Genomic DNA, 67,619 nt, shown 5'->3' on the forward strand with positions numbered 1-67,619 from the left:
CAAGCTGGAACTCGCTAGCTTGCCAGATTTGAGCGGAGCCTTGCGCAACCCCAGCAAAAGTTTTGCTCGGGGTTGCGAAAGGCTTGTGGTGGGTTTTAGAAGTTTAAAATTGTTGGTAGAAGTGCTTTGAGTGAATTGTTTCAAGCATTTGAATGTGTGGAGTGAGTTTTATGTGCTGTGTGAATTTTTTTTAGATTTGAATGAAAAGGAGCGGGGTTTTTTGAGTGGTGGAGTGCGTGAGTGTGTTGTGAAACAAGCTTTTTGGTGAACTTTAAAAATGGTGGCAAACAAAAGCAAAGAGGTTCCTAAAAGTATCCCTCTGGGATGTGTTTTGACACACTGGAAAAAGATGGTGAATCATAGTGGTGCAGAGACCAAGAGGGAGCTTATTAAGTTATGCACCCAATGGTGGCCGTTTTATAAACTGGAAGGGGGTATGAAGTGGCCGCCTTTTGGTACACTGGATTATGAAACATTACTGCAACTAATGCTTTTTCTTAGCCGTGAGCAAAAATGGCCAGAGACTGTTTATGCTGAATTATTTTTCACTCTTCAAAATCAACCTGAGTGACAAAAAGAGTTTGGGTCAGACCACCCTCTGATCCCTTAGTATTGGCTTTTGAAAAGGATAACAAAGTTAATAATGAAAAACCTAAGCGATGTTGCGGTGCATGTTCAATAAACCAGAGATGTACCCATCCTGACAAGGTATATCAGGTAGAAGCCCAAGAACAAGAAGTGGCAGATCTACTTAAGTCACCCCCTAAAAAGGGAGATGGGGGAGGGGTAGCAAATGATACAGAATCAGAGTTACCATCATCTCCATCCCCAAACCCCGCTCCACACTCTAGTTCATCTCCCTCTGGGAAATCAAGAACAACTAACCTCTACCCACCTTTACCGAGCAGCGACAGCGAAGAGGATGAATCACCCTCCCCACAGGGTCCTATAACATTAAGGACCCGGGGGCAAATTAAAAGAAACATACAAGCACCTTTAAGGGAAGCAGTAAATCATGAAGGGATTCCTATATTAGTTAAAATCCCCTTTTCTATTATAGATCTAGAAGCCTGGGAAAAAGTGGCCAGAAATTACCAGAGTGACCCAATATTGGGGTTGCTAAGAAATTTAAATTTATGGTGAACCAATGTTGGGGTCCCTCCCCCGCCGTGTAGCCCTGGGAGAGGGGCCCTGAGGGCACAGACACGGGGTTTCCCTGCCCCTGCTCAGCCTCGTTCCCATTGGTTGGTTTGTGTTCCCCTGCGCGGGCAGAAGGACCCTTGGTCCCGTGACTGGAACAGTTCCTGGGCAGAGCTCCGGCCATGCGGCTGGAGAAATAAACATCTCTGAAACATCTAGCAAGAATCTGTCTGTCCATATATATTTCCTTTCCACGGGACTCCTGGTTTGATATATGCGTGTTGCAGGATCCCCACTGCAACACAGAAACACAATTTATGACATAACCCTGTTTGTATGTCTTTGTGATCCTTCCCCTCACCAGCTAAAGAAATGTTAACAACCTCGGTGAAATCAGTAAAGATCTCAAACACATTAAATATAGTGCAAGTTTCCTAAAACTTGATGGAATTTTGCAAAATTTTGCCACCTGTGCTAATCAACACTTTGTAATATGTGGTACTAAGCTGAATTTTTTTTTTCTTACAATTTACATATTTAAGCAGAGATACCAAATTTACATCCTGTTATGGTGGTATAACCAAAGCAGACAAGGGGAAATGTATTCAAACTGGAAGAAGAGTAGGTTTAGGTTAGATGTTAAGAGGAAGTTCTTTGCTGTGAGAGAGGTGAGGCGCTGCAACAGGTTGCCCGGAGAAGTTGTGGATGTCCCACTCCTGGAGGTGTTCAAGCAGAGGGCTGGAACTAGAGGATCTTTAAGGTCTCTTCTGACCCTGGACAGTCTATGATTCTATGATCTGCCCTTGAGTGGGATGCCTTTAAGAGCAAGCAAATTCTCAAGTTTGCTATACTCAGAGGACCACTGCCAAAAGGTGACAACAGAGACCGGACAGATATCCCCAGTCCTTCAACCATCCAGTAGGTGCAGAGACTTCCGATGTGAGTACTTCAGTGAACTCAAGGGGATTTTTTCACAAGTATATACCTTGCACATGCTCCTTTCGTTCTGTGTGTGGGTGCAAACATGAATATGCTATAGAATATGTACTATGAATGTTCCTGTCTTAGACTCTTAAATATATTAGCTTTGCAAGTAAGTTAGGTCTCTAAGTGAGTTACTGCTGTGTTATAGTAAATTCTATAGAATCTTTTGTTATTTTTTTTAAATTAGGCTATGGATTAAGTGCTATTAATTTAACTGCTGTTAAAACCTTTAGGCTTAAACCGTTGATCAAGTCTGGGGCTAGGTTTGGCAAGGGGGTCCACTCTGAAGCTGGTGACTCAACAGGGGACTTCCCTTCTTCCTTTCTATACTTAGCCTTTCCCACCTGTGCCTTTTTCTATCCCCAGCATCCACAAAGATCATTTTACGTTGATTTTAATTATAGATTGATTTATTTTAGATTTTAGTCTTATTTTTTTCTGTTTGCTTGTACCCTCTAGTAAGGAGTAGAGTTGACCTTGCCAAAGAACTTTGTCACACTCTCACTTTTATATTAAACCTGCTTCTGCCGATACCTTTGCTGGTCATTCTTTGAATGACCTAAAGCATACATTCATGACACCTGCCCAAGAGAGTATCAAGGCTTTTCCAGTCTCTATATCTAATCTTTGCTAGCATTCCTGTTTAGAGTACTTTGGTTTTGTCCTGTTTGTTTTTTAACTTAATGCTTTGGTGAAAATCTAGGATTTCTTAGAGGATTTAGTCTTATTATTACAAACATATTCTGTGCCATCTGACAGCCATTGAATGCAAAAACTTTTTTTTTTTCTTCTTAAGATGGGTCTGAAGGAATAAAGCATTGCATCTTTAGATAAATGTAACACAGCATTAACCAAAGGAATTGACTGTACTGCTAGAACGCATGTTAAGAAAATGCTAAATGTTTACTTAACATTAAAAAGATCCATATGGAAATGTTATTCCTATTTCTGAGAAAAGATAACTTTGCAGATAAGTGAAAGAAAACAGACATTCAGCTTGGTTTCTTTCCCCCTCCATCAATCACAGGAATATTTAATTTTGAGGATTGGAATATCTCAGTCTTTAAATGCTTTTACTTGATCTTACATCACTGAAGAAAATGCAAATCTTGGCTTTGATTTTAATGAGTATGGAGGTGCACCAGCTGTAGAGAAACAAATTAGTTAAGTTTTCTATCTAATGCAGATGCGTCACCTTCCTAATTCTTCCACCAAAACAGTTGTCCGCTTTGTATATATCAGAAGTAGATACAATAAGACTGTAGAAGCTGTTTGTTTCTGAAGTGTTGAGATGTAAAAAAACCTGACTTATGGCTTATTCCCAGCCTGTGATGGCAAATATTCTTTTTATATGCAACATTATATTTTTTGGCATAATAATACCTGTAATATTTTGTAACTGGATACATATATTCACTATGTAATTGAGAATTCATTATATACCACCGGTCATAAAACCATCAAAAGTTAGCTTTGTCCTCTAAAGCATGAGTCAACAAATTTGTATTTTCATTACAAGCTCTCTTCTGACCCCTTAGGATAGTGCTTTCCACTGCCTTACTCAGGCAATCATCTGCAGATTTTCATCACAAATGTTTCTGTTTCAAAAGGGATGATGAATTTAGAATTAATCCTGATCTTGTTGTTTCATATCAGAGAAGAAAACCCCCAAACCTTTGAAGCAAATGTATAAAAAATGAATGACTGAGTTTATTTAGAAGCGTTTATGATCAGCTTTTGTTTGTCTCATCTGCCTGTCTTAATTTTGCTTTGTATGTTTAATGCAAAATATATGTTCATTAGGTCCACTGCAAAAATTTCAAGATTATTGACTGAGTTAAGGTGAATTCAGACAAAAAAGAAAGCCAGTTTCAGTACTGATAGAGTAGTGAATAGTATGTGCCATTTGGTTATCATTTTTGTGTTGAGTGTATTTGTTTACAGTCATTTTGCTACTTTGTATTTCTTCTTATTTCAGTGCTGACAGCCAGACACAGAATTTGTCCTCTCACTTCTGTCTTCTAATTAGATTAGCTAAATCTGTCAGAAAAACTGGCAGTGTGCCATAGTCTGAAATTTTAATATTAATTCACTATAGGGTGTCCTGCTTTATCTTCAGCCCCACTGCTCTGTGCATCTCATCTCACCTTGGACTATCACCGGAGGTAGCTAATGAAATTTCTTTAAGACTTTCCATCATACCTTTGTCATTTTTACTTGTCATTTATTTGAAAACCATTCAACAATTTGACGCCTGATTGCTTCTCTGAATGTGAAGTCTTAGACTGCTGATACAATTAACTTTCTATAAACCTCTTCAAACAGATCTACTTTTCTGGAAGTGCCTGTGTTTCAAAAAACAGCCACAAATCTTAAGAGGTGACCCTTTCTTGAGAACCAAAAGTATGTAGTTATCACTCTACAGTCTTAAATTTTTACTGCCTTTGGTAAATTGTGGGACACAGTTTGGTGTAAGTTTAGTATTACTCAAATATTGCTACATTACCTACAGATCTGAACTTCCCTGAGATACCAGAGCTATTGTTCCATGTTCATTTGAAGGTTATTGTGAAGGTTATTATGAGCTGTATTAGAAACACAGTAGTGTTGGGTTTGCATGTGTGTCAAGGTTGTCAGGGGTAGGAGGATGGTCTCTGATCTGTGACAGAGAGAGCCAGTTCCAGTTGGCCCCGACCGAGCCACCGCAGGACATGGCTGAGCCCCTCAACCAAGGTGGTGGCATCACAGGGAAAACATTTTCAAGAAAGGTCAGAAAATGCCACACAGGCAGAAGAGGAGGGGAAAAAAAAGCAAGAAACTGTTCGCTGAACACCAAAGTCAGAAAATAAAGAGTGGGAGTTGCTGTTTGTGGCAAAATCCCTGATGGAGGGGATACTCCCTCTTACCCTGTTAGAGCAGACATTTCCTTGGAAGAGTACACAGAGAAGAAGACAATCACTGCAGCCTGTGGAGGACTGGACACAGGAGTAGTTGGATATTTCCAAAAGGAGATGATGCCTGTGGAGACCTGACATGGGATCAGATTTTTCTCCTGAGGAAGCTCACCCAATGAGAGAGCCTGCCTACCAGAGTGGGACAGCAGAAGAGAAAAGCTGCTATGTTTCAGCCATACTGCTCCCTGTCCCTTTGTGTGCTGCTCCAGGGGGGGAGAGGGTTTGGCAATAGCAGAGTGAAGTTGTGCCTGGGAGAAGGTAGAGGAAAGGTGGGGGTTTGATGTCTGTCTTTGTTTCTCACTACTCAAATCTACATTAACTGGCAAGAAATTGAACTAAGTCTGCCAAGTTGAGACTGTTAAGATATCTCATGACTTTTATCTCAACCCATGAACTTTCTCATCCTATTCTCTCCTCCTGTTCCACTAAAGAGAGGGAGTGAGCAAGTGCATGGGTGGGAGTTTGGCCCTTAGCTCTCCACAACTCTTTTTTGTTAACTGTATAATTATTTGAGTCAAATAGTAATGGCATTAAACAACAGAGCCTTGATAAGTGATCTATCTCTATTGGCTAGTTCCAGATATCTACAGTGTAGAAATCTACATCTGAGCAGGTAATCTCAGGTCCCCTTCAAAATCCATAGAGAAAAATGACCATATTATGAAGTGCTTTCTCTGATTTATTATAGTAATTTTCTTTATAGTAAGATAAATCTCACCATCCTTTCTATTTGAAGAAATGTTTGCAAACTCAAATTCAAATTACAGAGATAATACTGTACCTTACATCTCTCAAAATTTTTTATGTGATTTCTTATTAAATATTGTCTGATTTCCCATAAGATATTTTTAAGAAACATAAAATAATTCTGAATTTTCACAACATTCTCCAGATATGAATTTCAGCAAAGACTTGTACTTCTGGTTTACTAATATCTGGATTTTCTCTACTGTGAGATGCCATAAAAGGCTGCTAGATGAACCATGCCTGAAATATGTATGAAGCTAAAAATGTTGACAGTCTCCATTTGAGAGGATAAAATGATCTAAATATTACAGGTGCCTTATGTTTGTTATATATCAAAGCAGGTTTAGAGTAAAAGGCGGCTAGTGATTAAACACATTAGATAACCTATAATGGGACAAACAATTCTGGCAACAGTGCTGATCTATGCAGACTTGGCTCATTGCATTATCCCATTAGTTGTACTAATAATTATAGGGATATTATAGCTGAAAAAAGCTCTGAAAGAACACGAACAGTTATTTTTTAGTTTTGAGAAACTTTAAGATACAACTCCGCAGTCAACTAAATCCTTATGACAGAGGAGTTCATGTTAGGGTAGAGCTACTGAGAAGGAGGTGATGCATAATATGACATATCCCCAGAGAAATGCGAGAGAAACAGAAACATCAGGCACATCTGTCCAGCCAGAAGTGCACATCTGCAGACCCACAAACACCATGACAGAGCATTCTGCAGTTGAAGACAAACCTGGCATCAAATTCCTGTACGTCTGTCATCCTGTATTTTCTGGAAAGGGCTCTTTCACGCTTTTCAAGGCAGAACCATAATCAGACATGCTGTCATACAGGGCACAAGTCTACCCCTCACAGATGTTTCCCTGAACTCTCTTCCCTAAGATCTTTTTTGTCAATGCAATAAATCTGTCCCTCCTCCTTTAGTTGACAGCACTGACATTTAGTAGTATTGGGGAGGTTTCTTTAAGGTGGTGGAATCTATTAAACATAAATGGTAAAGATGTTATGGCTACTTCTTATGTATGACACCTGAAACTCTCCCATCTAAAATGTTGGACCTCATAAATTTCTTTTTCAACCACTCTTTTTCAGAATTGAAGCAATGTTTAGGATCTCATGTCTCAGATTTCTTTTTCAGGAGCATAAGGTAATGCCAGCATTTGCAACCAATCTTTTGACAGTTTACTAAATACAGTGCTCTTAAATTAACATAAAAAATATGTTCAACCAAATAAAATTATAAAATATGTCCCTCAGAATCTGCTGCTGTCTGCAAAGTAATTCAGGATTATGTTACCAAAGAATGTTCTCCTATAACACATGGAGCTACTTTTTTTAATGATGTCTTTTTCACCTGAAGTTACTATGAATATGAAAATTTGACGTATCAGCTTCACTTCCTTATAAGGGCATTTAAAATATCTTCTTCATTCATCCCAAGGTCTAAGATTGGAGTCAACCCTTCAGTTATGTCGTTTTCTGTCTGGAAAGTTTTCCAACACTTACAACTCTTCAGAAAAGTTGAAGCAATATTTTTCCCCTAGCTTCATTCAACTCAGTGTCCCAAAGTATTGCAGATGACACTGTCACTCTTTCTTGAAGCCCTATATGACATCTATATGAACAAGCAGGGATAAGCTGACTACTCAGCAGTCAGTTCATGTCACAGATCCAGTCTCATTTTCCTAATACATGTTATGTATCTTGAATTATGATTCTAAATTTCTCACATGGCTAAGAGATTCCCATACTATCTCCATGAATATTCCATTTTCTGGAAAAAATGGTGGAGAAAAAGAATGGCTTTTTTTCTTGAATTACTCAGGGTAATTAATCTTTTTTTTTGTATTTCACTTTAGACATAGTCCAGGCTGAGAACACAATGTTTATCAAGTTCTTCTGTGGTCATGAGCAACACAGTGGTTTCCCAAGAAATAAACATGCCAAGTTTGGTTCTTCTTTACTTTAAGGAAAATTTCATATCAGTTTAAAATGCTGTGGAAGGCAAAAAAAAAAAAAAAAAAAAAAAAAAAAAAAAAAAAAAAAAAAAAAGGAAAAAAACCCATCAAACAAAAAGCCCTCCAAAAACCCAAAACCAAGCAAAGGAAGTAGGGGAAGGGGAAACCCAACACCCCAAAAAATTTACAAAAGAAAGATTAGTTGAGAAAAAATTAACTTCCTGAAATAAGAAGTAGCTTGAGGCTGAGGCTCTGAAATTGAACATCAGGTTCAGCATATTATAGCAATAGATGCTAGAGAGGATATAAATTTATAAACCCACTTCCAAAATTCCAGAAGTTTATCCTACCTTGTGGGTGAAGGTTTCATCTGTACAACTATAACAGCAATTAAAGATACACATATTCTTTGCAGCATAACACCACCAAATTATATGAAGTTCAAATCAAAAGATAGCCTGAATGAAATATAACTCTGTACCAAGAAATAGTAGAAGTAAATTATTACTATTCCTATGCAAATAATTGAAGAAATAAGCAGAAAGGTAAAAACATGTACTAGAGAGATGTATCCAAGAGTTATCATTGGAATAAAGTAATTGATAATAATTAAATTTAAAAAAAACACAAACAAACATCAAATTTCATTGAATTCAAATAACTTAAATTTTCATTAGTTCAGATGACAGCCTTCTTGAGCTCTACTGTTTTCATTACTTGTCAAATGACTTCATTTAGTAATATAATCTACTGGTGATTAAGCCTGTTTACTTCAGAAAATTATGAGTTTGTGATTGAAGGACACATCTTTGCAGTTTTGTGTTAATTGAATATAATAAAGATGACAGAAACTAATCATGAAGGAGTGAAAAAAAGGAAGAATTGATAGTATTTGGAGCTGGAATGGAAATATTTATATCTGATATACTCTTGTGTTACAATTGCTGTGTAGGCTTTTGTCAGAAGAAAACAGCAGAGTGCAAAATTTTTAATCAATATGAAAAATGGTGCCAGAAATTGTAAAAATTAGAAACAGAGTAAATAATGTATTCTCTAAACTCTCTCTGGTCTGTTTTGCCACAGTAAATTTCAGGAGTCGCTTACACCTGTTGTCTTGTGTTTCAGAACTCCTTATTTCCTGCTCTGGACATGAGAAGAAGTATGTATGCTTACAGAATTAATTCCTGTTTTCATAAATCTCTGTGCCCTCGTGATGTATGACTGAGTTGTGATACTCCTCCTTATTGCTGTAGTCAATACTAGCAAATGCATAGCTAGGCAAACTCGTTTTTCTATGCACTGAAAGTCTCAAAGGTAAAATAAGTACTTTCATTACCACACCCACATTGTGCAATCCACTTTCTGTAGTTCCAGAGAACTATGGAAATAACAAACAGGATATGTACTGAACCTGGTTAGGATTGCAGCTGAGTGAATTCCATTAGAAACCTCTTTAGCTGACTCATATCCTTTATGTAAAATTCCTCTGTTGTACTGTGTTTTCAAAAATTATATCTTATGATAGCTACTGGTGCTACTTAACTTTTGCTTGTAATGAAATACTTAATCATTAAAGAAGCTGAAGAAATTAAGTAAATAATTTTCATAGCATGTCACTATTTTTTTCACTATTTTTTATTTTTGGTAGTGACATCATATATATATATATATATATATATATATATATATATGTATATATATATATAAAGTTTCTCTATGTTTCAGCAGTGGATAAGGGCTGCATGTGTGTATAGCAAGCAGCAGTAAGTGACCTGAGTTCTTGTTCTACAGACAGATGACAGAAAACAGATGAGAAATAAAATACTACATAAATACAAATAAATGGAAAACACAGCAGTGGTGTATTTCTTACCAAAACACAGTTCTTGACTCTTGGTTCTTTTGTGGAAAGTACAGTAATTTGAATGAGCAAGATCAAAGCTTGTAGTAGAACTTAGCTGCAATGTTTTAACGCAGTCTAATGATTTGAGACTGAGCAAAGATGATGTAAAGGGGACTTTCAGGGAGTTTCCTTTTAAGGAATTAAACTGCTAAAACATTTAAAGCACATAAAAATACAAAATTAGAATGAGATACCTGCTCATCATAACCTTATTTCTAAAGAAGACAATTTAGACCAGCAGCCATGATTACCATGCTAAATGATGGGCTTTTAGACTGTAATGCAGACACCTTTAAAATTCTTTTCTAAATGTAAAGATTACTATTGTTACTTGTATCAGAAAAAGCCAGAAATTCTAATAGAACTACTCCTTGGAACTGTTCCTGACCACATGAAAAATTCCTTGTTCCATAAGACAGACATGGATCTGTGGTCTCAATTTTTTCAAGCTGTTTACCCCACTGCAAGTTACAATTATAGCAGAAAAAAATCATTTTAACTGTGGGAAATGAATGCTCTGTTTTTTGGCCAATACTAAAATGATAAGGAAATATGAAAGTTCCTTACCGTATCATTTGTTCAGTAGCAGATATTTTGTATCATATTGCCACAGTTCCAGGTTTACACAGGACTTTCACAATTGCATTGTGTCAGTGACTCCATGGAACCTTTCTCTGAACTTGAGTGGTCTGGTCTTAGTTAGAATTGATTATTTTGCAGCCAGTGATAGAAATACTTAGGCACCAGGGTGCATCACAGCAGTGCCTGCATGTAAACCAGACAACTGAACAGGATTTATGCATAAGCAAGGTAGACACTCAGGAATTTAAATCAGATGACTCCTGAATAAATAGATTATATTAATCTTATTTTTCTGTTCTTTCTTTGATTTTTTTTTTTTTTTGGTTAGTCTGTTTCTGAGGATGAATGAGAAGGTGATGAGCAAGACAGGTAGCATTCCTGTTTGTAGTTCTGAATGTCTCACTTTGAGTATGTACATTCGATGAAAATTCACCATCTATTCACTGTCAGGAAAACACAAGCATTGAAGTTCATAACAAAAGTATTGTTAGAACAAAAACCTCAAGGAAGTTAATGAACTGCCAACTTAGACATCCTTTATTTTCACACCAGAACTGAAGTACTTAGGAATTCTATTTACAGCTTTATAATCAAGTGACTCTTTAAACTTAGAGGATCCAATTAATTAACTAGTAAATATTAAGAGGATTTTTGTTCTCTAAGTGGATAACCTCTAATAGGGCCTATAAATACTAAAATGAAAAAAATAACAGAGGTCAAACTACAACCTGAATATTAAATTGCATGTCTTCCTGAAACACTGACTTTTTGAAAGATTTTTCACTGCAGGAGCTTCTAGATATATATATGTCTCTTAGGCTTTTGCAGTTTGCAGAGTCACAGACTAGTTTGAGTTGGAAGGGACCCACAAGGATCATGAAGTCCACCTCTCAAGTGAATGGAGCATATGGGGATCAAACCCACAACCTTGACATTATTAGCACCATGCTCTGACGAACTGAACAAATCTCAGGGTTTCTTCATGTCCTTGTGGCAGTGCTAAAGCTGAGTGAACAACAGAGTGAAATTTTTTTCATTCATCCACCCTGTCAAAAAAAAAAGTAAAATAAAAAAATTAAACTAAATTAGCTGAATACTAAAAGAGTAACCTATGCAAAGGAAACAAGCAACCCCCACCCACCAAATTCTCTCAGCTGTTTTGAGACTTTTCCAAGATAATATTTTGAGATATCTCTCTCAATTCAGGAATATTTTAAAATATTTGCAAGGGCACTTTTTTTTTGAAAGTAAACATTTATTGAATGAATGAGGCAAGAAAATTTTATCTGAATGCAACAGTGACTGCCTTCAAGTCTGAAGTCAGGATAAGTTGTAGTGGTTCTGTAATTCAAACCTGGCTATTTTCCATAGAAGTAACTGACATCCCTTCAAGTCATTCAAGACACAAAATAACAGATTGTGACAGCTCATGCTGAGATCCATTGATTAATATATTTGGACACAGCTAGACCTTTGTGACTTTGTTTTCGATCAGTTTGAGATGGCATGAAACAACTAGCACTTATATTGCTCAATTCTTTTTAAGTGCTAAAACCCTAGACTTATCCTAAAGAGAGGCAACTTCCCAATGATTTTAAACTCCTAAACAATATTTTAAAATTATATCTCCTATTAAGACTACTGACAAATTTTTCTTAGGTGAAGAAAGTTCTGGGTTCAGATATCATCAGATGTTATTCTGAGTACCAAAGAGATAGTATAGAGTAGAGTCATCGTTCTCTAAAATAGTACAGATGATAGAATTTTCTCCATCAAATTAATAAACTCAACTCTATTGCTGGCTGCTGTTAATTCAAGAGCACTTTATTTTTGCAGGAAAAATGAATGGCAATTATTCAAAGATTATATGTTGAGGAATATATAGTGATGAATAGCATGCTGATTACATGGAATCAGCTTTAGAAAAGAATCCTGTGAGCTGTGATCATAGATAATGACAATTATATCATCTTTTCAGATAGAGATGTTCTGTTATGAAGAATGATTAATTTTTTCATGTGCCAAGCTCTACCATTTGTCCATTCCTTCAAGATCACATGGTAAAACTTGGAAATGGTGGCTAGAATTGTAGACATTGCATTTGGTACATGGTTGGCTTGTTAGAGCCTCCTGGGAGCTTCCCTCAGGATCTAGGAATCAATGCAAAATAAGTTTTATAAATGTCTAGATTCTTATAGTATGGCAAAGTGTTTGCAGGGATTTAAATTGGGCCATACACTTTTGATTCAAATTTTCTAGAAATCAGTCTAGAAAGAAGAAAAGATTGATTTAATGAATAAGTCCTTAAAACCTGTGACTTGGATTTCCAGTCACTCTACTAATGATCATTTCTAAATAATGACTGAGTTCCAGTTATGAGGCTGTTTAATCTAGAAAAAGATAGGAAGTGAGGAAGAAGACAGTCAAGGTGGTTCTGATACATCTGAATGAACATTACAGAAGATTTAACAAGGGCTGTGATTTAAATGGAAAGGGATAGAAGAATGCTAGATCACTTGACTATTCTGAAATGCTGAAGTACATTAAACAGCAGAAAGCTGCATAGCTTTCAGTTTTCCTTTTTTTTTTTTTTTAATAGCCAGAATTTGGGATGACAGATTGAAAGCTTGAAGATATTGTAAATGTTTTGTGATGTGACTGTCAAGAAATGTATTATAAATGCTGCTGTTAACTGCAGGGAATGCCAGCTGCTGGAGAAGATGCAACCACACAAACTGGATAGTCTCCTGACACGTGGCAATTTCCAGGATAGTTTTCATGCCATATGAAACTGTTCTCCAAAGAGATGAAGCTGAAAGCAGCCTAAGCAGAATGCATGTCCTACAGATACTAAGAAATGCAATTTTTGTGGCAAGGGAACAATGTTTTACCCTGTCCCTTAACTGCAATAGTGTGTCCATGGGGTCCTACATTAATTTATGAGTTTAGCTAGGATATGGTGGAGATGTGATGGTAGTTAAAAATAATTATTTTTTCTGGCAATGTAATTTTGCATACAGAATTTGATTGCCCAATAAATATTATCAATTACCAGATGCATTAAATAAATCTGTAGTTATAAAGCATCTTTTATATATCATTTAATATGATATAGCTGGGACAAAAGGATAAAATTGCATTATTTGATTGTTAAGTAGCTTTCTTTTGCACTTTTAGGAATAAAGTTGTGTGGTAAGACTATCTTACTGATGTGATTTAAACTGTTTGTCACAAGAAAAAAGAAATTTATTAACAGAAACAAGGGCAACTTGAGAGGAGGAAAACTAAAACTGTACAAGTCATTCTTATGCCATAAGGTTTATCAAACAGAAAAATTTCCGAAAGATGATGTCTGAAAACTGAAAAAGTTTTTCCAAGCATGAAAGCAGCAATGTGCAGCTTCAGAAGGTTTTTAATTTTAGAAAAGAAACAGAAAATTATTTCCCCTTCTCATGACAAAATACAGAAAACAGAATCTATAAATGTACGGATGAAAAATTCATTTGCCTTTTTCCTGCAGTGAGTGAAGCTGAATTCAAAGCTCATTAAAACACCCACCATTAATACACATTAGTATGTGCATCTTAATTCTAGATTTAGGGGATGAATGGTTGGCCTAATGTAAATTTTTGCTTAGTAAAGTCAGTGATCCTGTCAGAAAGGTGGAACTGTTCTTAATTTTTAAGTCTCATGAAATGCCTGGGTTTCTGAAAGCAGAAAAGTTTTCACTAAAAAAAGTGAAACAGTACTCATGCCCAGTTCTGGTCATGTCTCTCTGCTTAATGATTCAATTGCTATTCTTGTTCTTCTATGAACAATAAAATAATAAATCTTTCCCCATAATGAAATCCAGACTAACAAACTTCTGTTCTAAGAAACATTAAGACTTTGTTAATTTCAGACAGTTTTCAAGCATCTGCTTATTATTTGTGATTCTGTCAATGAAGAAAAAAGGAAACTGGTAGATGTCTGAGTCTTTCTTTTTGTTGTTTGTTTTTAGGGTTTGTTTTTTTTGTTGTTGGTTGGTTGGTTTGGGGTTTTTGGGGGGCCTTGTTTTCTTGTTTGGGGTTTTTTTTTGTCAGATTTTTTTTTGTTTGCTTTGTTTTGTTCATAAAGAATTATAGAAATATAGGTAATGTAGGACAACCTGCCACTCATATAGGGACTACTGTTATCACAGGAGCATCACAGCTTTAGCTTTGTCTAGTTGGCTCCTGAAAATCTCCAAGCATCAATGTTCTGCAGCTTCTTTGGACATGTTCAGATTTCATACAAACTCCTAGTGCAAAAGTCTCTTTCCTCTGTCCAAACATCCGAAGCTGGAATCTGCAGATATTATCCATCATTATATCATCTGCTACTACCAAGAAGAGTTTGCTGACACTATCTTAGCAGCTTTTTCAAACAGTGGTATTAGATTAGGAAAGTATTAGATTATTTTGAGCCTCCAGTGCCTGCATGATATGTCAGGTATTCAAGGCCCCTGACAGTGTGCATGATCTGCTGATGATAACCATTGAAATGTGGTCTGATCTACAGTTTGCCATATTCCCAATCAGAATATTTTGCTGCTTCATGGTAAGCGTGGTATGCATAGTGACAGGACTAGGGATTAGTTTGAAACTTAAAGTCAGCAGGTTTAGATTAGATATTAGGAGGAAATTCTTTACTCAGAGTGGGGTAAATCACTGGAACAAATTTCCTAGAGAAGTTGAGGATGCCCCATTCTTGGAAGTGTTGGAAGTGGAAGGCCAGGTTGGATAGGGCCTTGAGGAAACTGTTCTAGTTACTGGCATCCCTGTCCATGGCAGGAGGATTGTAAATGGATAATCTTTGGGGTCTCTTTCAAGCCATTCTGTGATTCTTTGATATTTTCATAGGAATAAATTCTAGTGGTGAATTATTTGCTTGAAACAAATTTATGAACACAGAATATAGAAATTAGCATTTCAGTAGTACTAACGTCTAAAACCAAAATTAAACTTTATCTAACAGTGTATAATAGCCTGGTATTGTTCTGTGGCTATTTATGTCAACACAAGGACAAGTCTGTAAGAATTCTTTTGTATGTTTGCTACAAGTTTTAATGTATTTCTTCATACAACAGTGCAAATGTTAGTAACACACTGGCATACAAAATAAGGTAAAGTCAAACAATTTAGCAGAATTTAATGACATGATTTAGTTGCTTGAACTTAAATCATAAATGCACGGTACATCTCTGGATCAAATGTCTTTTTCTATTGGACTCTTTCCATATCTAGAGAATCTAAAACTGAAAAAAAAAACCCAAAAAACCAACAGATCTTTGCTCAAAAGAAGCATTGCTTATTAACTATTCAAAATATTTTAGAAGATTCCTCTTGTTCTGTGACCTTTCAGCACCATGCACAAAATTCAGGTTTCAGACTTTTAATCTCTGCTAAATTTCTTCCTATAATCTTAAAAAACAAATACTAAAGTGTGTATTCTGAAAAGGTTTTTGTTTCAATGATGTTTGTTCTCATTTAAAGTGAAGTACATGCACTTAAAGAAGCTCCCTGAATGAAAGGGATCTGGAAAACATTGAAATTAAAACAAATATTTTATGAACAATTTTTAATCAAATATTTAATTGAACAAGTATTACCATGCATGCTAGCAATAAGATGTAGTTTTAATGAGTATGTATTTTTGATTTCTGCATATATGTTTGATGACACACTGAAAAGGCAATGGAATGCAGACTTGATAAGAAGTTCATCTCATTTCACACACTTTACCCTGTAAGCCCACCCTAGTGTTTCTGCACATTAATTACCCATCTGTAATAGAGGAATAATAAAATATCTTTACCTTCTAGGTCATCAAGTACACTAATATTAAAATAGTTGATAATATGTTTTTCTGATACACAGTACAGCAATATTAGGAATTTAAATGCAATATATCATATAATTGAAATCTAAGAAGCTGTCATGATTCATGACTGTTGAAGGGCTGGTAGCACTTATTATTTTCTTTTTTTTAAGAAGGGGTGCAGTAAAACTTCTGACACTGATGTTGAATGAGGTGTAATATCCATTCTAGATGAGAAGGTGCAGTACAGTGCGAAGAAACCCTCCAAGCAGAATATCATGGCTGAACCTGAATGCTTTTTGGATGTCCACTTTAATGAAAGTCCACTAAATGAAATAACTTTTCAAAAGGGCCAATGAGTATTTATTGCAAAGTTACCTCAAAATCTATTTCTGGGGGAAAAGAACACACCATTTATATGGAGCTAAAAATTTATTGACAGCCCAATAAATATTTTAACAGAATAATAAAAATGCATCACTTATTATAAATCCTGTTACAATAACATAATCCTTTACAGTCCTAATCAATATAGAAAAGTCACATTAATAATACACTTATATTATTATAAACACTAATATCAGTTGCCAGAGTAGGCCAAGGCAAGCTCAGGGAAGCCCTGAGTGCCTGCACTGTCAGGTCAATACAAAGCTCATGTTTTTATGACTATTAATGGCAGACTTATTTACTTGTATATAACAAGATCTATGTGGACCTATTTTTATACCAGTCTTTGCAAGCTTGTTTACTTCATCATGTGTCTGGGCAATCACCTATCCAATTTTAATGTGAAGATGCCCATTTTTGCTGATGTATTCAGTTTTTTTCAGCAGAATTTGCATCCGATGTCTTTATTTATTAATAGTAAAGTCAAGATTAGATGAAAAAAAATTGGAGAGAAATCTAATTATTTTGAAAGAAAAGAATCTCTAGGGGAAGTTGAAAGACAGTAACATTTCAGCAATGCAAAGGAATATAAATAATTTTGTTGTTTAGACAATTAATGTTGACAGCGCACGTAGACTATTTTCCCTTGTGCAAGTCAATAATATCATACTCCTCTACAAGAAACTCTCTGCTACACTTTGTGACACAGACCATAATGAAAAAAACAGCCTGGTATTATTTTAGGAAGACATAATCTCTATACAGATTTCCCCAATTTGCAAAGAAGACACCAAAAAATTGACCCTGGAAAAGAGGTGTCTTTTCAGTTACATCCTTCTCTTTGCTAATGAGAATCTCATCTATTTTCAACAACTGTAATTCTGAGGTAGTTTTTAATGGAAACAAACAAAAAGCTGCATTTAAGAAGCCTGTTTATTTTGTTATAAATGAGTGGCAAGCTACTACAATGTCAGGTTTATCCCCGTATCTCTAGCCCTCTATCTGTCTTAGTTTAAAATATAAAACTGAACCAGCTTGGCACATGCTGTTCAAGAATACAGTCCAGGAACAGGCTCATCTGTTTTCTTAGACATGTCTCTCTCTCTGTGTATTCTTGTTGAACTTGTTCTGCAGTTTATGACCAGCTGAGCACCAGCTGGATGAAGACATGAACCTGTTTCCCAGCACATGACTAAGAGCTCTAACAAAAAGCTACAGAACTGGTACTTTTCCTAGACTCTTTCCAGTGATCTGAAAATTTAATTAAATAACTGGAGCAGATCCAAGGTCACAGTACCAGATCTTTCGCACTGCAAATTTAAAAGGACATTTTACTGGTTTATAGGAAGCCTTAATTCATTACAAATTGAAAATCAAATAAGAAAGGTTCTTCTTTGGCCAATATTCAAAGTAGACAAACTTTGTATATAATAGTGTTTGAGATCATACATTGCCTGATGCTTTTGAACATTTAGGAACCATTTGTTGAAAGGTTTAGTTCCTAAATAATGCAACAAATACATGCTTCTGGCAAAGAACTCAAATCCAAAGATCTATTTGTGCCGCCAAAGACCTTAACTGGCCATCCCCAGATCACCTTATCTTTCATACTCTGTGAGCATTAGTTTATTCACAGACTACATTTTTAAGCTAAAGAGCAGGTTTCTAGTTAAAAAAAAAAAAATCAAAAAAACCCAAATAAAACCAACACCAAAAACACTTCAGTATGAATATATGACTGGAACTCTACATACTTATCTTCTTTAAACCTATACAATCCTCCAGTGCCCTTCTAGTCATCCCAGCACCCTTATACAACACTCTTTGTCATAGGAGGTATGCCCTTAATTTTCTGTTGCAAAAACAACCCTTGCGTTTGCTCAGTACTATTATTTCAGACATTCTGCAGTGAATGAAACCTACAAAATATTGTAATTGCATCTTAGAGCTATAGCACACCATGCAGGGTTTGGATTGGGACCCAGTGTCAAATGATTTGTAACATGGATGCAGCCTGTCTCCTCCAGAACAAAATACTGGCCCTTGGCTTGCAGGTGCAAAGAAATAGCCAGGAGAGTTCATGCACCTGGCAGTATAATTTAAGTTTATAATTTAATTTAAGAAAGAAGTGGGACCAATTAGCACCTATTCAAATGAGGAAAGAAATGCAGGCATCCTTAAATGCATGAGTGTTACTGACACTAATTTCAGTATCTTAAATGATCAAATATTTGAAGAAATACTTACAGAACAAGCCCCCAAATGATCAAGCCCATTTCAGGGATAATGCGGCAGATTCTTTGATGAATGTTTGTGTTTATGGAGTGATTCCCATGTGGCTCGACTGCCACTGTTAATAAATCCAATAATTTCTTTCAGAAACAACATCAAAGATTTTCAGGCCCTCTTAAGCTCAATTGAATGTGCAGGCTCTTATTTATTAATTTATTCTTTGATATTTTTCTTCATTTTTAAAGATCTCATTGATTTGAATTAAACTGTCCCCAGGCTGAGTTTGGGAAACTTTATTCTTTTATTCTGTCTTTCAAATTTTGTTTGCTTGTTTGTTTGGTTGGTTTTTTTGTTTGTTTTTTTTATTCTTTTCGTTGGCAGCATGTTTGCTTCAACTTTTTTTTCTGAAGGTTTTACAGTTCCACTCACACATCCCTTTTTATTAATGATGGTAAAACTAAAACAGCAATTAAAGGACTGCTCAGTTTTTAAAGAATATGAGCTCCTGGTCATTAAAATGACTTCTCAAATGTTTAAATTTAAAATGATTTTTAATGTACTTAGAGCTTTTCTATTTGTTACCTTTTGCTCTGAATGTGGACTGCTCCTTCAGACAAAATATCCGGTCTCATTTTTGTATGCCAGAAAAGACCAGGAAAATGCTGAACATTCCAAATTTCTTTATTGTACCTTTTATAATGATAGGATCTTAAAGTACAAAGGACCATGATTTATCTTGTCATATTTCTTATTCTTTTTTTAGTTTACTAGGTGCAAGAGAATGTCACCTAAAATATAAAGAAACAACAGGTTTCTAAACTTTTGTTACATTCTGCTTATTTTTATTATATTTTTACCTCAACACTGTTTTATTAATATTAAGAATTTTTGGTACAAATCTGTTTCCTTGGTATATGAAAGTATTATGTTTTTGTTGCCAAAGATTCTGGGATTTTTTTGTTTGTTTTTTGCTTGTTTATTTATTTTTACATTGTATAAACAGACGTGAGAATATTGATCTGTGTGTTTATGTTTAATTCTTTAGGAGGAATGTTTCAGAAGATCACTAAATCAGACCTTATCAATGAAAGAAAATGGTATTACTTTTGTGGTTTCACTCCTCTACGTAGTGTCATTTACTTAAGTTTAACAGCAGCATATAACAGCTGCCCTTGAACTTGTAAGAAGGACATAAAGTGACTCAGACCACATGTTGAAGACTGTAGTCCATCACTGCCCCTGCTCTATCTGTTATGTTGTTGGAAAGATTAATTTTCCAGTATTATGACTCTAAGAGCTTTCACAAATATTATATTCAAAAAAAACCAAACCAAAAACCAGTAGTGTAATACAGAGCTAAAATTATAACACAGAAATCTCAGACCACAGAAGTAAGGCTTGAGTATGCATGCTTGATTGCCAGAAACCTGAAATAGACTTTATGTTTTAATTACAGTCATTCATGTATGTTGACATTTTTATATAAGGGTTAGTCCATAAATCAAAATATTCAATGAAATGCATGTTTATTCTCTTTATCTAACACCCTAGAAATGTTCACATTATGCAACTGTTAATTAGAAGGCACAAAGATGAAAATATTACTGTATAGTAAATGATACAATCTTTCTTAAAGCTATACATATAAGGACTTTGTTTACACCTGTAAACTTTTATAGAAAGGAGGTTTCAGTAAAGCACCTAGAGACAAACTTTTCAAATACTTTTAGTCATCATTTTAGTCCTTCAGTTTCCTAGAAATAGCACTAGAAACACTGAAAAAGTAATTTATTTGATTTATTGATTTAGAAAGATGAATTTTATAGTAAAATAATATAATGTGTTTCTGAAGAGAAGTGTGTTGTGGTTTAACCAAGTCACGCAAGTTAAAAATATAGTAGCCTCAAGCATCTTTCTTTTTCACAGACTACATTTTAAAGTGTCTATCTTTACTTGATTGTCAAGATAGGTACTTCAAATTCAAAGAACTATTTTTTTAGATGGTTGCAGATAGCGAAGATGAATACTTCCTGCTCTGTGTCAATATCAGTATTCATGGGGTAAATAGGAAAACTCATGATGGTAAACACATCATTTTTAAGCCCAGTAAAAATAAAGATATTGAATTCAGTGGTAGATATTTGCTCTCATTCTTGAACTCACCTTGATATTTCTTAATAGAACTTCAATTACTTGATTTTCATGTTCTGAAAAACAGTTATAGTGAAGAAACCTTAAGCACTGCTCAAGGTCTGGAAGTTGTCTAAAACCTAGACATGGACTGCACAGATATCCCCTGTCCTTCAGGAGCTTGTGTTTGAAACAGATTAAAAGTTCTAGCTACAAATCCAAGATTCCTTAGCACTTTCACAATTGAAGAATGGATTTCCAGCATCCTTCTAAGCAGCAGAAATTACATTTTCATTGTGTAAATAGAATAGAAACCTGAGTCCCAATTTACAGTTATCTAAATTTGGGTATGTGTAAAACTGTACCAAATGATTAAAACACCAAGGAAGTTAAACTGTAGTGTGTCAAAACTACTGATAAGTAAGTGTAATTTCAACAAATGATAACATTTTATGTTAAATTAATGCTGTATTTGAAGGTAATGAAAACTTGTATTTGAAGGTAATGAAAACTTGTACTTGAGAGGAAAGCATAAATAATGCAAATGTTAAACAGTAACTTGAAATGCAGGTCTTTCTTTTCTATCCATACGATGAAAAACCTAATATTTAAATTCAACTTCACTTAATCCAAGACACATGTCCATCCTGTCTCTATACGCTAGCTGCTACATTACCAAAGTCGTATGTCACTAGTACTTCAAGAGCACTTTCATTGTCTTCTTTTTCTTAGCCTGACTTTTGAAGTAAATATTTCACAAGTAGAACAACCCCACTGCATCAACAATTCAACAGGATCAGGGCTGATGTTTGCAAGGCTTTTTTATTTTTATTATTTTTATATCGTCCAGATTGTGTCATATTAGGAACACTTGGATGCTGAGAATTTTAGACTGGGGCCCTACTTGTGAATCTATTATGAATTGAAATTTTCTATAAAACCTATCCATGGTAGGATTCTGAAAATCTAAGTACTGACAATCTACCTTTATTAAAAAGGTAAAAAAAAAAGAGGTTGTAATGAAATTCATGCTTTGTTTCCAACTATTCAGACTCCAGAAAAAATTAATCAAAACACATACCAGTGTAAGAAATTAATTTTCTTCTGAGCAAAAAGAAAGTTGTAAAAAAAAAAAGAAAGATATTGTGACTTTACACTGTAATGGGTTTTACTATCCTAACCATTTGTTGTCTACTATAGCAAAAGCATTTTCTCCTACCAGTCAAAAATTGTCTTCAGTGCTCCAAAGGGACAAATCTGTTTGTCAGCAGCTATAATATCTTTTCCCCATGACATTATTTTCCCATTGATACTGTTAATTAACAGTTTTCAAATATTATATCATGTTTTAGTCTTTAAAACATGCAAATTCATGGGGAATATACACTTCCTATACTATTCCCAGACTTGTATAACCTCTACTAATCTGTCTCATTTATTAATAATAATAGGAAACAGATCAGTTCTACCTCAGGTCTCAGCTTCCTGTGAGAACTGAGAACATTAGGAACATTCACAATGGGCATGTGCTGTAATCCATCTGCCACAAGCTTATGCGGTCAGGGCTAGATGAGAGGGATGTGATGCATTATATTAGCTTCCAACATTTTCTCAGTCACTGTGATAATGGGATAAAAAATGTGGAGTGCATTACCTCTTCCAGATACACTCACCACCTTAAAATCATCTGTTTTGTATGATTTAAGTTCCAGAATTAAAATTACCTTGGAAAAAATAATGTAAAAATGTAATATTTTTTCTTGTGGTGAATATATGAACTTTATTGCTCTTCTGATTTTTCATGATTTCTAATTGCTTCATGTACTCCCATATTTGAAATAACAGAGTTGAAAATTCATGCTTCTCTGAATCACTTAAACAAAAGCCATTATTAGCACAAGGTAATGTGAAGATGGACTTTTATGGTTAAATTTACCCACAATGGAAAAGGTCTTCCAAAGTATGTGTCCTGGGAAAAGCTTTACTCCAGTGAGGTATTCTAAAACTTTTCAATGTATCTTTTAGGATAAGGGCCTGCAAAACTAAAACAAACAAAAAACCCCTGACAGTATTAAAGTCCCTTATATTGTAGTCAAGTGAAAGTACTATACACACAACAAAGATATCTGTGTGTGAATTTGTGTGTGTTTGTGTGCATGTGAAAGCATGTCTATACCAATAGTATCCAAAAATTATTTTTCTCAGGTTGTAATTACCTATTGGATAGCATGGAACTATTTTACAATTTGAACTTAGCATTATTGTTCTATTCAAGTAAAAAAATATTAAGTGCTAAATCATAATCAATTTATAGATTTAAAAATGGGCTGTATGTAAGTCTAATTAATAGGAAACTTATACAAAATACTTTAACAACCACTAAACAACACACAAGCACACTGAGCAGTTGACATACATGTGGTTTTTTTTCTTTCTTTCAAATATTAGAATTTTTTTTTTTAATCCACTGGTGTGATCCTGATTTAAAGAAAATCTATATAAATTTTTCTATGTTGCTTCATAATCCTTTGCAGCTTGTTTGCAGAATTATAAAGCCTTACCAGCTTTAAAAGTAAAAAAAAGAGACGTAATTCCTAGCAACATTTGGCTTTTAGATTGATCTTTTACTAAGTCATACTGTGTGAAAAATATTCATATAAGGGTGAAATCCACAGATAAGACTGAAGCTGAATTTTTTTTTCTTTTATTTTTTGTCTCTTCAGAATACATTTAGAGAGTGTGATGGCAATGTTTTTGATGTGACATATCCTGGTAAAAGAGTTAGATAATAAAGGTCCCCTTTCAATCATAATCCTGACTTTTTGTATTTTTGCCATTATAAAATTGTCTGGCAATTGTGAGCAGTATGACAGTGGCACTTGTTTAATTAAAATCATGTTCCATATTTCACAGTTTAGATATTTCACTTGCATTTCCTTTTTGACATTTGCAACTGGAAATTTCTCATGTTTATCTCATAAGCATGCAAAAAATTATTTGTATCAGAAAAGCAAATAATTTTTTAAAGCCCCTGCATATAAAAGATTAGAACTATCATGGAATTAAAGAAAAAATCAAACAAACTGCATCCTTCTTGTCACACATGCACACACCTGGGTTTGTGCTGTTTGTCCAGCACCTGACCTGCCTGATATTTTTAGGCATAATTTAATAAATTTAATATTTTCTATAAATATTTTAGCCAGTTTTGAGATAAAAATTAATCACTTTTTTTTTTTTTAACTTCAGTATTCCAAAAAGAATTTTGGTTTTAAAGTTTTTGTTGGGGGTGGGGGGAGGGCAGTGTGTGGCCATTGGCCTTTTCATGCTAGTCCCTCTCTATAAAATGACTTCTTGTTTCAAAAAGCTCCAAATTATTGAGCCAGTCGCAGTCACTGATTTAAATTTTCTGCACTTATTTATAACTATGCTACAATAAGGACTTTATGACCTGTACTAAATAATTGAATCTCTTTTACCTCTTTGATCCTTCTTGTCCTACTTCCCATTTTGATAAATGCCTGAAAAGCAGTATCACAATCGTGTTGGTTTGTTCTTAACCTTTATACTGTTAAGTGTTAAAAAACTGAGTTTATTCACCAAAGCAAATGCCTAACATCATGACTAATACCTTCTCACTGCTTCTTTGTATTCTGAATGAGACTTCTTGTATCAGTCTGTGTCTTCTTTTATATTTACCTTGTGAAATGTCCGTGGGATAAGTTCACCTTTTTGTTCAGTGTTTGTACTGCTCAAGGGAGACTTAGACTGTGACAAGGGCCCCTAGGCAACACAGTTATATAAAAGGCAATGCATGAAAGGGAGCATATTTCAATATGACACATCTAAGAAAATGGAAATTCTACAAAACAATAGAGGAGACATCACTACCTATAAAATTGTGAACTTTTCAGAGAATAGAGCAACTCAGTTCAGGTGAAATATGAGTAATGCAAACCACAGATGTAGATAGAACCTTGTGTTAGCATACATGAGTCTCACACCTTTCTATTAAAGCTGCATACGTATGAGTATTGGTGAAATTTATATTTTGCCTAAATGCTAATTGTGATGGTTGGCCTGAGCTGACAGGAAGTCCCCACACAGTTGCCTGCTTAATCCCCCCGATTTTATTGACGGGCATGATGTTATGTGCCGTGAGATACCTTTTTGGTCAGTTAGGGTCAGCTGGCCCATCTGTGTTCCTGCCCAGCTTCTTGCCCACCCCCAGCCTCCTTTATGGGGACAGAGTGAGACCTTAAGCACATACAGGCACTGTTCAACAGTAGCTAAAACTTTGGTATGCTATCAACACTGATGTGGCCATAAATCTAAACCAGCCATATGATCTGCCATGAAAAAAATAAATTCCTTCAGAGCCAGATCCAGTGCAGAAGTGGACTTGAATTTTTTGTCATTTTTTAAAGATGTGATCATTGAAAAACTACATTTAATCACCGTCCTAAATATACTGTCCCTTTTCTAACTGCACCAAAGAGTCTACAAATTAAGTGTATATTTTATGGTCATCTTTTTTGTAACCTTTTTGTAAAGGGTGTTTAATAGCATCTTTTAAAAATTATTTTATCTAGCATTCTCTTGCTGTTCATTAATCCCATGGCTGAAGTGAAAATATAGGGGAAAATTATCTTCAAACAAGATATTGAGAACCCGTGATCAGTACTTTTTTTGGGATTGTTTTCTGCATGCCAAAATGTGATACTTTCTCATAGATATTTAGTTAATGGACCTGCTCTTCTGTGAATCCTTTTATTTATCCTGAGTGTACAGTAGGCTTCAAACAGTAATTATTTTGTGGGGAAGCACTTGCAGATAAATAGCAAGCTCTGGTACCATTCTGCTGTGTTATGGTATTTCTAGAAAGATACAGAAATAAAGAAAATTAATATAAAGCAAACTACATCCAGTTACATATTTCCTATTCTTACTACTTAAAAAATAGGAAATTTTATTCAAATACATGTATATTTTTTAATATTTTATTTGGAAGATTTCCTTTTATATTTTTTTCAGAAAATTCCTGGTTTATGTTGTCACTCACGTACATGAAATGCGACCTTTGTGTGAGAAACTTCAAGATATGATGACAGATGTTTTGAAATAGCAACCTGAAGTATGTGTATGCCAAAGCATCTAGCAAGAAGAAGACTATTTCATACACCTTAGCACTGAAACCCCAAGTTTAGTTTCTTACAAAGGTTCTTAATACCAGGATAACAAGCCATCTGGATGTAAGAAATGCCTGAATTAAAGCTACAATATAGTAAATAACATAGAGAATGATAGGTAGAGAACATGTGGTGAGAGATCATTGAGGAGAAGATTTAGTTACACTTCAGTTGAGTCTAACAATTGCACAGCAAATGATTCCTGGCCTTTGTTAAAGAAAATAGACTGGACTCCTTTATTTATCCAAGAATGTAAATAGAGAAGTCTATTGGACAGATGGAAATCCTGCAGCATTTGAAAGAGTGGAAAATTCTATAGGGCTTCTAGTGATATACCTGATAATATTAATGGAGCTGGCACTGAGATACAAAATAGCCTGAGTGAAAGAAATTCTAACTGTTCTTGGTACCTTAGACAATAAGGCTGAAAGTGTTTGTAGATATGTCCAGTACTAAGAACACAATAATTTAGAAGGAAATCCATACACCAGTTTTGTGCCTGTATGACATAGCCAGTGCAGTAGATATGTAAGAGCAGCATGGGTCAGCTACTCACTGTTTGTAAAGAACCACTTCTAGCATGTCACAGTTATAAGGTGTCAAGGAATGTCACAACAGTATCACTTAATATGTTACTGGAGCTGTTTCCCTCTTTTTATCTTTTCACTTCATGAATTTTCAAAAGTATGCTTTTTGCTGTTCAGATAATCACAGTTTAAAACCTCAACCATTAAAACAAAGTAAAAAGACATAAACTGCTTTGAGGTGTACCACAACCTCTCCGCTTTACTTGGAGATTAATCAACGATGGAAGCTTACCTAAATTTCTGAGCAGGCTCATTTAGAAGTTTTAGGCTCTGGAAAACATTTTATTTGATAGTAACTCAATTTTTATACATACCTACCCTTTAAAATACACAAACCCTTTAAATTTCATCACTAAATTTACCTTTAGTTCTAAAAGTAAAATAACCATTTATTTTTAATTAAATAGAAGTGATTCACTAATTAGAGCAGAAATTACATTGCCTTCTTACACTTTTTCTTCACTGTAGCTATTTGTTTTGCCCTGTCTTTATCAATATTGCCTGCTCTCAGTTCTGTGGTACATTAGGTTCTAGCATCTCAAGTGCTGTCACTTATCTTCCTGTTTCACACACTGCCAAACTCCTGAGGTTTGCAAAATAAATGGAAAATGCATGAACAGTTCCTTATTTTCTAAAAATGCAAACAGAAGTAACAATGTATCAAATTGCTTTTGAACAACGGTTCAAAGGGAAACTTTGAAATGAGATTCAATTCTGACATAAAAAATAGAAAACATTTTGTTTCTTTCAAAGTACTATTTATAAAAAATATTTTTTCAATATTTACCTTTACAATAAGATTCCTCTGTGACTTAAACTCTTTATGCTAGCTGCCTATAATTTCTCTAGTATTAGCAGAGAAAATCACTTCCAGAATTGAATTATTCCTATTTGAAGAGAGGTATATAACATTTCTATTTTAATGAAAGGAATACATAAAAAAAATTGGACCTTTATAGATATCAGAAATATGGAATAATAATAATTTAACCCAGATTTTATTAAAAGTCACAGCCCGGAGAACTAGATTCCCTTTCATTGCTAACAACTTGAGGTGTTTCAATTATGCAAACATTCTCGTTGTGGATATGTATTTTTGTTTGTTAGAAAATAATTTTGTTACAATTAACTTGTACTTTATTTTTTTTTTTCTTGCATAATAATTCCAAGGGCATACTCACAGTTGTCATAAACTGTTTCTAAAGCTATAAATTGAGTTCCTTTTCTGGAGGAATGCATACTTTTTACATAAAAAAACCTGTTTCATATTCTGCAGCTTGAAAAATGACTGTGTGCTTGATAAAAAGCCTTATACCGAATTGCCTACAAGATAAAATGGTGCCTTTTTAACATTTAAGACCTTCAACAGTAGTTGCCTGAAGACTTGAAATATTGATCCTATTCTTACAGCTATTTTGTGTAAGTGTTCGGCAGCATGCAGTAAATATCAGCCACTAACAACATCTACATCTGAATTTAGGATACTTTGAGTTATCTTTTATTGACAGTTGTAAATAAAGATACTGTCCATAATCTCTACCACCAAAAAATCCAGTTGATGTGCTATATCTTAATATTATGGATACCTTAACAAGAATCAAAGTAAAAACCATCTTAACAAATTCTGACTATTTCTAAGGGATCTGAAAAGAGTGATACAATAACTTTATTAAAATGAACAGATGAGATGTTAGATAACAATCATAAGATCCAGAAGTAGAAAAATTAATAATATAGATTTTACAACAAAGAGTAAGAGATACTTCAAAGTCCAAAACCTTAGTTTTTGTCCCTTTTCTCCTTTCTTGTTTGCCCAAGTCCTGCTTCCACTCTTGAACATGGAAACAGATTAATTTCTGCCTTTGACAAAACACATTTGTAATCTACAGATTACATGATCCAGTTTATTAACCACCATAGGCTGCATTCTGTTTCTTTTCAAAACCTAATTTGTACCTATATTTTCAGTATGTAGGCTAAAGTATGATAAAATTGAGTAAGCAAAACATTTTTGTGTCTGGCAGAGAACAAAAAGTCAACTCACAGCAAACATGGAGGTAGGCTTCAGTTGTTCAAACATCAGTCTCTAGAATAATTTCAGACTTGATAGAATACCCTGCCTGGTCTCCAGCTTTTCTACTCCAGATAAATGTGTCCAATCTGCAGTTCTATGCAGATGACTTGGTGTTCTAGAACACCTAAAGTAAAAATAAATAACAAAAAAAAAAAAAAAAGTTTTTTTAGCCAAATGAATCCATGGGAGCCGATTCTTTGAGATTCATATATCTACAGAGATTTATATATCTATATATCTAAGGGTTCTACTCAATTATCAATACACAGGTGCTTGATGCTTTTAGAGGTATCTAGTATACCTGAGACATATCAATGCTGTGGAGCTAGCAGATACTCTTGGGATAATTTGTCTAAATGGATAGATAGGTACGTAGATAGGTACGAAGATAGGTAGGTAGGTAGATAGATTAGATAAATAGATAGATAGGTAGATATAGACATAGATATATGGATATATATATATATGTATGAGAATAACAAGTTAGTGAAACCTATCTCATTCTAGAGATCTACCTGGAGTCAACACTGAATACTGTGGGATAACTCAAATAATGGCAATTTATGAGCAGGAAAGTGGATTGAAACCTGACAGACAGGATAAGAAATAACTCCAAAATAAGATTCCTAAATCTGTGTGTCTATATGTGGGTATTAAAGGTCTCATTATAATTAATGGAAATGTAAGCCTCAATTCAGTTACCAACTGTATGCTTCTAGGGCCAATTGCCATATCCTAAAGTACCTGAGATATCTACACTGAGCTGGCCTATATGCCAGAGGTCTTGAAGATGCATGTTCTTCTGGAGCAGAAACAGAAACCATGTCTATGATTTGGAAAACTTTTTTGTTCTGGGATAACTAACTTAATCTCACTTCTCTGAATGAGAGTGCCTCAGTGGGTGATGAGTTACTAAACCTCTTTAGCAATTAGTTACACTCACTGTAACTATATCATTGTCCATGATATTCATTGAATCATAGAATAGTTTGAGTTGGAGGGCACCTTTGAAAAGCTATTCAATATCAATCCATCTGCAATGAGCAGGGACAATAGGAAGGTGGGGAATAATGGGAGTTCAGATTTCTGCCTTACATGTCTGCAGCTGCATGTAGATCCCTAAATATAAATGTCTTGATCCTTACTATATTTCGCAATAAGCCATGGGTGAAAATGTTTCACCAAAGCTGAATGGTAACTAAAACACTTCACAGCTCCAGATACATATCAATTTAATAATGTCTGATTTCTACCGAAAAAAAACCAAACAGAAAACAAATACTCCAGCAGAGTGGGAATTTGAATGGTCACAATAGGTTCAGCTTTCTGAAAAAACTGTAACTGAGGTCTGGAAGGCAAAAAGAATACATTTATTTCTGTTTCAGTGCAGCTGAGGTATCTAGAATTGGAAGCAATTGCTACTGGCATGTTTCACCTCCTGGCTGAAAGAGGTGAAAGGTTAAAAAAACCTAGCCTGAGTGAAAGGAATTCTAATTGCTTTTGGTACTTTAGAAAAAAACTCCTCACCTTGACCATGTGGTCTGTAACAAACTCCAACCACACCATATTACTCATATTGACCTCTTGTCTCATCCTGACCAAAAAGCTTTCAATCCACCTGTCATCCATCCAGTACAAAACCTCTGTACATTTGACTTGCTTCTTCAGAGGGCGACTCCCTGACCCTCATCTTCCCCACTTGTCTTTCCTGAAGGGTCAGTATCCGTCCACTGCAGCACCCCTGTCATGTGAGCTGTTCCACCATGTCTCAGCTACTCCCACAGCATTGCAGTGTGTCACCTAATGAGTTGCTCTAGTTACTCCTGTTTCTTTCTCAGGTAGCGTGCACTTGGGCATGTACATTTGAGACTGGTGTCCTTTTCCCCCAGTTTGCTGTTCCTGAGGTTTCTTTTAACAGTCTTTATCCACCCTTTGCTTTTCAACTTCATCAACTGTTCCCTCACTTAACTGTGTGTTTTCATCTCCCTCTGTCATTATTATTCCCAGCTAAAGTTCTTCTTGTGAGCTTCACAAACCTGTTGGTAGAGATGATTTTTCTGTGTTCAGTCAGGCACAGTCCATCTCTTCCTGGCAGTGACCAGTCCACAGGTAGCTCTAACTGGACCCTGATGCCTGTGACCCTTGTGTCCAGAACCAAACAGTCCCCCGATATCACTGCAGAATTATCATTGGTGCCCACATAGATGAGCAGCAAAAGGCTTAGTTCAAGAGTTGGACCAGTACCAGTGGTCTCTCCACAGCATTCCTGATCCAAGACCCTGTCAAGCAGCAATTGCCAGGCAGCAAGTCAGGTTGTGGGTGGGGACTTCCATTTCCCACAGTCAGGAATCTCCCATAACTACCACCCATTGTTTTCTCCCGATACAAGTGTGTAGTTGAGACTTGGCCCACCGTGGTTCCTACCCAGGAAGAAGTTTATCCTCTATGTGTGATACAAAGACACTAAACCCATTCTGCAGCTGCAGCTTTGGGTGAAGAAGGAGCTTTCCACCTGCTACCAAAATTCACTTGCTCCCAGCTTTCACCACCCCAGGAATCACCATTTTCCACCTGAATGAGCACAGTCTCTGGTTGTTCCTCCTTCTGTGCAGCTTGAAATTTGGGTTCATATCTCTGCAGGGTCTCTTTAACGATACTGTCAACCTCATTTTCATTTCTCCTGGTGCTGTACAGTCTGTTCATCTCCTCCAGAAGTTTTTTTTTGCTAGGTAGCACAGCTTCTCAGCCAGAGCACAGATGCAGGCGTGTGCACCTTTTTAACTTGTTTCAGTGGGAGACCTCTAGGTGCCCTGCAGCTCAGGCTTTTTCTGAGGGGAAGTCTCCGATGTGCTGGGATGGTTGCTGTTGTTGAGGCTTGTGTTTTGTGCCCTGTGGCACATCACAGCATATTGAGCAGTCCTGTGCTGTCGTCATTTGCTGCTGGCTCCCTTCCATATGCCCCTCTGCACAAACTGCTGTCCAAACTACTGCATTTGTGCATTTATGTTTGCCGTGCTCATGTTTGCTGGTCACCCCCACTTTAGCCTGCAGGGGTAGTGGCTAAGGGTACTGGGCAGGCAGATTTTGCTTTGGCTAGGTTTATCAGTTTACCAACAGCAAAATGACAGGCAGAGAAAAAGAACTCAAAAATTACTGCAGAGAAAGGTTTTTTGGTTTTTTTTTTTAAGTAAAAATGACTTTTTAGAGTTCACTTTTAACACACTGACACAGATCAGCATATTTGCTTTTATGATTTGCTCTGATGTCTAGCCCCTCATTGCTTAACATCTGGGTTTGAGAATTTCAGATTTCCCCTTTGGAACCACCACAGATTTGCCAACCCTCAGAGGAATCTTTTTGAAGATCTGGCTGCAGAGGGAGACACCAAGGAGTGCTCTGCAGAGTACTTGAAACTGCAGAATCACAGAAACACAGAATTTTAGCAGGTGGGAAAGGCCTTCTGCAAATCACGCAGTCCAATCCCTTCTGCTCAGAGCAGGGTAAGATACTGCAGATTGCTCAAGGCCCTGCCCTGTAGGCTTTCAAAGGACAGAGAGACTCCACAGCATCTCAAGGCACCTCATTCAGTCTTTGACCACCCTTGTGGTAAAAGTGTTCTTACGTTTAAGTGCAATTTCATCTATTTCAGTTTGTCTCTGTTGACACTTGTCCTGTCACCTGTCAGAAGAGTCTGGCTTTAAATTCTTTGCTGTCCCTCATCAAGTGTGTATGCAGACTGATAGGGTGCCCGAATCTCCTTCTCTCCAGACTGAACACTTCCAGCTCTCTTGTCTTGACTATTGCTCTAAGTCCTCAGTCAACCAGCTTAGGATGCCCATGTCTCTCTTGTGTTGGAGAGCCTGGACCTGGACTCAGAACACTAAATGTGATCTCAACAGGGGGAAAGACCACCTCTTCCCTCACAGGATGTGATGAAACACCACCTCAACCTGCTGAAAATGCTTTTCCTAATGCAGGCCAGAAGGCTCTTTGCCACAGGAGCATTTCTCCATGATTCCACTGCCATCAGATTGGATAAAGAAATTAGTCCCTGGGAGAGCTCTGCTGGGCATAAAGCTTGTTTTCAGTCTTTGCTGTTAGGAAACATAGACTGTGAGACTATGGGAAGGAGAAAAAGAAGAAAGGGAACACCTATAATTCATAGAATTCACAGAATGTCTGGGTTGGAAGAGACCTTCAAGATCATCGAGTCCAACCCATGCCCTATCACCTCAACTAGATCACGGCATCGAGTGCCATATCCAGTCATTTTTTAAACACATCCAGGGATGGTGATTCCACCACCTCCCCAGGCAGTCCATTCCAGCACTTTATCACCCTTTCTGTAAAAGAACTTTTTCCTAATATCCAACCTATATTTCCCTTGATGCAGCTTGGAACTGTGCCCTCTCCTTCTGTCAGTTGCTGCCTGGTGAAAGAGGTCAACCCCCACCTGACTACAACCACCCTTCAGGAATCTGGTGTCTGGTGTCCCTGCATAACACAAGAAGGGTGGAGGAACCATTCAACAGAAACTCCTTACCTGAGAATGTGGGTAAAAAGCCCCTTTAAATCCCCTAGGTGTGGTCTATGTGCCATGTGAGACAGAGAGAAGGGGCTGAATTGCATAACATGCTGCCGAGTGGTGTAGGAGTAAAATGCCAGTAGGATCCTTACCTGTTGGGGCCTGTGCCATACAGTCTGCAGAGGAAATGTAATCATGGCAAAGCAAATTGCCAGCCTAGGGACAAGCTGCACCATGCCAGCTGGTTTCCGTGTCAGGCATTTAGTGCACTCATGTAGATGTGGCTATAAAACAAAATTCAAGTGAGCATTCAAAACATTTTATCGTTACCATCTTCAATATAGTTGCATCTTTCTTCAAAGAGTGAACAGGTCCTAACATAGCTTCCAAGGTTTAGTCAATAGAAACTAATTTTTCTAAAAATATGAGCACAATTTATTTTAGATGCCAACAGGGGTTTCTGATTGGAAAGGCAGAAATGTTTATTTTAGATAAGATTAGTACTATATTGAATTAGGTGATCTCTTGTATCCTATGGCAACAAATAAAAGACATTTTTTTAGGTAAAGTACATTTCTTTGAATGGAAAAAAATCGCGATGGATTTTAAGAAACATTCCTCTATGGAGGGTGATCAGTAGGCAGAATATCTAAGAACCAAACGTAACAAACATTTTCAGATAAAAAATTAATACATTGAATTTGACTGAAGGGCACTGGTAAGCTGGAAAACCTTGAGTTTGTGTATAGTCAGCCATGCTAGCTAAATGCCAGAAGGGAATTCCTGAGTGAGCATGCTAATTTCTTCATGGATTTGCAATGATCTATTTCTTACAGAATTGCTTTTTTTTGTTTGCTTATCTCCATATAAACAAGGAATGAATAACTGTTCTTTTTTTATTTTTAACTTTCAGTCCCTATGCATTGGTGTGCCTAAATTACTTGGCAAGTATCCCACTGCCAATTCAATGTGGCTGTGTACTGTACTGTTGTTTCTGCTTTTGAAAATACAAAATAAATCTCAAGTCAAAAACATGCAATATTTAGACAAGATGTAAACAAACTGCTGTGATTTATTGGAAATGCCTTCCACAAGAATAATCTTGGGCATCCCATATGTAGGGGTTTAAAGGGAGCATACATCTGGCTGCATTAGTCTTTAGTTTATATATTTAACGTGTATTTTTCCATGAGAAGTTTCCCACAGCCAGTTCCTATGTATGCATTCAGTTTAAGATAAAGAGCTGGGCATTTTATACAACTATTATAGTGTATGAAAATTCATATTTGTATGTGTTAATAAAATATAGTCTCCTTTTAAATTCCGAAGGAAGAGATTTGCAGGACTACATTTATTTTTGACTAGTCCGAATCTATGATTAACTTGGCAATATATACATTAATGTGAGCTGCTGATCTTGTGCATGCTGATGGCAGTTCTTATCGAGCATCACTCTTGCCTGCTTTGTTAGAATACTTCCTTCTGAAGATGGAATATCTTTTTTTTTTTTTTTAAAGTGACTGAAAGGAGCTCACCTTTGGTGAGGTGCCTCTTTCATATTGGCTTGTCCACTTAGTGATGTGTCTTCAAAGTGCCTTTTAGCACAGCTGGAGATGTAGTCCATGTTAACAGGATTTCTCTGTTTTTTGAAATGTGGGTCAACCTATCTGAAAAAATAGATTAGAACTCTTCAACATTTTTTTAAAGCATGTTTCAGGAGCTGGGGAGGAAACTGGAGGTGAAAAAGACTTTGATTAAGCTGGTTGCCTATTTTTTGTTATTTCTTATAAAGCAGCTATTATGTATTGACAATAGCATTTTCAGTTCTACAAATCAAAATTATTTAATAACTTTATAAATCTGACAATTGTTTGTGAGGATGTAAAAATCCTGTCATCTTTGATGAAATGTTACCTGTTTGTTGAACTAAACATTACACATTAATAGACTAGAGGGGAAAAAATTAGATCCTTCCCAAAACTGGCAAATGTTTTTGGCACATTTTTAAAAATCAGAGTTAAAAAGGAACTGACATATGTATTTGAGCATCTAAATGTTCACATTGGTATACAATATATCAATCTTTTGCAGTATTGTTTTTTCACAATTAAGAATATATGAGTGTAACAAAATCAAATATTCTGTACTGGAAACGCTGAAATCAGGGCTTATGATGAATAATTAATTCTTTACTTTGTGCATTTCTAGCCATTCTTTTAATAGCTAATAGGATTACATGGACTGGAAATTTTTCTTATAAATTAATCCATATAATGCTTTCTAGTCTAAGCTAGATGTGTAGGTTGTCTCTATAGCCATTTCAAAAAGAAATCAGAGGGACTCATTTGCCTTTATTAGATGTATACATCCTTAGACAGTTAGACTGGAGTAGATGTTCATTTTCCACATGACTAAAGCTAAGTAAGATAAAATGTTACATTTTTTTAAAATTATTTTTATTATTTCTACTCACCCCCCGCCCTCAGAAGTTCATTTCTTCACGGAGCAAAATAATGTTCTAAAAAGAAATCACAGCGTCAGAGGGAAGGAGTTATTTCTAAGTATGATTTCTGTCTCACTTACTGAGGAAGTTGGATTTCCAGTAGTAAATATGGTAGGGGACTACAAAGAGAAAATAAAAAGTGCTTACAATTTCAGGTTTGACAAGTGAACTAGCAGCTTGCTTGGAAATAAGCAAATTCCAAGAACCAAGATGTGTGCAACACAGAAAACCTGTTCCTCCCACCTTAATACAAACACTGTTGTTTGATCATCTCTCTAGATTTCACTGCTTGTCTTACTGGAGATCTCATTGTTGCTGCCAGTACAGACTGTGCAAATTATGTGAAACATAATTGGGCTTGGCAGATATTTTGTGTTATTGACATGACATGTATTCTTTGTGTGGTTCAGGAGTATTACTCCACACTTGGTATGATCTTATCCCAGGGAATGAAAATTTCTGCAGCTGAGGCACAGCAGTGTCCCTCTTATGGCATATCTTCTAAGTCAGGGTAGTCAAGGGGGATCTCATTGATGATTCGTGTGACTGCTGCAAAATGGCTGAATGAACAGAAAGTATAGCAAGGTGAAAGATTTCCTTCAGTGACTTAAGAAAATTCAAACCCTCAAATGGATATCAAGCCCTTATCATGTGCTGCATGGTCAGTTTGAAGGCTGGGACTGAAAAATGCTGGAAAATTGAAATGTTTGCAAATAATATACAGTCCCATTAACACATCAAAATAGTTTCAGGCTGGCTGCCCACAATTTTTTGATGATATTAACCTAATTTTCTCTATTATTTGCAACTAAAGAAAGAAATTAGGTATAATAATACCACTTGGGCTTATCAGTGATTATTGAATTATACATTAAAAATTTCTAAAGGAATTTTTATGTTTAATTACAATATCAAAAATTACACACTTTGATATCTTACACCTTAGTCATGAGACCAAATGCAGGACAAATTTTCCCCATCCCATTTGGAATTAAACTACAAAAAATTTTTTTAAATCCTGTGCAAGAATTTCTGATCGTGTTGAAGCAAAGATTTGCATTTGTTGGGTTGAGTACGTACAGAGGATAATTTCACTAAATGATATATAATCATCTACCATAAAGAGGAGCACAGTGATCTGCATTTCCTTTTTGTTTAAAGCTTGTGCTTTCCTAACAGTGTTACTACATAAGCAGCTGACAGAGTTTCAATTCAAGTCTTATGTTTTTTCCACACTGTTTGTTTATCTATTAGCGAACATATATATATTTATATATATGTGCTACATTACCTGCTTACAAATATAGACACAGATGTTCAGACACAACATTTAAAAAACGTCTGTTATTATTTTGGTTGATTAGGCTATATGCAGGCATTTTGTAATAAGATTACAAAGATAATTACAGAATAATTTTCTTTTCAACCATAATTAGCCTATATTTCAAGTTAATCATGATACATCTTGCAGAATGTTTACATTGTCAGAAACATACACTGATAAGCTTCAGATGTAAGAACACAGCTAATTGCCCTATGCAAAAAATATGAAATATTTCTGTGTTCTTTTTCTTTAATTTTAGTGTCTTTTTTTTCCCCCTGTGAATTGGTGTAGATACTTTCCCCTGGAGGCAAGTGAACAGTTAAAAAGCTTTGAACTCAGTGTTTTTTAAGGCTTTTAATAGGATTTCCTAAATATTCAAAATTAATATGTGCAAAGCAGGCTTACGAGGCAAATTCTCTGCAGCCCCCGACAAAAACTCTTGGGGGTTTTCTGTATATTTTGTAAACTGGTGTAGACTCAAAAAAGGTCAATGACTTGACATTCTTTGACTATACAGCAAATTATTCTGCAAGGATTCTCTTGTCACTCAGTATAAAAAGGCTATCAATTCAAGAAAATTTCTTCAGTTTCTCTAGATGCACATGAAATCTGAAAAAAAATTAGTTTGCGTATTCAGGAAGGGGTTTCTGGTGAAAGCTTATGTTTCTAAAGATTACAGCCCATTTCCTCAGTAAAAAAAAAAAAAAAATTCTGAAGCTTATCTCAAGTGGTTATTTTGTCTGGCTTTCTTTTGCAAGCATAAGGAAAAGGAAACTTTTAGGTTTATATATTTCCCATAAACATATGGAATGCCAAAAACCTGAAAATCAGTGATTTTGATTTTGTGATACAAAAACATGCCTGTTACCATGATTTTGAAGTCAAACAGACAACTGAATGCAGATTATCCATACTGCTCTGAAGCAAGGTTCAGGAGGAACAAAGCAGCAGGCATCACATACAAATGCATAGGCACAGCTCCAAAAAAGGCAAAAACTGTAGCAGAATTAGAGCTGATGTGTTTTCCAAACAGGAGGCTGCTGTGGTTAACTTGGCTATTACCTAATTTAAACTGTGAGTCGTAGAAGGTACATGGCCCTTACATGCTTCTTGCTGTTGCAATGGGATCACTCATGCCTGGCTGTATGACACCAAAAAGAAGGGAAGAGTTACTCACTGGCATTGAACTGTTCCTTTTTCCATCTCTTATGGTGCATGAGCTCTATGGCAGCACTGCATAGGAACCAACACATTTGAGAAAAAAAGACTGATTTCATAAAGCCCATGAATCTATTACCATAGAACAGAGCCATGAGTTTTCCCACTATTTTGAATAAAGTTATATGGAGAATAAGACCCTTCTCTCTCAAGCAGAGGATGGAAGATTCAGTTGCCTGGTTGACAGATCCAAGCAGAATCCTGCCCTGATAAAGTCTGTACTCCTTCATCTGTCAATTTATTCAATTTTTGTCTTTAATTTTCATTAGTGAAAACCTTTGGCTTTTTCTCATAAGAATGAATAATAAGGATAGAGACAATCATTAAGACACTTCTCACACATGGAAGAGTTTTCCACAACTGCTAGTCTTGCCGGATTTATTGCTAATATACTTCCACCTGTATGACCACTGAAAAAGTAAACTGGAGATGAGGAAAAAACCTGTTGCTAGTTGGCCCTTTTTTCCCCTACACATGGAAAATAGTACCATTCCACTCTAAATTCCACTCTATCAGAGATCTTGTACTGCTGGTAATACTCTACCCACTTGTATTCTTAACCCTCTATTAGAGAGAAAAAAGGAAGTATAAGGATATAAAAAGATTCAGATAAGGTCACCCAGGAGGTCAGTAGCAGACATGAGGCTGTCATCTGGTGTCCACTGCATCTGCATTAGAGTTTCAGTTCAGATTAAATATGGTCCAGTCCATGTGACCAGATTAGAGCTCATCATAAGTGAACCCTCTAAAGCTGCACAGAGGTGACATTAGGCAACAACCACTTTTCTCTACAGATTCATTTCTATTGCAAAGCAGAAGATGTTAATATATTTGTTGGTTCCATGCACTCGGACACACTAAATAAAATCACAAACCTCCCCATGTAAACCACAACATGAAAACAACAATTATATGCACCCCTCTTTGTGACATACAGTGTCACATACTTCATACCAGGTTTGGGTTTTGTATTTACTGCTAGTCAATTAGAATACATAATCTAGTGTAATCTTACCTTTTCAGCCAGGATTGCCTCTGATAAAGGTCTAGTAAATGTTGTTCTCTGTCTTCCCTTTGTTAGTAGAGAAACAGAAACTTCCACAGAAAGATTTCTAAAATTTTAAGAGCTATCTCATCAATTGTGTTCCATCTTCTTATTTCCAAAGCACAGAGGGCTTTCCAGTGATAAAAATATACCTATGAGGGAATAAAGAAAAATGTTAAAATTAAGCATGGTCTTTTATCATCTTCTTATCTTAATATTTTGTCTGTGACTTGCAAAGCTTTGAGACATTTGCATGAGGATATTTCAGGCGATGCATTATTGCACCCTAAGCAACTGTTATTCAACCTACACAAATCTGAAATTTGAAAATCAGCTATACTATTAATATCCAATCTATACTGATGTACTGGGTTTGTGCTATTTTGATAGTGGCGGGGCTACAGGGTGGTTTCTGTGAGAAGCTTCTAGAAGCTTCTTCCCCCATGTCTGGCAGAGCCAATTGCAGTGAGCTCCAGGACAGACCTGCTGCTGGCCAAGGCTGAGCTGATCAGGAGTGATAGCAATACTTCTGTATAATATATTTAAGAAGGAAAAAAAAGCTATTGGGCATAGGTAATTGTGGCCAGAGAAGAGCAGAGTGAGAACATGTGAGAGGAACAATGCTACAGACACCAAGGTCAGTGGAGAAGGACATGCAGGAGGTGATCCAGACACCAGAGCTGATACCCCTGCAGCCCATGGTTAAGGTAATGGTGAAGCAACTGTGCCCCTGCAGCCCATGAAGGTCCATGGGGATGCAGAGATCCTTCTGTAGTCTGTAGAAGAGACCCACAGAGCAGGCAGATACCTGATGGGAGACTGTGAACTGTAGGGAACCTGTGCCACAGATCTGTAAACCTGTGGAGAGAGAAGCCCTGGCACAGTTTTACTGGTAGGATTTGTGACCCCGTGGTGGACCCATGCGGGAACAGGCTGTGCCTGAAGGACTGCACCTCATGCAGTTCATGGAGAGCTGTTGCCCATGGGATGGACTTACATTGTAGAAGTTCATGCAGAACTGTCTCTCATGTGAGTGACCCCACAGTGGAGCAGGGAAACAGCTCCTCTCCCTGAGCATCAGCAGGAGCAGTGTGTGATGAACTGACCATAGGCCCCATTCCCTATCTCCCTGTGCCACTTGAGGGGAGGATGTAGAGCTTGGGAAGGAGGAAGGTGTTTTTTAAGACTTATTTTACCTCTCATTGTCCTGCTCTGATTTTGTTAGTAATAAATTAGATTAATATCCCAGAGCTGAGTCTGTTTTAACCATGATGGTAATCAGTGAGTGATGCCTCCTTGTCCTTATTTCAACACATGAATCCTTCATTATATTTTCTTTCTCCTGTTCACTTACAGAGGGGAGTGATAGAGCAGTTTTGGTGAGTGCCTGACATCCATCCAGGGTCAACCCACTACAGTTGAATATTAACTGATGTCTAAATTAGATACTGACTTTAAGAAGAGATAGAATATACATTCATTATTAGTTTGTGTAAATTCTGTTAATTAAAAAGAAAAAAGAAGATATTTAAAAGCATTTAAGTATCTAGAGTAAATGTCAAGGCTACTTTTAAGTGGGAAAAAGTCATTTTAAGATGAGTTTTGTTAGCTTCAAAACACACATAAGATCGTTGATTAATTTTTTAAAAAAACACAAGTTCATTAAATTGAAGTGTTTTATTCTATATCTTATACAATATTTTCCTTGGGAAAATAATTTTGTTGTAATTTGAAAATTTTAAATATTTGTGCATGAACAAGATATAGTAAAAATATGTCAGATAAAAATGAAATAAATGCAAGTGATGAGATTTATCAGATCACTGAAAAAATACATTATGAAACTAAGCTTTCATGAAAACAATAGTTACTGAAATCCACACAGAGTGAAAAAGATGTCAGTACCAAAAGTGAGTAGCGTACATTCAACTCAAAGGGAAAAGACTGGCAAAAATTCAGGAAAAAATGTGCTAGTGGCTTTACTATTATTCATGGACTGACATAAATACTCCTTTCGCAATTCCATGTACACACAAAAAGATTTGTAAAAAGGCTGGCTAACTCACTAAAAGATACAAATGAGTGCAAAGAGAAGAGAGCTATGTCATTTCCTCTTCATTTGCCATTTCATCCTTCTGAGAAGGTTATCCTCATCAAGAGACTGTAACAAGATTAAATGCCATCCCTCAGTGTTTGAGACAGATGTGACACATTTTCAGCTTAGAAAGAAAATGGGCTGACCATTTCAGTGGGATAGAGATTCCCTGAGGGACAGGATCTATTAAAACAGTTGACAAAATAAAAGATTTGATGGCCAGAAGCAAAGACGCACACAGTACGTGCAATATGTATTATTTTTCCTATGTGCAGAATCATGTTGGCAGGAGGCAGTGTCAGCCCAGCCTTACTGGTACTGGTATGTTATAGACAAAAAAGGAAGGTTATGTGTCTGAGCAAAGTCTGCACAGCTGAATTTCACACAGCTGTGTGTTAGTCTTGTCTCTTCTTTCTAGTGAGACTGAATCAGGCATTGCAGCATGAAATTTCTTGTCCGGCAAGGTGAATGTTGTACACACTCGGGTAGAAATGTATTTTTATCAAGGATAACTAATAGGTTTTTCTCTAAATAATTTATTTAAATAATATATGAAATATTGTAAGAGATTGAGTTCTTAAAGTAGATTACTGAAGTACTTGTGATTGCCTGCCTTTTGTGTTCACCAGGGTATGTACACATTTCTTCATAGGAGGTACATCTAGAATAAGAATTCAATGGATTTGGAAAGATCAGTTTCCCTAAACCTAAATTTAACCATATATTAAGGGCAAGTGTACCTGGAGATGTTCAGTTTGACATGTAAATTAAGAAAATAATTAAAATAATTATTATATGTTTATAATTGTTATAATAGTATACAAGATACAAATAATTATTGTATAAACATAAAAATATGGAAATTAACTACAGTGATTCATGTCTATTATGTAAATTATATACAGACACGAAGATCCACAGGAAAGTGAAGCCCGAGCTGTTTATACTTTTAAAGATTTACATCTTACCATGAGCATCTTCCTGGTCTATGATGCTTTTACCTGTTACTCTACTTCAGCCCTGCAGCCTCAGCTATGGAGTTTATGCCACTATAATTTTATGACCAAAGTGTTATACAGCCAGCCAAAATAAGACCTCTATAATAATATAACCCTTTATAATATAATAATAACATTTTAACTGAGGCTTTTGATTGTGTGTCTGAAGAGGTAATATGAGCCAGGGCATAGAACATTGAAAAATAGTCCGAGAGCAGGTGCCCAGGTTTTTATACAGCTGACAGTATGCTTTAGCCATTAGCCAAGACAAAAATCCTGCCTGTTTAAATTTCCTCTCTGACTCATGAACTATAATTAAAAGATTCAGTCCTGCACCTATTGAAATCAGTGAAATGACTACCAGTAATTTCAGAGGCCAGTGAATTAGGACCTAAATTCTCTCCTGCTCTCCTGGGACAAAGGGCCATATGGCAAGCTGACTGCTCTTGCTCACAGTCCTACCTTGGAGAGAGAAGAAAAGGCTATGTGATCAGACATGGGTACTCTGCACCTGCTCCCTTCTTTTTCAGCATCGCTTCAGAGTCGAAGCTGCTTTCATGGCTGCCGAGTATAGGAGGTGGAAGAGAGAAAGAGAAATAATGGCTAGCTGTATCTTTTCACTGTCATCACAATATTATGCATTTTATTCAGAGATACAGAATACACAGCTCAGATTTCCTGAAAAATAATTCTTTTAGTTTGGCCTTGTGGTTGTATCTGAAATGTTTTCTTTTTTATATGTTTCTATTGACTTCAAAAAATTTAGATTTTGTCTTAATTCTAATGCTGAATTATATGATATTTTCTAATTCTTCAGCTGCATTTTTTAATTCTGAATTTGCTAGTGTTTTCTTGCTTTGAAAAATAGAATGATATGTCATGATTATGATAGTAGAGTTTTTTTAATGGCTATGATTCTATGGAAAATATTTCACTATTATACCTGAAGACTCAATTTCTTCTTTATATGCAAGATGCCAACACTGATTAATCTTAATTTAAAGAAAATACTAGAGTTTTAATATTTAAATGAAATCTAGTGCTATAAGACTTATCCTATGTAGAACAAGGCAAATTAGTCACACAGTATTATTTCCTGAAATATATTATCTAATACCACAAATTAAGTATTGTAGGGCAAGATACTCTTAGGATTTTATTTTTCTACCTGTTGAATAAATGTTGTATTTGATTGATATAATATAGGTTTAAATCAGCATAATAAAAGTAGCAACAAGAAAAATCTAGGCCAGCTTATATTTTAGATTCATTATGTAGTTGAAAGAACACTTTGCCAAATATTACAGGGACTCAGATGACTTCAGGTGAAAGCTGCTAGTGAAAATACACATTTAGTAAGCCAATCACAAAATTATGCAACACAGAAAGTTTAGATATCTGTATTTCCTTCACAAAGCTATTACTTTTCCTAAAAAATTAAAAGGCAGAGCAGTTTGAGCTTGAAAATTTTTGGAAAAAAACCCAATAATCCCCCAGAAAAACTCCAAACCAAACACAAAACTAAACCACAGCATTATACCTTAACAATAGGCATAATCTTGAAGATATGCAGCATCATGAATTTAAGAATGTGACACAAAACCCAAAGGGCAAGAAAAGTCTGTTAAAATACTGTAGGGTAAATAGTTCTATTTAAGTATATCCTTAGTTATGGGAGATGCAGAACCTGCCTGTGGCAGCTTCCAGAAGGAATTTTGTTTCAGGCAAATAAAATCCGCCTTTAAGTTTTGAGTTGAGAATAGGAACATACAACTTTTCTACCAACCAGTTAGAAGGATCTAACTTCATCCTTCCTTCATCTCATTTTTTCTTCAGAGAACCTCATACCAAAAGCAATGAGAAGACTGTCCCAGCTTATCCACACTGTCCATCTGAGATGCAAAATGCCTTGAAATTTGTCAAAGAAAACATATGAAACAAACACATGAAAAGTCACCAAAACCTCTTGGAAAAAAAATAATAAAATGAAAGAAAAATAGAAAGAAAGTAAGTCAGTTGTATGGCACCAAATTATTTGCTGACTATTCTGCCATTTCTTTAAATAAAAATGATAAAATGATAAGCCCTTTTTACATTTGGATCACCCTTTACAAATGGAAGCATATCTTTCACCACTGTCTCAGTTAAAGTCAATAGAAATCAAGAGAAATTAATGAAGTTATGCACATTACCATACCAGTCTTCAGTTTTATTTTTGATACACTGCCCCCAGATATTATCATCTTAAAAATACTAGAAATTACAAAAATTCCAAGAAAAATAAACTTGGAATGCATTGGCATTCCTAAATTAATCTTTCTAAGTGTCAAACCCAAAGCAATTTCTTTACCAATATTTTATCTTTTTTTTCCCTGCTAAAAAGTTGAGAAAATAAATATTTTAGGAAAGCTTTATTATTAGGTTATTCAAAATTCAACTTAGCACTTGAAGCACCTTATGTGTCTTTTGTCCAATTGACATATCAATGTGACTCCAACATATCCTTTCTCTCTCCATCAGAGTATCTGTAGTGAAATTTAGGTCAGCTGTAACAAAAAGTTTCTGCTTTCCTGAGCCATAGGATCTGTTCATTCTATTGCAAATTATGTCATGCTCTCATGAGTTGCAGAAAGAAAAACCTGTCCTGTCTGGTTTTTTTTTTCATTGTTTTTTTGTCCTCTGTTTCTCTCTATATACCTGTATTTCATTTTATAGTTCCCAAAACTTTAACAAAGCTAAAAAAAGATATGCAAATTCTCATTGCAACTCAGTGGAACAATTTTCAATCATTTGAAATAAACTATTAGTAGTCTTCGATGAAAATACATTTCTTCCTAAGTGTATATGACATTCACCTGCCAGACAAGAAATTTCATGCTGCAAGTCCTTTCTTCTCTCCTTTCTCTGAATGGGCAAACTCCTCAACTAGTACCTCTGAAGTAAGAGTCAGAATCAAGTCCATTAGGTGTTTTACTAATATTACTTATAACACACATTTGAAGAACCAAAAAATAATTATTTATGCTCATTTAGACAATACATCAAAGATATTGAATTTAGGTCTATATGTGTGCAGTTAGATAATTTTTTTATGCACTGAACATATTTGAATCCTAACACGTTCAGTACACCAAGAAATTTCTTACATACAACACAGAGTGCAAAGAAATTCTGAAACTAAATATTTATATGTATTCTGAACTAATTTAAAGAAATAATAATCACCAGAATAATGCCACAGTTGTTTCAATCTTAATGTCATATATTTATATTTAAAATGTCATTATTTTAATAAAAGGAGCTTGATTATTAGACTATCTAACCTGTACAATTTGCTTCTATACTGTCCTTATATTGATATGATTTGTTAATGCTAACATCCAATTTAGGAGATTGGAGTTTTGAAGCCATAGGGAAAGGCTCAGTTAGGACCTGAGGATAAAAGAAGGTTGAAAAAATGCATATGTATGCAGTTACAGCTTATAGATTACAGTATGATTAATTTATTTGGGTTTTTGTCCTCAGAATGAGTTATAAAAATCAAGAAATTAATTTCTGTATGCAGCCATGTGATGAGTCAGAAAGCACTACCTCTATTTAGGGAGACATTAAAATAATTTTTAAAGGACTCTACACTCTGGTTAACTATGCTGGTAAAGGATTATGCAAATTTATGCTGTTAAGGTACAATACAAAGTTCCTTTGCCTAAAGTCATGTTTTTTCAATGCTCACTTTCTCATTATGTAGAAATTTGATTTTCTGTTTAAAAAATCATAGATGTGTAATATGCAGAAAAATCTCAGTGACTATCTGAAGTGAAAGTGATAATACTGTCTTTTAAGGCCTTAGGAATATAAATAAAAGCATCGTACTTTTTGGTAATATTTTATAACCTCCTGCTTTTATTCTCCAGAAGTCTAGTCATAGTACTTCAATATATAAAAGTTCCTGATACCTCGAAAAGCCCTAATTAACTGATGGGTATTGCTTACTTTAGTGCCAAACCAATCTATGCTTCTCTATGTTACCTGCAGATTTAATAGCCCCTTCTTTTCACTATTTTAAATAAATTATAAGAGATATAAACCATAATGAACACTAATAAAATTAATTTTAAAGCATTTCCATGTTATCTTCATGATTAAATAATTTTTCTTTTACCACCTTGTTACAAAGGAGCTCATATTAATCACACAAGGAAGCAAATCAGCCTCCAGCATTTTGAAAGTCAGCTTTGGTATGACCCCTTATTATGCTTTATCAATCAAGTGAAAGAAAGACAACTTTATTTCTAAAAAAATGCAAAATCAGTCTCTTATTAAGGACAAAGATATGTGTTGCTTCTGGAACTAAATCCCAGTGTTCAATCATGCTCAGTCACCTCTATTTAATTAGTAAGTCTGTCAGATGTATCAGTGTCAGAGCAGGAGGCCTGCTGTACAGCAGCCTTGGTGAAGCCACATAGAAAGGAATATCCGATTTCTAATCAATTTTTTCTCTTATATTTTTGTTTCAAAAATCTTCCTATTTTGCTTCATCCCTTTACTGACACAGCAATTAATCAACCAACATTTATATAGTTAGGGAACCCCTCATATCTAAACCTCTAAAGACAAGAAATAAATTATGCCTATTCTTGATTTGGTGATTCCTCAGGAACTGTATGAAAGGATGGACTTTGCCTTCCTCTTTCACAGTTCACTTTGTACCACATGTCCAACTGGTAAAATATGTAAGTTTTATGAGTGCACATATAAATTAATCCTTAAAATACTTAAATTATGCCACTGGAGCTTTTATTTCTATATCATCTTTGTATTTCTGCTCTTTTATTAATGACATCTGATGTGTCATAATCATATTAATTATTTAATTTTATATTCAACTTCTTTTTGCATGCATGCACGTTAGAAAGAGTGGCACCTGAGATACAAAATAGGGGATTTTTAACACAAAGGTAGAGTTGTGAAATCTGCATGAGGTGATGTGCAAGTAAAATGTAAATGAAGATAAACTCATGCTCTTTCAGAAACTCCTTGTTGTTGGGGAAGTGTCTCCACTGCTGTATTTCAGGAGGTAGCCCCAAATTCTATTCAAAATCATAGACTGGATAGCTAGGGCACTATTCAAAAATTAAGACTGTGGTCCCAGAAAAAGGACTTAGATTCCACGTTTATACACCTCAGAAAATTCTCTAATCTTTTTTTGAAAAACAAAACAAAACTAAATAAACAAGACACTACAGCTCTAATTTTTCCACAAGTAAACAAAGTGTTTACCCTTAGGAAATTCTGAGACTGTTTGAGTTGCCTGTCATTATTAGGTTCTTAGAAAATTGCAAAGCCTTGTACACTGGGTGGCCTGAGATGTTATGAAGACTTTAATAGCTAAATTCCACCTCACTCTACGCTCAGGTTCTTTGTGCTTGTGCTTTACTTATTATTTGGTATAAATTAATTTATTTAAAAGTGATTTGAAGACCTGTTACTCATGGCGTTTCTCATTTCCTGTATCCATTAGTTGCCTCAATGGTATAAGCTACGTAATTGCTGAATACTTGTAGTTGCAACTGAAAAATCAATGGAAATTAAGATTTGAAGGAATGAGGTGCTACACAGAGTTAATACATATTGCTGTGTGCTCCATACACCCCAGAATATGTAATTTTAAATGGTTATTCTTAAGTGGCAGACAGCTTGACCTTAAAAATTGGTCCTTCAACTCTTCCTTTGTAGAAATGGGATCGCATTAATTTTCTTATAACGCTGCTGTGAATGTAAAGTAGTTGATGCCTGTAAAAACTGTTTTGGTGGTGCATTAGTCCATAATTCTCTGTTCACAACAGTTTTCACATAACGTGAGTTGAATAAATTGTGAGATTTCAAATTGAACAATGAGTAGAATAACAATCTACAGTCATAGCTGATCAGTAAAATACTATATAAACTCCAACTAGATAGCAAATGAGAAGTATAAAAAGGTCCTTAAAGTCTATATCATAATGCACATAAACAAGAAATTCTGTCAACACTGTACATTCTAAATGACTGACAGACTACAACAATATTAAGGTTAGTATTTGATAGGAGGAGAAGAGATATCTTCATAAGAGACATGGATTTTAAAGATTTTTCTGAAAAGAAATTAAAAGTACAGTCATAGTGCAGTTTGTGTTTAGACTGTATGTAAATACATACATGCTACAGTCTAAACATAAGTTAGATATTTAAATTCCCACCATAGTCAGCAGAGATCAGAGTCTTGATTCATCTAATTAAGCATGGAGGTAGTTGAGATATCTAACAGACATGATTGTTGCAGATCTGGCATAGAGCCTATTGCAGACTCTCAGTGTAGCACTGGGATGACAGCTACTGTACCCTTAGGCATCTCAAATGGTATGAGACAGCTGTGACTGGGACACAAATAAAAGCAAAAGTAGTTGATTCAATTTCTGGAATTGATTCCAGCTTCCCAACAGGTCTAAGTTAAAAAGCAATAGTTGGTCAACTAGGCTTGTGTAAAAAATAAATCTTCCACACTCCTTAAATTTAATATACTAGTTTGTATACTCTCTTTAATATAGTAGTGTCTACACTTTCCCTGACAACACTGTGGTGTCAGGAATAAAACACGGGCCAAGGATTCTTCTCAACAGCTGATATGGATAAGGCCATTCTGTGTTAGGGAATTAAGGAATTAGACTGACCTGAACTATAGTATGTCAGTTAGATCTAGTCTGTATTTTCTGGTTTAGATATAAAGTGGTGTGTTCTAGTCACAATCTCAGCGGTTCTTCAGTGAGAATACTTTTTGAAACACCTGTTGTTTCCATGATCAATAGAAGTAAAGAACCTGGAGATAGACTTTAGATTCCATTCTCTGCTTTCAACAGTTAAACATAAATCTTCCTCCTAAGCCTTAGTCACAACTGAAAAGGGGTAAGTTAGCAAATACAATCTCAGTAAGTACAATGTACTATTTTTACAAGGTCAGTTAAGGCTAATGCTATTCATACTCACTTTGTAAATATTTGCCTAACAAAAATTATTTGGATTCCTCAGTTCACAAATTGTTCACAGGTGTACTGTACAAAAGATGTTTGTATTATCAAGAGAGGAGGAGTCTATTGACTCTTTCTACTTAAATAACATCTAAATTTCTTTCAAACTTCCTTCTGAACATGATACTATAATGCTTAAAATCTTAGAGATAAGCATGAAGAAAATGTGCCCGTAACTAAAAGAGCTTAGCCCTCATGAAGGATTTTTGCCCTCCGATACATGAATTTTCTTGAAGTTTGACACAATTCCAGCTTTTCTCACAGTACCTAGTGTTATGGAGAATGATAACAAAAAGTAGCCCTAATGAAAACAGGTGTAATTAACGTTTGGGGGGGTTTGTTTCTTTGTTTGTTTATTGGGTGTCTTTAAGGTGAACTGTTCAAGGCTAATGTGTGTTAATGATGTTCTTAAAAGTTAGAAGTTGAATATTGTCACATGATCTATGTGGATTTCAGTGCAGTTTAATATTAACTTTTCATTTCCCTGTGCTGATGAATGGGATGTATCTGAGAAAGATATTTTAATAAGTAAAGCAAAAGATATGTGTACAAGGAAAGTAAAATAAGGAATTAATTCACCATTTCCCAGGCAAGTGTTCAACCATCTCCAGGAAAGCAGGGCTCCATCACATGTAGTGGCTAGTTGTGAAGGCAAAGTCCATTACTGCAAACATACTCCCCCTTTCTTTTACACATTAATTCACTATCTTCAATCATTATTAATGATGCAGCTGACTTGTTTCAATTCTCTCCCCTACATTAGATGTTCTAGATTGCTTTTTTCCCTCACTAAAGCCTTTCCACATTGTGTAAATGCTTTAATATGTTTATCAGAATTACTGTCATCAGTCTCCACTACTGAAGGAACATTTTCAAAGGTTTAGGTTTGTAGTATAATATAATCAGGAAAGCCTAGGTAATTTTGAGATTTCCCAACTGATCCTATTGTGGTTTTGGTTTTGACTTATAGCATCTAAATTACATCTTTGCCTGCATGCATTCTCTACCAATTTATTGCACTGTAACTTATGTAATTTATGAGAACAAAATAAATACACCTCTTACTTAAAGCCAATACTTAATGGTCAATCTAATTTTAATCTCAACAGTTTAATTATCTTTAATCCAGATCGAATTATTAGAGAAAAGAAAAACAAATAAAATTGAAGACATAAACCAAACTGCAAGTCCAAAACCAGCCAAAGACAGACAAAAAAACCTCTCTGATGAACGACTTGATTAGAATTGCTGTGCTCACATTTCATGCATCTACTCCTTCCTTCTGCTGTTGTTATGCTCACACACTGCCTGTGTGATTCCTAAGCCCGATGCCCTCAGGGGGTGTGAGGGTGTGTTACACCAAGCTGTAAGCTTTATAAACCCTTTCCCATGAGAATATGGTATTATGGGGAAGTGCTTCTTGTCCATAGGTTCACTTGGGATTATTTCCATGCATTTTGTAACACTGCCTAGACCTTGATCTTTCTCCATTGCTCCACAGTTCCTCATTGTATCTTTATTTACTATACATGTCGGGGTTTATATACTTTAGATACTTGTTCTTTGGATACTTGTTTCCTGTTACAGCTGAAAAAAAAGGGCTTTGCCCAGCTTTCAAGGTTATATTTCTTTTATAACAAATAAATGGCTATTAGTGGTTTGTTTATAGTTCTGGAACTGTCATCACAAGTTTGTACTTCTGTAAATTGCTTTTTAATTTTAGGGCTGCAGAGCATTTATTTTACACAGAATAAGTGGTTTTATACATTATTTATGGTAATATTTCACCATATTAGAAACATTGCTGCAATGGGACTTCACAAAACAAAGCTGTACTAAAATTCAGTAATAATCATGGGGTTTAGGCAATGGGTGTTGCACACAAACAAGCTGAAACAAAGTTCTAACCAAGACCAAAGTAGGACCAGACATCGACAGAATACATACCCAGGCTTAGTCCCAAGGCCTCACAGAGTTATTATGGACTGTGGCCTGTAGCACGGACGGTATCATATTTGCTGAGTTAGAGGGTCACAGATCCCTGTGTCCAGGCTTGTTATTCTACCAATTTTTCTTGTATCAGCTGTTAGTGTCAAAAAGCAGAAGATGCCTTCAGGATGTTCACTCTTATTTGACTGCTTCCAGTCACCCTGTTGTTTTTAAGAATCTTGACTGAAGATTGGCTTTCAATATCTTTAAGGCTTCCCTGTTAGTGTGAGATTTTTCTAGTTCACCTTCTCCATCCAGAGGTTTGCCTGTGCAAACCTCATGAAATTGAATAGGGCAAGCGTACAAGGTGCTGCACATGGGTCAGGGCAATCACAAGCACAAATACAGGATGATCAGAGTATGGATTGAGAGCAGCCCTGAGGAGAAAGAGTGATATTTGACAAGAAGCTCAATATGACCTGGCAATGTGCATTTGCAGTCCAGAAAGCCAATTGTATCCTGGAAAGCATTAAAAGAAGGGTGGCCATCAGTCCAAGGGGCATGTTTTTTGCCCGTCTACTTCCCTTTTCTGTGCACACCCCTGGAGTTCTGCATACAGCTCTGGGGTTCCCAACAGAAGAAGGACATGTACCTGTTGGAGCAAATCCACAGGAGGGACACAAAGCAGAACACCTCTCCTATGAACACAGGCTGAGACAGCTTGGCTTATTAAGCCTGGAGAAAACTCTGAGGAGACCTTATTGCAGCCTTCCAAGTCCTACAAGAAAGATGGATAGGGACTTGATTTTCAAGTGCATGTAGCGACAGGACAAGAGGTAATGGTTTTAAACCGAGAGAGGGTAGGTTTAGATTAGATGTTAGGAGAAAGTTCATCCCTGCGAGAGTGGTGAGAGAGTGCAACAGGTTTCCCAGAGAAGCAGTGGATGTTCTATCCCTGGAAGTGTTCAAGGCCAGTCTAGAAGGAGCTCTGAGCAACTTGATCTGGTGGGAGGTGTCCCTGCCTGTGACAGGATCATTAGAATTACATGCTCTTTAAAGTTCCTTTCAACACAAGCTGTTTTATGGTTCTGATTTTTTTTTATGATTCTATGTCAGTATCTAACGGGGAAAGATGCAGATTATCTTACACTACAAGTTAGCAATCACCCTTTGTCACAACCCAGAAGCAGGTGTGATGTTCATTACAAATAATTGTCAGGCTGAACAAAAGCATCAGTCCATGTGACAAGGAACTCCTACGTTTCATTGTAAAATCATCTTAACTCCAGCAACTAGCTTCCTATTTAGTGTCATAAGTGCTGGATAACAAGCTCTAAACTTTTGCAATAAACTTTACCAAGCTCCCAACTCTCAGAACAAACTTCAGTGTATGGGTTCTTGACCCCCACATGTCCTCCCTGGATGGGGGAGAAAGTCCTTGCCAGGAATAAGAGACGAATGGGACTTTTGGATCTTGCTGGTCTTCAGATTGTTTATTATATCCTATCAATAATTTACATGCCGCCAACATAGCATGAAGCAGAGCAAGTAGCAAAAGACAAAAAGCATGAAACTCAAGGCCCTTTTAAAGGTAAATTACCCAATAGTTACTAAGTACATACATTATTTTTACTTTTCTACCAATGCCTAATGAACTATCCATTCACGTAGCCTGTACTGCAGCATTTTCTAACCAATCATTCTGTGCCACCAACGCTCCAGAAAATGAAGTAGGTGAAGAAGAAGGAAGAGACCTGAAAAATGACTGGGATCCTCCATCTTGCCTTCATCTACTTACCATACTAACAAACATAAAAACTCTAAATTTTTCACCCTGTAACAAACTATATATTATACTACCATCTAACTCACACCCTTGTAGATTCTAATTCATCCCAAAGCCTTGGCAGCTTTCTCCATGGGCGAAGGTTAAAAACAGTGTTTTCCTGCGGGGATGGATCCTTCAGGAGAGGCAGAGAAACATTTCCTGCACTTTGGATTCCAACATTTCAGATATGAAATAAGGAGTAGAATATGATTGCTGCACTTGCTGGGATAAAACAAGAGAGACGAGAATAAGAAAAAGAAAAAGAGAGAAAGAGGAGGAAAAAGACCAGTCCTTAGATCCCATGTCCTTCATGCTGGAATTGGACTCAAGGAAAAAAAGAAAGAGAGAGAGGGGGACTGATCAGTTTACAGTTTACCTTGTTTACCTGGTATATGTCTCTTACATAAAATAAATTTTTTGTACCATCTGTGCCATATGGCTCACACATGCACAGTTAGCCATTTAGAGCCCTCCAGGAAATGAGTGGGGGGAAACTGGGAGTCTGTGGTGGTTCTGAAGCCCCTTTTAGAGAGGTACCTGGGACTCAACCCTTCCCTTGATGCAGGTGCACTGAGCATGAGTCTCAAGGCAAACTTGAGAGCCTAGAAACTAGAAAGGAATTTGGCTCAGAACAGCACTGCCCACCTCCACAGGACCCTCTCTTCCAATCAAAACTCTCCTGTTGCAACAGTCAGAATGCTTCAGACAAATGATGCGGACATGTTTATGTCTGGTCCTTCACGCTGCTTTCTCTTGAATTCCACACTATGTCTCACCTCTTTCCACTTCCAATAGGGACTGAAATCTGTCCTGAGTTTTAACTGTAATTTCTCACCACACTGTTGTTTTCATTAACTTCTGTGTTGGTTTCTCTTCTGCTTTCTGTGTTCAGTTTTTTCAGCTTTAGTTTCAGTGCAGCAATGCCAAGAATTTGTAAATGCTGATACAAGCTGCTGAGCATGCCTTTGCAATTTTGGTAGATGACCTGATTTTAAAATTGATGCAGATATAATTAGTTTGTGCTGGATTTATTGTTGTCAGTGTTTTTTATTTTATTTTGCCATCTGGCAGGCTCTGTGTTTCTTTTAAAAGGAACAGGATACTCAAAAACTAGGTCAGAAACATTGAGAACTATTCTTTGAATGATTGCTCATTGTTTTAGATACTGATTCCTCTCAGAGGCTATTGTTGGTCATAACATGGAGGATGAAAATGGATGGAACTGGTGCCCGTTCTTGTGCCCTGATGGAACATCCTTCTCTAGAACTGACATTTCAGGAATCTGGTCCACAAATAAGAACAGATCAAATTCCACCAAGGTCTACCTCTGGCAGCGGCCAGCAGCAAATACCCAGGAAAGAGTAGAATAACAGAGTGAACTCAGAGTAACACTGTAGAAAAATATTTTTCACATAAAAGTGCTTTTGTTTGTATTTACAAGGGACTGTAGAAGCACAGGATAAATAAGGTTACTCCAATCACTAACCATGCTCCAGGAAATAGACTAGGTAAGCTTCTGGTGATACAAAAACCCAGCAGATTTTATAATCAATAATCAACAAATATAAATTCCTCTCCAGAAATATAATAAATAGTAGGCATGATAAATGAAGTATTAGCAGTACTGTTAAAGACAAGAAGGAACAAATTGTTATTGCTGGACAAATAGAGCCTTCACAAATAAAATCAGGTTTTGCAATTATCTTGAATATTGATATCCACAGTGTTTTGCCAAGTAAGATATGTGTTGATATTACCTCTTATTTTCAAACAAATTCTTTGAGTGACATCCAAGTCCATTTAGGTATTCCCCTGTCACCAGAAACCAGTACAATTGCTTGCAGAAGAAAAATTGTTTCCACTTTGGAGTTGCCATTTTTGCTGTGGAAGTTCTCACATAGTGTGAAATAGCAATTACTATGTTCAAATAAAAGGAAAGAGTTACAAACACAGTAGTTGCATGTTAGCTCATATTTGGAGACACTGAAGAATACTCCAAGGGCTTATTTACAGCAACTCATAGTTACATCAAATATGTTTCTTAATCCCAGCAAGAAAATTTAATGACTAAAGATGAAAGGTAATTTGCTAATCAAAACTTGCAATGTTTTTATATGCCTTTGAGTGCAAAAGATCTTAAATTGAAAATGAAAATGAGAAGACAGATCTACAGTGGAATAAATGACCAGTGGTCTGTCTGTATTTAAGTCTTGGTAGTCCTAGATAACAGTAGATAGCAGTTGAAGACTTCTGCCATTTCTAAAATTTAATTTATTTTCCCATCAATTGACTGCTCAAGAACTCTAACATCCAAGCCTCTGGGACCAAGAAATACTGTATCTGTTACTGCCCTGATCATGTACTGCCTATTCTCACCTTTCCCCTATAAATTGGGTGATACATTAAGACTGACTGCAGGAAGTAAAAGCCCCAAGTAGCAGTCCACTTCATGATCTCAGTGACAGCTATAAGGTGCTTGAATTCATAGAGGAAGTTGCTGAACTTGTTTGTAGTTCAGCAAAACAATTCTAGTGGCAAGAATGTATTTTAAAGCAAGAGATTTAATTTACCAGAAGAAGTCCCACACTATTATTTCTTCCTAACATCCCCAATGCTTTCCTAGACACCTTTTAGACGACTATCATTTCAGCAGTGGAAAGAGTTAGACTAGATGATGCCAGGACTGCTGGACATACATTGAAAGCCCCTGTAAGGTTATTGTAAAAGGATACAGAAATCTGTTATATGTTTTAACTGGTCTGTCTTAAACTGCAAAGAGTTAACACCGCCAAGAATCTGTCTTGCAAAAAAAAAGAGTAAATACTTAGGAGAACTCACAACATGAGTAAACAAGGGTGGCATATATGTAAATGTGTATAGATGAGTGATTCATCGCATCTTAGATCTATAAAATATTTTGGATTAATTAAGTTCAAGAAGTCCCTTATTTTTCTATTAATTATAAAAGAAGTCAAGCCAAACAGGTTGGAGCAAATGCCTGTAGAATAGTTAATGTTAGGTGATGTTTTCAAGTGTGTGAAATTATGGAAGTGGTTCCAAATATGGTTCTAAAACCATAGGAAAGCATAAAATAAAGTTGCATTCTGGCAAGTGTTTTACTGTTCCGTACTCCTATTTCTCACTAAGGAAGCCAGGTCATAAGTATTATCAGCTGTGAATTAATGACGGTCCTCAAACAAGCAGGAATATAAAAAAGATTTAAAAAATATCTTTCAACAATCTTTCCTCTAATTATAAAGCTTATTGGTATGTAATGTATACTTATAGTGACGTTGCCAGTACAACTTCCATAAACTTCTTAAAGCATCACAAAAGCCCCCCAACATAAATGCAAACAAACAAAGAAATAAACAAAACTAATTTGTAAGCACAGAATGAAACATCTTTTAGTATGAGCATTAACACACTCACCAGACAGATGCCTGTCACGATTCTTAATGAAGATGTGTTTTAGATATTCTGACATCCTGATGTCAAGTTTTTGTCAAGGTTTCTGGTTTCTGGGCTATTACATGAAAGACAGGGAGTAATATCTTGTAATCAGTTCCTTCAAAGAAAAAAAAAAATTATGCAAGTTCAAAGAATATTCTGTGTTCTTCATCTTAGGTGAAGATACAACCTTGCTAATCTGATTGAGGTGCTAGAGCTGTGCAAAGAGATGGGGATTCAGGCATTTCCTGCAGCCTATGTCTTCTAGTGTCTTAACTTTAGACAACTTTTTGACCATTTCAGACTATAAAGCCTCCTCCAACACTAAAAGTAGTAAATGTTAGGTTTGTATTCTGCTTTGAGGGGTAGGCACTAAAACATCAGTAACATCTTTGTAGGATCCCATCTGCTGTTGGTATGACACACAGAAACAACTGGACCTGACTTACTAAGTTTAAAAGATAAATGATTGCAGCTTGTAACATAGATAACAAGCAGCACGTTTGAAACATATCCAGAAGAGTTTGGGGGCCATCTTCAAAAAGCACTGCAGGAATATCCTGAGTGCTTTTAGGATCTAACAGTAGCGAATATGTGTGTCCTACATAGGCAATTTTGTGTGCGTTAAAGGAGAGAAATTTCTTCTTGGGTTGAAAATAGATATATTAGGTCTTTGAATATTAAACAATATGATCTTCATTTTTATTGCAGTGAGGTTTCGGGGTGCAGTTTATGGGGTTTTTTTGGGGGGAGCATGGAGGTGGCTTGTTGATTCTGTTCACCCCCAGGTGGTTTTAATGTTTATATTTAAGTCCATTAGTTCAGCCTTTTGAGATAGAAAATCATATATAACCATGTCTTGGCTTTCAGGATAAATTTACTCAGTCATAAGTACATGCAAAAAAGTGTTTATAAAGATATGGTAAGTATTACCTACAAATCACTGAGTATCCAAGGAAAAAGGATTGTCAAAAAATATGAGTTTCACTACAACTTCACTCAAACCATCCCTCAATTTTAAAAGAAGGAAAAAAATGATCAGACATATTTTAGAATATGCAAAAGCCTTATCATGACAGAATATACAGAAATTTAATCTAGTCTCAAAGACAGATAATCTTCATCTGGAGAACACCACATCATTTCCAGGAGTTGTGGCCACCATATGACAAAGTAATTCTGATGTATAATATGAAACTAATGAAAAAGTAATAGTACAAAGAATAGAAATTATCTGAACCAGAAAATATTAATCTTAACAGTGAGGCAGCTTCACCATATAATTAGAATAAGTATTATGGTAAAAGTATGGAACTGAAAAGGAGTGTGTGTGGGTGTGGTCCTATGAAATCAATTGTATACCAGAAAATACAGCCTCTGAGCACTACAGAAATTCAAACTTGTTGTTACAGATGCTTCTTTAGTGAGAATTTGCATGATGATCACATATACAAAGATCATGATTAGGTTATGCCTTCTTCATGGGTACCAACAACAACTCCATAAATGTTAGATGCAAGTCTTTAAAATTGGCTTCTCCTTAAATCACTAGGAGGATTTTTTTTTTTCAGAAGAATGTTTTCAGATACATAAGAATTTAGAAATGGAACTGCATTGAATAGGAAGAGACTTTGAAAGATTTTTAAATCTCTGTGATACAGGCAAGAGAGTGTGGTGCAGATGAAAAACAGCTTCTCAGCTCATAAAAAGCCTTATAAATTTCACAAGATTCAACAAAATATTTTTGCCCTCTTGCATATGCACAGTAAAAACCCTGCATGACATCACATCTCTTAACAAAAATAAGCTCTATTGTACCATACTGTTTTGTTGCATTCTGAAGAGTTAAAAAAAAAATATCGCTTTAAGGTTTAGACAGAGCACATAAAGAGGATGCTAAATTTTATTTTTTATTTGGCAAAATATAGCCTGCTCCACAATATATAATTTCTCATAAACATATGAAGGTATCATTTGCTACTAAATAATCCCTTCTAAATTTTATCACTTCTAAAATCAATATGATTTATTAAGTAATCACACCATAGTCAACAGTAACTTGGAATCTCAGTAATATGGGTATTATTTATTTTGTTGGTTTTTTTTGTTTTTTTTTTTTGTGAAGACTGTTTGCTTTCTGGTTTAACTTCTCCTTGGATGTTTTGGACATTTTGGTATGACCAACAACAGTTTCAACGCAAAGATTAAACTGTAATTCTACATGGAATATTACTCATTTTATGTTCTATAAGCAGTGTTTTTTTCTATAAGTCATTACAAAGAAGGAGTAAATGGAGAAGAAAAATAAATATATAATTATATACCTGACAACTTTTAGTTCCCTGTAAGATCAATGGATAATAAATAGTCTTTGCTCACATACTTTCAAACAACCCCAAAACAGTCTGAGCTGAAAGGTAGAGTAATTATCTCTAAAATACAAAAATATTTTCACTGCTGCCTTTAACTTGACTAAGACTTTCAAGGATACTATAAAGTTAGAGAACATTATTTTAAACAGCCTATTTCTGTGCTTCACTTTGTCCATATGTAATAGATATACAAGCAACTTAGGCAGCCATTCCTGAGATAGGTCACCCAGATGTAATCCAAGAATTGAAAGGAACAAAGTCATGAGTGGTCTAAAATGCTGGGATTATGAGCTCCTGTGCCTTGCGTTTCAGATATAAACCAGCAATTCTTAGTGTGATTCTGTTGTGACAGAGTGTGAATATTGCGACATCATCCTAATCTGGGCCTAAAGACATCCTGTGAAATTTACATTTTTATATATATAAATATAAAAGCAATTTCAGGTCAAAGACCATTCTAGCCTAAATCTGAATTGCACAGTCAAATTTTTCACCAGTTTAGTAATTCAAAATTATTAAAAAATACAAATATTTGCTATATTTATTTTGTTTGAGGTTTTTCATTACACCTGAAGTCAGTAGGGATGCCACAACTAAGAAAGTTGAGGATGAAATGTTGAGAATGACATGTGGGGATGACAAGAGAACAAATAATTTTCTCCAAGAAAGAGGTCTGGCTGTTAAACAAGATATGCTGGTACTATTTTGTGCTTTTTCACTTAATGATAAAAATATATTATATGTTTTAGAACCAGACCCTGTGCCCCTTCATCCAGAAAGTAAAAATAATAAACCTTTCTGCAGTGAGAACAATTGCACTTCTAAAATTATCACAGAGATTCAAAAGCAAGGATTGAGGAAAATAAGTTGACCTTATATTTAGATTTAGTTGCATTCAACAACTATAATGGTAAACTAAACAGTACAGAGGAAGGTTTCTGATCCTGAATTCTTTTACTGTTTTAGATGTATCTACAGATGTGGGGAACAAAAGACACCTTTGTAATATCTACTTGACAACACAACAGAAAACCCTGTAGGTTTCTGTGAGTCTAATAATTGTCTCCTCAGACAGCCAGTAAGAGTAGATGATCCCGTACATTCATTTTGCTTCCTTTTAAAGGATCATGAGACTATATTCTAAGGGAGAAATTATGCAAAAATTTCACTAAGTATTCAGTCATCTATAAATCAATGACATTTTGTAAACCTTTTAGAAAGAGATAGATACAGGAGAAAGAGAATGTGGGGGAAAATGGCAGTCTTAAAGTAGTTTGACACAAATGACAGAAGATGTTCAAATTCTGTTGGCCTCTTCTCCCAGGCAACTATCAACAGGACAAGAGGAAAGGATCTCAAGATGCATCAGGGGAGGTTGGACACTATGAAGAGTTTCTTCACTGAAAATGTGGTTAAGCATTGGAATGGGCTGCCCAAGGAAGTGGTGGAGTCACTATCCCTGGAAGTGTTCAAGAAATGGCTGGAGGTGGCACTTAGTGCTATGGTATCAAGGAGGCATGGTGATGTTTGGTCAAGGGTTGGACACTGATCTTGGAGGGTTTTTCCAATCTTAACGATTCTATGAGTCTATGATTTACAGGGATCTCCTCCTTTTTGGGAGAAGCAACTGTGAGTCATGTAGAATACCCAAGGCTGTATTAAATGTTTACAGATGCTTATATTTAGAGAGCTGAATTCAGCCTCAAGGACCTATATATGTCCTTATTATACTGTGCTTCCTACTCTTGAATGCATATAGACGTACAAAGAAAGAAAAAGACTATGACCTGACCTCTCTGTTTACCAGCCAGATGTACACTTTGGGACTCTGGAAAACAATTTTCCCCTCCAGCAGAAACCTGCAGGACACTGACTCAGACCAGCGAAGTCCTACAACACTTCTTCCTTTGGGCTGTGTCTAAATGGCATGATAAATCTTCACTAAGCTTCTGTTTGTAAAGCAAATTGTGTTTGTCAGCTACATTGCTACCAATTTCTCACGTATTAGAGGCCAGATTGATAAAGGAGAATGGTATTACACTTCCAACTCTCAACTTTCTTCCACATTGCAATCTATTCTAAAAAAGAAATTTCTTCAATGTTTAAATAGATAATACATTTAAAATGTGACACCTTTGTACAGCATGAATTTGAAGATATATTTTCATATGTTTTGAATAATAAAATATAATAAAAATTAAACAATTGTTTTAATTATTGCAGAAAATATGGCATTGTAATATGACAAATTTCAGAAGCATTAAGGTTTCTTCTTTGTCCTCTGAAATACAGTAGAAAATTGATTTTTATTTAGAAGATTTAGAAGATTTCTTTCGTATTTTCTTACCCTCTCGCTCTCCTCCTTTAAAGTGAGCAGTGCTGCTGACAGCTGAGCTTGATGACAAGGTAGTTCTGTTTGTCAGCCAATAGAGGGTATACTCAAAATCAAGGCTTTCTTTCCTGTGCTTTGTTACTGTAAACTATTACGGGTGACCTACTTTCTTTATCCTCTCCAATAATGTAGAAGAATATCAGATCCAGCTAAGCTGCCAATGTGGTCTGTAATTTCCAGTTTAGAAGGTAGCTGTATCCCAAAGGAAAGGTAGTGTATAGGATTACCATCTCAAGCTGCATTATGCTAGAAGGCCAAGGTTAAATGAAACTTTTTAAAAGACTTGAAACCTGACAGCTCATTTCCAGTAAAAGGCGGGGGTTTTTTTAAAGTTTTACATGAATTCTTCATCTTAAAAATGAAGTTTAAGTGCCATAGTTTAGACTTCATGAAATAGACCTTTATAAGCTTAGCTAACAATACCTGCTATGTGAAAAAATATTTCAGTAAAATTAATCACTGGAATATTTTGAGGTAAAGAAGTTGAACAAAGTACATCAAGCATTAGGTTATTTGAATAAAAATAAAAATAAAAATCTGACCTTGCCTTCCATTTGATGTCTCAATTAATATGCCAGAGAAAATGCTACTTCTTTCACTTGCACTGAAATGGATAGGCAGGAAATTTCTGACTGAAGCATGAGTTGGATGAATTCTGGTTCAGCACTGGCTCCAGAATTCTAGGAGAACACTCACAAGATCCACAGGGAAGGCTGAAAAGTTTCATACTACAGGAAAACTCAATTTTGTGTTAGTTTGAGTTCAAATGACTGTAGTGAATCAATTAGCTTGTCTGGACACCAAAGAAAAGACTAGAAGAAATTATTATGCTTGGGGCTATGCTGTAGGGAGACAGAGTTACTAATGTTCCTCACAGCGGACAATTCATATGTTCACCTAAATTCCTCTGAAATGTAAGGACATTGGACTGCAAGATGCAGTCCTCTGTTCCAGAACACTTTCTCTGGTTGCTTCTGTTCAGTCCAGACTTTCACTTTGGGTCTTTCTAAGTAAGAATTATACAGTAAAAAAGGCAATTATTCTAAACAGTTGCAAAAGTTTCTAATTAGTATCTAATCTCTGTTTTCTAATCCTTATCACTATTCATACTCTGTTTTGGTTATATGTTTCAACTCAATAAATTTGTTATACTTTCCCTGGTATTTTCCTTTTGTTCACACTTGAAAATCAAGTTAGAAATATGCTGCACATCATTCAGCAAACAATGTAGAAATCCTTTTAAACTTAGATGCTTAGTAAGAAAAAATATGAATATCTCTACTATTGTTATACCAGGGAGTAGGTTTGTAAAGTTATTTATTGCATGTTTAATAATAAAGCAGAAAGAAATATATCTGTTCTTTGTTCTTAGGGTTAAGAGTTATTTTAATTATGTAAAAGGTCAGAAGACAAACATTTCATTGCAGTTCACTTGTCCATTTTTCAAGAGCTGATCATCAGTTCATTTCTACGCTTCTTCTCTGTATTTAAATATTCACTCTAACTAACACTAGCCTAGAACTTCTAGTTCTTTATGACAGTATTCAGTATTTAACTACCTGAAAGAATACAAAGAATAGAATAATGTGCAGATAATATTTTTTGTGACTTCTTTTTCCCCCTCTTCCTTACATATTCCCTAACAGCCAAAACTCCACTAAAAAAAAAGTGTTTGTACAACATTAAACCTTGCTTTAAGTATATGAAGAAAAAGTAGAGATTAACCAAAGAAACCAAAAAGTCTTGTTAAGTAACTTAATGTGGTTTTGCATAAAAGCCAGTTATTCTTCAGTTGTATTATCACAAAGAAAAAGAAATATGTCTTCATTTCTGCTCTCATGTATATATTATTATTTCTTCAAGATCTATCAATCACCTAGGATTGGTTACAGAAACACATGAAAGTTCCTGGGCTATTGCAGATAGAAGAAAGTCTCCACAGATCATTCAGTATGAATGAGCACATTCAAATTTAATATAATGCGTGGCTGAGAATTATCTTCACAGAGATAATCCAGCACGTCATGCATATTAGTGCCAGAGAGGTCACTGGTTCATATTTTGTTCAAAAGATAATTCTGGAAGGAATACCACTTTTATAGAAATCCTCTAACAATGGTACTGAAAAAGTGATTCCTTGAAAGCGATGTTGAATTAGGTCATCAGCACAGCCTGCTGTGCTGTCAGTTTTGCCTTTTCCCAAAAGACTAACATAACCCCATGTGAGGATTTTGTACTTTGCAAAGAAAACTGGAGAGAAGAAAGCACTATTTAGCACAACTTAGCAGCCATAGAGTTCATTTATTCATAAACGCTTTAAAAAGTATATGATGCTTAAGAGACTTTAATGAAGCAGAGCTGTAGTTCTCACAGTACAGAATTTCATGGGTACTGAAGTTCATATGGAACATAACTGCATTATAAACATGATAGAGTGGACATCAAAGTTTCTAGAATGCTTCTTTTTCAGATTTTAAGAAAAAAACACTATGCCTTATGTGCATAGCTCTTGTAAAAACATATTCCTTGGTAGCTGCACTCATGCTCATGCTGTTTACCTGTTAGACAAGAGATAAAAGCCCCAGTAATCTAAAGACCAGTCAAATAAATCTCCTTAGAAGCAATTGATACAAAACTCTTTCTTACATACAGAATCATCTTCTGAAAGCACCTTTTAATATTAATTCATTTATGTTCTATTCTAAAAGTGCTGACAGGGGAAAAGTAGAGAAAGAACTTTCACTTTGTCAAGAAATTGATTTTATTTACAGCTTGCTTACATTGGAGCCTTGTATAACAAGACTGATGATGATATTGGAGTGCACTCACAACAAATAGTTCTACAGAAAATGCAAGTTCTGTGCACCCCTTTTGGCATTTAAAAGCCCTCAGAAGCTGGAAGTATACTTTGGTCATTCATCCGTTAAAAATAATTAACTAAATCTTCAAATGCTGTTGATCAATGTACGTCAAAGTGGAACTCTAAATTATATCAGCCAGGGACCCGACTTGTTCCAGAAATGAGCATGAATTACTACATAAGCAATTTGCTGATGGAAACGGCTGAGGTGATGAATTTTAATCAATCCTAAGTGTTATATATTGGGGTGAATTTTTGAAGGAATATATGAATGTCTGTGAAAACAGACCACTCCAGATGAAAACAGACCTTTGCATAAAAAAATACAAAATTATGAAAGTGAAGATATAGCAATTTACAAGTTTGTTTAGAGGAGAAGAGGTAGAAGAATAATACATCAATAAATATAAGGAGTAGGTTAAATCACAGTAAGCTGATGACATTTCAAACAGGAAAGCTGAACATGCTTTGCTGAACAAGTGTTCCCTATGTTTACGATAAGACATTCAGCTTCCAGTATGTTATACTTTTCAACCAGGAGCAAATCTGTTCAGATTTACGATTTCTGATTTTCTAAAAAAAAAAATAAAAAGACAAAATATATTAGTGATCAGATTAGTGATCTATACTTATGTTTACTGATACAGTACAGTTCTCTTTTTATTAATGCAGGTCCTTTCAGACTAAATCTGAACATTTGATAGATCATTTGCATTTACCACAAACATTGAAAGTATAGATTTAATTGGCATACACTGGATATGATGAGTAATGACTTCATAACTAACCAGTCTAGGAAGGACTCTTAGAGGAATCATCCTTCTTAAAGGTCTTCAGTGTAGGCATTTACGGCTGAAGTAGGCATTCTAGTCTCCCTATATAAAGAGTGAAGGAGAACATTTTTTAATTAATGAATTAACTTGATAAAATAATGATGTCCACATAAGGATAACATGAACTGCATCCTAAAAATTATTTCTCTTTACTGTCATTTGTAGGAGATTGACATGAACTGTTTAGTGAAAATATTTGCATCTAATTAGATAAATATCACTGTCTGTGTTAGCTCAATGAAATTTCCTTACTAAATCTGAACTTTCAGATTTTTAGTTTCCTGATTTCTCAGGACTATAAATCTTATGCATTTTAATTGCATAGGAAAATAAAAATAAAATTTCCAAATTAAACCAAAATCAGCAAGATATAGGATTTCTTCTCTGCTACATAGATGTGAGAAAAATAAAAAATGTTTTAATATTTTTGAGTAGTTTATCTCAAATTCTATTTCCACAACATTACCTTGAACACAAAATATTAGGTTTTTCAATATTATTAGTTATTATTGGGTACCAAAGATGACAAAATATAGGAAGGTCTAGTCAGAATAGAATACGGTATGACTGTATGCAAAAGACTATTTCACCTTCTCCTTCTTCACATGAATTATGTTCTATTAAGTCAATTATGAAGACAAGTAAATGGTTTTTTTAATAATAATAAATAAATAAATAAAATTACTATAAATCTTGGTCCTGGTCATCTTACAATATCTTATAATACCAAAGCAGAAGAATGTATCTTTTCTCCAGGTTGTTAAAATTTTTAGCTCATCTTGAGATCCTATTTTTATTCATTATTTATTTATTCTATTTCTCAAAATATACTTCTATTGGAACATTGCTTAAAATTTTGAAAATTTTCTATGGATTGACTATTTTCCAGGTGCACTTTATTAAATTGTACATTCTAGTAGAATCAATACTTCTAGGACCCTGTGAAATGAAGTTTGAGATACATGGGCTGAAAACAATCACTGTGAATATCTCAGGTACTGTAGAAGCCTCATAAAACCTTTGACTTGAAATGTTTCTGGGTTTTTTTTCTAAGAGCTCCTCATTCTGGTCTGCTTTTCACATTCTTCCTCAGAATAAATTAAAAAAAAAACCTATACAATATCTTCTTGCAACTGTCTTTAGAAAATAAACAATGGGAACGATGCTCTAAGGGAAAGGTTTGCATTACAGTTCTGGACCTTCATTAAAATAATTCATGGTTTTCTTCAGTATAGTCTCCAGAATTTACCTGCAATATAGAGCTGGCATGCAATTATACTGGTGTACAATTATTTCGGGGTCTCAGCCATGGGATATGCAGCAAAATCATATATATGAGTGGACATTAGTACTTCTCCCTCAATAAGAACTAGAAGATGTCAAATTAAATTACCAGAAGGGAAGGAAGGAAGGGTTGGCCCTGGCTGAACACCCTGTGCCCACTAAAGTTATTCTATCATTCACAACTGGACAGTGGAGAGCAAATATAATGAAGGAACAAGATAAGGACTGGGAGAGAACACTTCCAATTACAATCATGGGTGAAACAGAATTGACTTGGGGAAATAAATTAATTACCAATCAAATAAGAATAGGATAATAAGAAATAAACAAAATCCTAAAAACACCCCACCTTTCCCTTCTTCCTGGGCTCACTTTTACTCCTGACTTTCTGCACCTCCTTGCCCTCCAGTGGAACAGGGAAGGGGGGCTGCAATTAGATCATCAGAGGTTGTCACTGTTACTACTTCCTCCTCAGGACAGGACTCTTCACACTCTTCCAGGGCTACAGAGTGTTTCCTACTCACAGGTGAAATCACATAAACTGGCTTGTAGATAATCTACTACCCTCAAGAGTACATCAGCCAAGTCCATGCTATACAAAAATTTGCACTTGGATCTGCATTAGACCCCAGTAAGTATAGCTGGAAGGTGATAAATGATCAAGAAAACAATCTCCCAAACAGTCCAAGCCCTGTAATTTGATGGCAAAATGTCAATTAGTTACACTTTGGTGAAAAGGAATTTTTACCAAAATTGGAACCAATTTTGAAAACTGTTTTGTTCCTCATGGGGAATAGAGAGTAGAAAGAGAAGAGAGCGGACAAAGCAAAAGCCATACTATGTGTATTTTCTCATGGCCATAGATACCGGATTTCACCACTTCAAGGTTGCTTTGGGATTTCCTTAGCACCTGGGATTATTTTTTATGTCCAAGAGAATAATTGCATAAGAATGCCTAGTATGTATTTACTTCTTTGTGCTCTACTTAATCTTTAAATTAGTCTGGCAATTCAGATGTTTTAAGAGGATATTTCAGTACTTAAGGTGAAATTTGATTAGCTCAGTAAATATTGGCTGATGTGTGAGATTTTTTAAATTTTACTTCCTCCTGTGCTTTCCCACTCCCACTCCCTCCCCAGTATGTGTATTTATCTGCACTGTCTGGATTTGTTCATGATTC

The 67,619-nt window shown here is 35.6% G+C and overlaps 1 long non-coding RNA gene across 1 annotated transcript; it reads right to left on the reverse strand.

The window, feature by feature from the left end:
* Positions 1-28,160: 28,160 nt before the first annotated feature.
* LOC108446301 lies at positions 28,161-39,555 on the reverse strand. Its single transcript, XR_001861448.1, has 5 exons — positions 39,305-39,555; positions 35,718-35,762; positions 34,780-34,911; positions 33,397-33,528; positions 28,161-28,843 (listed from the first exon to the last, which is right to left on the reverse strand). It is a non-coding gene; the product is annotated as an uncharacterized LOC108446301 (long non-coding RNA).
* Between the last annotated feature and the right edge of the window lie 28,064 nt (positions 39,556-67,619).

This window comes from Corvus brachyrhynchos, unplaced genomic scaffold, assembly GCF_000691975.1.
Source record: "Corvus brachyrhynchos isolate BGI_N302 unplaced genomic scaffold, ASM69197v1 scaffold12, whole genome shotgun sequence".
Classification (NCBI taxonomy): Eukaryota; Metazoa; Chordata; class Aves; order Passeriformes; family Corvidae; genus Corvus; species Corvus brachyrhynchos.